The sequence below is a fragment of the Buteo buteo genome, chromosome 33 (assembly GCF_964188355.1).
Source record: "Buteo buteo chromosome 33, bButBut1.hap1.1, whole genome shotgun sequence".
NCBI lineage: Eukaryota > Metazoa > Chordata > Aves > Accipitriformes > Accipitridae > Buteo > Buteo buteo.
In genome coordinates, this window is record NC_134203.1 from 1,171,381 (window position 1) to 1,231,465 (window position 60,085).

Here is a 60,085-nt window from a genome sequence, read left to right on the forward strand (position 1 = left end):
CCCAGTTCCTGCCAGCATGCTCCTGGTTGCTCCTACTCACTCCCAACGTCATTCCAGTTACTCCCAGTTGATCCTAGCATGATCCCAGTTCCTCCCAGTGTGGTTCCAGTCCCTCCCAGTTGCTCCCAGCACGATTCCAGTCAATCCCAGCCTGCACCCAGTTGTTCCTAGTCACTTCGAGTCACTCCCAACTTCATTCCATTTGCCCCCTGTTGCTCCCAGCATGATCCCAGTTCCTCCAAGCACGTTCCCAGTTGCTCCTAGTCACTCCCAATGTCACTCCCAACGTCATTGCAGTTGCCCCCAGTTGCCCCCAGCATGATCCCAGTTCCTCCCAGTGTGGTTCCAGTCCCTCCCAGTTGCTCCCAGCACGATTCCAGTTCATCCCAGCCTGCTCCCCGCCCACTGTAGCCATGGCTCCACCCCTTTCCACCCTGGCCACGCCCCCTCTCGCAGTCGCTCCGCCCTGTCAGTCTCCTCGCCCTTTGTAACGGTGACTCCGCCCTCTTCTGCAGTAGCCCCGCCCTCTCAGGCTTCCCGCCCTTTTTAACGGCTGTTGCCCTTCCGTTTCCTCACAGACTGAGGGGTGAAGGGGTCCTGGCGCTGCCACAGCCGGCAGGTCGTGGTACGGAAGGGGGGGACGGGGACACGGACACCCTAGCAGGCGGCTGACCCCCCCAGCATGGACTGGTTCCAGTACAAGCGCTGCTTATGCCAAGAGGGAGCCCGCTTTGCCGTCGCCAGGTGCGGCCACGTCCTCCGTGCGGTGTGCAGGGGCGCAGGTAGGAGCCCCTTCACCCCTACAAAATGGAGGGGCACCCCCCTCATCTTGAACCCCTAAAATGGCAGAAGGGAAGGAGCCCCCTGACCTTAACCTCCTAAAATGGCGGAAGGGAGGGATGCCCCCTCACCTTATATCCATAACATGGCGGAAGGGAGGGATTCCCGCCCCCCGTCCACCTCACCAAAGGGTTCCCCCTCCCATCTTGCCAAACTTTTTCCCTCATAACCGCCATTTTGGAGGGGTGCTCGAGTCTGGTTTCTCACGCAGGTCCGTGCCCTGTCTGCGCCGCCAGCTGCTGCTACCTCCCCATCACCGACAAGGTGAGTTGCTGCCCCGTCCTGGCTGCCATTTTGACCCCTTCTCCTCCTTCATCCCTGGCCACCATTGTGAACCTTCCTCCTCCTCCATCACTGGTGGCCATCTCCTCCCCTCCCCACAGGTGTGTCTGTAGGAGAAGCTCTTCTTCAAGAGCCTGGCCGACATCGCCCTCAAGCACTTGACCCACAAGTCCCAGGCGAGGAGGAGGAGGAGGAGGATGGAGGGCAGCCCACCCCACACCAGCCATGGGGCCAGCCCCACAGCCTCTGCCCCACAGGTCTGGCGTTTCCAGCGGGCGCAGTCCAACCTGCTGCTGGCCTCTCACAAGGAAGCGGGCCGCCATGTCCTGGACCCCGGCAATAGGTGACGCTGTCCTCCCTCAGGGCCGCCATCTTGAGAGGAGTCCACCTTCCTGGACGCCACCTTGGAAGGGTCTGCCCCCCCACACCCTCTCCCTGCCACCATCTTGGGAAGGTCTGCTCCACATCACAGACCTGCTGGAGTGCAGGGTGCTGGAGGTGCTGCGGCCGGAGTACGGGGAGCTGCGGCGCACTCAGGTGACCCCCCTATTCCCCCCACACTTCTCGTTCAGTCCCCCCATCTCTTCCCCACCCCCACTCACCCCCCATTTTCTCTCCCCACAGCTCTCCCCTGGCTGGTGAGGGGGCAGGAGGTGAGACCCCCGCTGTGGGGTTTCAAAGGGGGGGGCTGTGACAGCATTGGCGGTGGCACCCCCATATATCTCCACGCACGAGCAGCATGCCCCGGCCGGTCAGCATCACCTCCCTGGCGCAGACAGGTAGGTGCCCCCCTGCCCTCAAATTTTTGGGGTCCCCCCTATCCCCCCCCTCTTTACTTATGAGGACCACTGGGACCACCCTAGGGGCATCTGGGATCATACTGGGAGCAAGTGGGACCACACTGGGGGCAACTGGCATCATACTGGGAGCATCTAGGACCATGCTGTGGGACTCTGGGGCCATGCTGGGGGCAACTGGAATCATAGTGGCAGTGACTCTCAGGGTGAACTCAGTTATGCATGTAAACCAAAAACTTGGCATACATACTAGGCCGAAACGTATTCTCTAGCTTTGCTCTGAAAACCACAGGGGGATTTTTGCATTTTCACATGGAAAACACCCTTATGGAAGGTTCAAGAAGCATCTGTATCACTGATATACCAATGCAGTGGCATAAAACGAGTTGAAGACAAAACTAAGTCACCAAAACCTCTTGTTTTTGCTTCAAACTAGCCATCTGTTCTGTTTCCATCACTTTCAGCTTTGCCTGCCAGACTTCTCTGAAGATAAAAAGAAGAAAGCCTCCCCTGCTTGTGAGCACACCTGGCCAGGTCTTGGGATCCTGAAAAGCAGGCCAGCAAAAGCCAGTTGGGCTGAGCTGGCCTTCGGGATACCTCAGCTCCTTCCTTTGCTACTTGCGTGCCTACATTTTCCCAACCATTTATCATTTACTGCTCAATTCTCAACTTCCATCCTCTTTCCAAGGTAATTCTGATTTGACTTTCAGGACAGATCATAGAGTAGGTAGATACGGGATGAAAGTACAGGCTGGTCTGCGCCTTCCGAGCTGCAGGCTGAGCTATTACACCTTGATAGGCTGGCCAGAGGTGGGCTACGGGTAGAGTTCCTGTTTGCTATTTCCTTACCATATCCTAGGATAGGTAAGTAGGGGGTGGCAGTGTAGTCTGAGGCGTTGGGCTCAGCCTAGAATGACAAGAAGCCTGCCCTGACTGAGGCGGTAGGAAGGGAGACAGAGAAGGAGCACGGCAAAGGCAGCCGTTAAAATAGTGGCCGAAAGCCAGTCACTCCTGCATCCAAGGTGAGCAAGTGTGGGCTGGAGAGCCCGAGGGCTCTGCTGCTAAGGCTAGCCACAGGTAAGCAGCAGGTCCTCTTCAGAGAAGGTGACACGCAATGCAGTCTTTCAAAAGGGCCTCGGTAATTGCTGGCAACTGGAGTCCTGTGACAGGGACAGTGGGGCCATCAGCCTGCAGCTCGACAGCGGTTACAAGTGCCACTGAAACACTGTTGGTGGCGGATGCTGTTCTGTGGGTTGCGTTTGGGGTTTTTTTTCAGCATTTTGTTGAGTTACAGTTATTTCTTTGTGATCAGGAGACAGGATTGGCGCCGATCTTCTCTTTCTGGAGCACGTCCTGACCTCCTTTGTCATCCAAAGCTTTTCCCTCTGTTCCTGAGAGGAGTGATGGCCGCAATGGGGAACGACTCCTGTAAGTAACGGCTTCGCCAGCAGGCTTAGGCTTTGTGAATCCCCAAAGGCAAAGGACGTGGCTGGTGCTCCATCCCTGAATGTGCTGACAACCTAGAGTGAATTCTGGGGCATTTCCTGACAGCAGCCAGACTTAGCCAGGTGCTTCCGATTAGACGCAGGGAAACGCTCCTCTGTCACTCCTCTGCCACTAGTACAAGACTTTGAAAGATGACCTTGCTCGCAGAAAGATCTGACATCAGTCGGGTTACCTTCTGTGCTAGATGCTTGTTTTCATCAATTTACAATCAGGAAGAGGGGAGACTTGACCTGAGAATCCAATTCAAGTCTCGAGAGGGAAAGGAAGGTAGCCCTGGGCACAGAAATCAGAGTGCGGGCTTGTTGCACTTCTGGCAAAATAAGCAGGGGTGCAGCCTATCTTCCAAAACTGTTTCTTGACCAGTAAATATCAATGGGAGCATTAGGCTTCCCCCAGTGTTTCTGGGTTGGAGGTTAGAGCTGGTTGTCCTGAGTGCTCCTGTACAGAACTCGACTTTTAAAAAAGCTTTTGTGCAACAAAATCGTGTCATCTCTTTTCAAATGTCATTTCCCTGCAGTCATTGCCAAGGAAATGGCTCCACAACAAAGGATCCTCTTTCCCCCGGAGAAGATTCGCATGGATTGGCAGCAAAGACAGAGAGCTGGAGCGGGACTGCACAACCTGGGCAATACGTGCTTCGTCAACTCCGTCCTGCAGTGCCTGACGTACACAGCCCCTCTGGCCAACTACCTGCTCTCTCGTGAGCACAGCCAGTCGTGTGAGTACTTGGAGGAACATCTCCTTGTACATCTGTTGGGCACTTCCCCAGGATTCCCAGAATCTGGAATCTGATTTAGGAGAAAAGCAGTCCTTCTTTGTTGACCCCACGAGGAGTTGTTCTTTGAACACTCAGGCCTAGTAGCCGCTCGCCTTATCTAGGTGTGTTCATCTTCAGAGAGGCACTTCTTTCTAGCCCTGGGTCTTGGTCCCTATTCCTGCAAGTCAAACTCTCTTTGCTTATTGCACAGAAAACTTCTGTCAGTTAAGCATCCCTCTGAAGAAACTTTTCTACGCACTAAAATGTCCCGAGCTTGTTGGGACGTTGGCACCTTGGGAGGAGTGGAGACTGTTCTTAAAACTTCAGGATCTCCATGAGGTTTCCCATCGCTATGGCTATTATGCTAACCTGAAGAGCTTGCTTCCCTCCCTCCCTCTCTCCCTCTTCAGGTCGTCAGCAAGACTTCTGCATGATGTGCATAATGGAAGCGCACGTTAACGAGGTCCTGCATTCCTCGGACAGTGCCATCCAGCCTAGCGCTGTCATCAACGTCCTCACACGTAAGTCATTTCAGGTGCTTTTACAGGTTTTCTCCCCTTCTTGTAGGAGAGAATTATTAACTTCTTCTTTCTTAGGCATAGGAGAAGATTTCCAGCTTGGCAGGCAGGAAGATGCCCACGAGTTCCTACACTATACTGTCGATGCCATGCAGACAGCTTGTCTGAGTGGAAGCAGCGAGTAAGCACAAGCAAATTACCTTTTCGATGTTCCCAAGCCCTTTGGACTCCTTGCTGTACTCCCACCAAGGAAAACCTATGCCCGGGGCTTTCAGACAAAGCAAGACTCTTGGAGGAGATCACTCTCTGCCTTCCCATTTATTTCCAGGTTGGGCATGTCTTCTCAAGCAACTACCATCATCCATCAAACATTTGGGGGCTTTCTGAGATCCAGAGGTACTTTTCCGCAACTATCGCTCAACTTGGAATTGTCTGTGCCCTTCTGTTGGCCTGTGATAAACAGCCAATCGTGTGACCGGCGTAGTAGGTATGAAGGACGGAAACTGGCACAGCCAGTGACTTCCCCTATCGCTGAGCATTTTGATTTGCCTTCCAGTCACGTGCTTGAGCTGCAAAGCAGTTTCCGATTCCTACGAGGCTTTCCTGGATGTCCCTTTGGATATAAAAGTAAGAGGGTTTATAGCTGTGCTTCAAGACATCCCAAGGCCCCTGTAGCTTTCCGCAATCCATGCTGTTGACTTAAAAACGTATGCTGCGAACACAAGAGAGCTTGGTGGAGGGTCAGAAGTGGAATGGGCTGAGTTCTTCCGGGGAGGCCATGGCATTGATCTCCTTGTAGGTGCTGGCTTTAAGCTGGACAAGTACGAATTATCCTCTCTGCACCCTTGATGTTCTCTCATCCTTCTTCCTTTTGCCCTCCCTCAGCACCCCATCTGGCTCCCAGGCTGATGGGTTGTATCGTTTTCATTATTGATGACCCTGCAGTGCCACAGGGAAGTAGCTCTTGATAGCCCCGGGAATCCCTCAGGAATTCAGTTCCCTGAGGGAAATGTTCAGCATCATACCCTCTTTCTGCCTCCTTCTGGACACTGCTTGCGGGTTCACAGTGCGTCTCCTCAGCATCAGCTACCTGGGTCTTCTTGTCAACTCCTAGTAAGTGTTTGGGCAAGGGCACTGCCCGCAGCTCACTGCTCTCCTCTCTCACTCCTCCAGGCAGCCTCTTCTGTCACTGCAGCTCTGGAGGACTTTGTGAAACCGGAGCAGCCGGATGGTGAAAACTGCTTTAAGTGTAGCAAGTAAGATGATTACTAGCGACCCAGTAGTACTAGATCCTGCGGGAAGGTGCTGCATGTCATTGAGCAGAAGTCATCGTTTCACATAGGCTTAATGCACGATAACGAGACGCAGCTTTTTTTTAATATGGCCTTATGGTACTGAATAGCCTTAAAATAGTGTAAGGCTGTGTGAGACAAGAAAGCTTGTCTGGTCTTCTTGGGGGAAAATTGGGTGCATTTCAGCACTTGGCTCTGTGCTTGCTTTCAAGGTGTGACAAGATGGTTGCTGCCTCCAAGGGGTTTACAGTCCATTGCGCGCCCAAGGTTCTCACGGTGTGTCTGAAAAAGTTTGAAGATTGCACCGGCAGGAAGATCAGCAAGGTGTGTATGCCACTGGAGGGCAACTTTCTCTTCCCGGAGCAGGAGATTTCCCAAAGCAGTACGCTCTTTCACAAGCTGTTCCTGTTGGCTTTTTCGTGTTCCCTTCCGAGGAGAGGAGAGTTCCGGTGGGAAGACAAGCATGTACTCTGCTCCGACAGAGCTGCTTTGGCCGGGAGCAGTTTCCTGCCAGCCAAACCATGCCTGTTGAAGGCTATTTCATGTAGTACTTCAGGATTGTTTCTGAGCCCTCCTGGTCTCCCTGTAGGTTGTGGAGTATCCTGAGTACTTGGATCTTCGACCATACATGTCCCAGACAGCTGGAGAAGTGCTCCTCTACTCCTTATATGCTGTCCTGGTGCATCGTGGTGACAGCTGTCATGCAGGACACTATTTGTGCTACACAAAGGTAAAGAGCAACTTCCTTCCTAGCAAGGGAAGAATGTGTGCTGGGGAAGACAAACCTTCCTGGCAGTGTAACTGGCGGCCAAGAATTGGAGGGAGAAGGTCTCCTTAGGGGCTGGATTGGATTTGTGTTGGCGTACGCTTGGTTCTGTAGTTTTCCGCCTGTGTTTTTGTGGAGAAACCATGCGGTTCATCTCCAGAGACTGATGCCTTTCTTTGCAGGCCAGCAATGGACTGTGGTACGAGATGAACGATATGGCTGTGGATGGTTGTGGCATCGAGACAGTTCTCAGGCAGCGAGCCTATTTGCTGTTTTATGTCAGGTGATGACAAGTGTTAAAATGTGTTCAGAATGCGTTTCCTTTTCCTACCTTTGCTCTTTTTCTTCTCCTCCTGCCTGTTTCTCTTTCTGTCATAGGAGACAATTACTACCTGCCTCCTTCAGTGCTGTTGAATCTGAACTACCCCCCGTCAGTCCTTATCTTCCCTTGCTGGGCTTCAGGCTGCTGCCCTGGTGTAAAGTGCGACTTGCCTGCTGTCTGAAGCTGGCTAATGTAGAGAAGAGTAGTTAAAGGGGGCCTACAGGAAAGATGGGGCGGGACTCTCTATCAGGGAGTGTAGCGATAGGACGAGGGGTAACAGTTTTAAAGTGAGAGAGGGAAGATTTAGATTAGATATTAGGAAGAAATTCTTTACGGTGAGGGTGGTGAAACACTGGGAGAGTTTTCCCAGAGGGGTTGTGGATGCCCCCTCCCTGGAGGTGTTCAAGGCCAGGTTGGATGGGGCTTTGAGCAACCTGGTCTAGTGGAAGGTGTCCCTGCCCATGGCAGGGGGCTTGGACCTAGATGATCTTTAAGGTCCCTTCCAACCCACACCATTCGATGATTCTATGATTCTATGAAATGGAGGCCGTAGGGATGATAAAGACGAGGACTTGCTCTGACAGGGGCAGACCTGGTGGGTTAGACCCCAATCAATTTTCCCATTTGTAGTCTTGGTTACGTCTTCTGTCTGTTGTAGAAACCGCTCCAAGAAAATGACTGAACCCCAGAGAAAGCTGCAAGAACAGCCCTAAATGCAGATCACTCTTTTTTTCTCCAGGGGATGGAGTGCACCCTCAGCAAGTTTGGCGACGACGCCAAGTTGGGAGGGAGGGTTGATCTGCTGGAGGGTAGGAAGGCTCTACAGGGGGATCTGGACAGGCTGGATGGATGGGACGAGGCCAATTGTATGAGGTTCAACAAGTGCCGGGTCCTGCGCTTGGGTCACAAAGAATCCACGCAGCGCTACAGGTTTGGGGAAGAGTGGCTGGAAAGCTGCCTGGCAGAAGAAGACCTGGGGGTGTTGGTTGACAGCCGGCTGAAGATGAGCCAGCAGTGTGCCCAGGTGGCCAAGACGGCCAACGGCATCCTGGCCTGTATCAGAAATGGTGTGGCCAGCAGGAGCAGGGAGGTGGTTGTCCCCCTGTAGTGGGCACCGGTGAGGTGACACCTCGAGTCCTGGGTTCGGTTTTGGGCCCCTCGCTACGGGAAAGACGTTGAGGTGCTGGAGCGTGTCCAGAGAAGGGCAACCAAGTTGGTGAAGGGTCTGGAGGCCAAGGAGAAGGGTCTGGAGAACTTAGGAGAAGCGGCTGAGGGAACTGGGGTGGTTTAGTCTGGAGAAAAGGAGGGTGAGAGTAGACCTGATCACTCTCTACAACTACCCGAAAGGAGGGTGTAGTGAGGTGGGTGCTGGTCTCTACTATCAAGTAACTAGGGGCAGGAGGAGAGAAAACGGCCTCAAGTTGCACCAGGGGAGGTTTAGTTTGGATATTAGAAAAAAAATCCTTTACTGGAAGGGTTGTCAGGCGTTGGAACAGGCTGCCCAGGGAAGCAGTGGGGTCACCATCCCTGGAGGGGTTCAAAAAGCGCGTAGACGAGGCACTTCAAGACGTGGTTTAGTGGGCATGGTTGCTGGTTGGAGTCAATGACCTTGAAGGTCTTTTCCAACCTAAATGATTCTACGAACTGCGAAGGTGCTAAAAAGCCACGTACAAATGGTTTTTTTGGAGCTCGAGGGTGTGAGAGAGCAGCTGGGTGGGGGCCTGGCAGCCAACCAAGGTCAACCCAGCGCAGTTGCTGAAGACGTTTCTTTGGCAGCGCCGGTTCAGAGTCAGCCTGTGGCCGACTGTCCTTAGAACTTCAAAATCCCCACTAGGTTTCCCATCGCTATCTCGAGGGGCAGATTAAAAATCCATTGGAAATAAACCCGCGAGGGACCACGTGCTTCGCTACACGAACCTCTTCAGACGCAATCCTGGACCTGGGAAGAGCGGAAAAGAAATCCAAGGTCAACCCGGATGTGAAGACGCTTCATTACGGCCCTGGGCAGCTTTTTATTCATCTGGCTGGTGCGGCTCAGGGAAGACGTGGGAGCTCTGTTCAAGGGATGACCAGCCCTTTGCCAGCAGTACGTGGGGAAGCCCAGTGGCTCCCAGTTGCTGGCTACCTGAGGTGCCCGGTCCGTGGCCACAGCCCCCGTGTCACAAAGGGGCAGCGATGCGGCGCCTGCCCGGCGTTTGTGACCTCACCTGGCCGCGGCTTTGGCATCCCAAAAAGCGAGCCAGGGGCAGCCAGTTGGGCTGAGCTGGCCTTCGGGATAGCTCGGCTCCTTCCTCTGCTCCTTGAGTGCCTACTGGTTTGGGGTTTTTTCCCAACCATTTATCGTTTACTGCTCGCTTCTTCTCAACTGCCATCCTCGCACAAAGGTAATTATGGTTTGACTTTCAGGGCAGATCATAGAGTGGGTAGATAACGGGATAAAAGTATAGGCTGGTCTATACCGTCGGAGCTGTAGGCTGAGCTGTTGCACCTTGATGGGCTGGCCAGAGGTGGGCTACGGGCAGAGTTCCTGTTTGCTAATTATTATTTCTTTATTATATCCTAGGATAGGTAAGTAGAGGGGGTGGTAGCGTAGTCCGAGGCGTTGGGCTCAGCCTAGAACGGCAAGAAGCGGTAGGAAAGGAGGCAGAAAAGGAGCACGGCAAAGGCAGATGTTAAAGTAGCGGCCGGAAGTTTTTTAATCATTTTGTTGAGCTACGATTATTTCTTTGCCATCAGGTGACGGGATTTGCGCCGGTCTTGTCTTTCCGGAGCGTGTCCTGAGATCCTTTGTCATCCCGAGCTTTGCCCTCTGTTCCGGCGAGGAGCGATGGCCGTGATGGGGAACGAGTCCTGTGAGTAACAACTTCGGCAGCAGGCTTGGGTTCTGGGAATCCCCAAAGGCAATGGAGGTGGCTGGTGCTCCGTCCCTAGATGTTGAGGTCCTGACAACCGAGAGGGAATTCTGGGGCATTTCCTGATGGCACCCAGACTTACCCAGGTGTTTTCAAGCAGGGAGACGCGTTTTTTGGTCACTGCTCTGCCACTGTGTACAGTCTTCGAAAGAAGACATTGCTCGTAGAAAGATCTGACATTAGTAGGGTTACCTTCTGGGCTTGTTTTCCTGAAATTACAGTCAGGAAGAGGGAAGGCTTGATACTGAAGTTCAAGACTCTAGAGGGAAAGGAAGGTAGAAGTCCGAGTGTGGCTTTGTTGGACTTTAGGGAAAGCAAGCAGGGCAACACATTGTTTTCCAAAACTCTTTCTTGACCAGAAAACTTTCGATGGCAGCGTTAGGCTTCCCCTGATGCTTCCAGGTTGGATGTTTAAGCTGGTCGTACTCCTGTCAAGAACTCAACTTTTTTACATGTGCTTTCGTGCAACAATATTGTCTCATCTCTTTTCAAATGTCGTTTCCCTGCAGTCGTCACTGAGGGGATGGCTCCGCCGCAAAGGATCCTTTTTCCACCGGAGAGGATTTACATGGACTGGCAGCAGCAATGGAGAGCTGGAGCCGGACTCCACAACCCGAGCAATCTGTGTTTCCTCAACTCCATCCTGCAGTGCCTGACCTACACCCCACCTCTGGCCAACTACCTGCTGTCTCGTGAGCACAGCCAGTCGTGTGAGTACTTTGAGGAACGTCTCCTTGTCAACCTGTCAGGCACTTCCCCAGGATTCCAAGAATCTGGAATTGAAGAGAAAAAAAGCAGCCCTTCTTTCCCAGTTCCCCCGAGTTGGTCGTCTTTGAATGCTCAAGCCTAGAAGGCACCTGTCGTATCGAGCCGTGTTCATCTTCAGAAGGGCACCCCTTTCTAGCCCCAGGTCTTGGTCCCTATTCCTGCAGGTTAAACCCTCTTTGCTTTATTGAAATATTCTGTCAGCTTAACATCCCTCTGAAGAAAGTTTTCTCTGCACTAAAACGGCCTGGGCTTGTTGGGATGGGGAGACTTAGAACTTCAAAATCCCCACTAGGTTTCCCATCGCTGTGGATATTTTGCTCACCCAAGGCTCTTGCTTCCCTCCTTTCCTCTTCAGGTCACCAGCGAGGCTTCTGCGTGATGTGTAGAATGGAAAGCCACGTTAACAGAGTCCTGCGCTCCTCGGGCAGTGCCATCTACCCTTCCGCTGTCATCAGTGTTCTCTCACGTGAGTCATCTCAGGGGCTTGGACGAGTTTTCTTCTGTTCTTGTAGGAGAAAGCTACTAACTTCTTCTTTTTTAGTAATAGGAGAACATTTCCAGCTTGGCACGCAGGAGGATGCCCACGAGTTCTTACGTTACACTGTTGATGCCATGCAGAGAGCTTGTCTGAATGGAATCAGCAAGTAAGCACCAGCAAATTAATTTTGCAATGTTCCCAAGCCCTTCGGACTCCTTGGTGTAGTGCCATCAAGGAAGAACTATGCCCAGGGCTTTCACACCTGGAGGAGATGATAATAACTCTCTGCCTTACCATTTATTTCCAGCTTGGACATCTCTTCTGAATCGACTACCATCGTCCACCAAATATTTGGGGGCTTTCTGCGATCCAGAGGTACTTTTCCACAACCGTTGCTCTCCTTGGAATTGTCCGTGTCCTTCTGTCTGCCTGTGATGAGCAGCCGATGGTGTGACTGGCGTAGTAGGTGTGAAGGACGTAGAGCGGCACAGCCGGTCGACTTCCCCTATCCCTGAGCATTTTGAATTTCCTTCCAGTCACGTGCTCGAGCTGCAAAGCGGTTTCCGATTCCTACGAGGCCTTTCTGGACATTCCTTTGGATATCAAAGTAAGGGAGTTTGTAATCGTGCTTCGAGATGTCCCCAAGGCCCCCGTAGCTTTCCAGAATCAACACAGTTGCTTTAAAAAACACGTAGTGTGAACACAAGAGAGCTTGGCGGCAGAATGGAAGGATCCCTCTGCATCCTTCTTCTTTTTGCCCTCCCTCGACACCCGTCGGACCCCTAGGCTGACGGGTTGTATTATTTTCGTTATCGATGACCCTGCACACCATCGGTAGCTGAACCGAGCAGTGGCACAGAGACGTAACTCTGGATAGCCCCAGGAATTGAGGGAAATATTCGGCATCGTACCCTCTTTCTGCCTCCTCGCGGGTCCACAGCGTCTCTCCTCAGCGTCAGCTACCTGGGTCGTCTTGTCAACTCTTGATAAAGTGTTTGGGCGAGGACATTTCCCGGAGATCAGTATTTCCCGGAGATCAGCTCTCTCCTTTCTCACTCCTCCAGGCAGCCTCATCTGTCACCGCAGCGCTGGCGGACTTTGTGAAACCCGAGCAGCTGGATGGCGAAAACTGCTTTAAATGCAGCCAGTAAGATGATTATTAACAATATTAGATCCTGCGTGAAGGTGCTGCGCATACTCCAGCATAAGCCATCTTTTCGCGTAGGTTAGATGCGCAATGATCAGGCACAAATATTTTAATATGGCTTTATGCATCTGAGCAGCCTTAAAACAGCGTAGGGGTGGGGGAGACACGAAAGGGTGTCTGGCCTTTTTGGGGCAAGATAGGGCATATACGAAGGCTCTGTGCTCGGTTTCAAGGTGTAACAAGATGGTCGCCGCCTCCAAGAGGTTTACAATCCATGGCGCGCCCAGGGTCCTCACGGTGTGCCTGAAAAGGTTCGAAGATTTCACCGGCGGGAAGATCAACAAGGTGAGTATGCAACCAGAGGGCAACGTTTTTCTTCCCGGAGTGGGATATTTCTCATGGTGGTCCGCACTTTCACAAGCTGTTGAGTTTTATTGTGTTCCCTTCTGGAAAGAGAAGAGTTGCTGCGGGAAGACAAGGACGTACTCTTTGGCCGACAATAGTTTCCTGCCACCCAAACCATTACCTTTAGGTTGCTTTAGGGAAAAACCAAGTGTTCGTGAGCCCCAAAGATGTATTTATACACCTCTGGCCCCTGGTCTTGGAGGGATATTTCGTGTAGTATTTCAGGATCATTTCTGAGCACTCTTGGTCTCTCCGTAGGTCGTGAAGTATTCCAACTGCTTGGATCTTCGCCCGTACATGTCTCAGCCAGACGGAGAGTCGCTCTTCTACTCTTTATACGCTGTCCTGGTGCACAGCGGTAACGGGTGTCATTCGGGACACTATTTCTGCTACACAAAGGTAAAGAGAAACTTCCTTCCACGCCAAGAGAAAAAGGAAGACAAACTTTCACGGCAATGGTACCGGCAGCCAAGGATTTGGGGGAGAACGTCTCCTTAGAGGCTGGCTTGGGTTTGTTTTGGCGGTTCTGGAGTTTTTCTGCCTGCGTTTTTGTGGGGAAACCATGCAGTTCATCTCCTGATGAACAACGATTCATATCGTTGCCTTTTTTTTTTTTACAGGCCAGCAATGGACTGTGGTACGAGATGAACGATTCATCTGTGGGTCATTGTGACATCAGCACGGTCCTCCAGCAGCAAGCCTATTTGCTGTTTTACGTCAGGTAATAACAGGAGAGTAAGGGAAAGACGGGAAGGGACTTTTTACGAGGGATTGTAGTGATAGGACTAGGGGGAACGGTTTTAAACTGAAAGAGGGTAGGATTAGGTTAGCTGGTAGGAAGAAATTCTGATCGATGGTGCATCGAAATTTTTTCTCCAGGTGCTCTGATTTGAAAAGGGGAGAAAGGGTGCCTTCCTCACTGGCACCAGCATATGCCTGTTCCTCCCTCAGTCAATGCGGGGCCGAGGGCAAGCAGGAGGATGCTGTGGGACCAGAGGGTCTGCCTCCTAGGACTAAGGTAACCTGGGGAGGTGGCTCAGGGCACCAGAGGGACAGCAGATTTCTTTCTGGGATCTTGGCATTGCTCTCTTCTCCCTCCCACGCTGCCGCTTTCTTCACAGCCGCAAGGCTGCTCCCTCTCAAAGCATCCCACCTCGATCCACCCCATTTGTCCGCCTTTGGCCCTTCTGCCTTTGCAGCCCTCCAGGAGAGGCTTTGGGAGGCCCTTAGCTGTCCCCTCCCACAGCTGCTGGGGTTTCCCCACTGTTCAGGTCCTTTCAGCAGGAAAGGGCAGGACCTTTGCACAGCTCTCTTTGCAGGACATGGCGGTGGGCACGGAGGACTCTCCAGAGGACAGCAGCTCCTCTGCACCAGCCAGCACCAGACAGCTAACCCAGGCAGGTGCACGGGAGGCATCTGCAGGCTGGCCAGGCAGGCTCAGCATCGCCTCCTACGTGGGCTCCTGCTTGCATCGCTTCTTCTGCGGCTGCCTGAGGCTGGTGTCCAGAAGGAAAGCTGCGTGCCCGGTCTGCTCTCCACCACTTGCCCCTCTGCACACCGTGCAAGAAGACAGCACCAAAGAGGAGCACGGATGCAGCCCTTCTTCCCGCTGCCAGAGGAACGGTGCCAGGGAGAGGGCCCGGAGCAGATCCCCGCAGTGGGGAAGAGATGTCCGGAGCTGGTTGGTGGACACCACAGACTATGACCACTCAACAGGGACGAGGAGGAGGAGGAGGAGGAGGAGTCCTCCAAGTCGTGATCACGCTCCCAGGGATGCTGCTGCTCCAGGGCCCTCCAACGGCACCTCCCAGTCGGCTCCTGCACCCAGTGCTGCTCAGGAGCAAACCCTGCCAATGCAGAAGCAGAGCAGATCCCTGCGGCAGGGCTACGCTCTCCGCAGCCGGGTTGTGGAGACCACGGACTACCACCGCTCCGCGAGGAGGAAGGGGAGGCGGAGAGCAAGTCCTCCACGTCATGACCGAGCCCCAAGGGATGATGCGGCTGCAGGGCCCTCCAATGCCAGCTCCAAGCGGGCTCCCACACCCAGGGCCGCTCGGGAGCACGCTCAGCTGCGGCCGAGAAAGCGGAGCAGATCCCCACATCGGGGCTCTGACCTCTGCAGCCAGTTTGTGCACAGCACCGAGTGTGACCCCTCAGCACGGAGGAGGAGGGTTTCAGCACCCCGGAGACGCACATCAGGCAATCACTTGGGGCAAGAAGAACAACCCACAACGCCAAACTGTTCCTGTATGAGAGGTGTAAAATAAATGTGAAATTATGAATAGCAATACCCCAATGATTAGACACGATTTCTTACAAGACAAGAACTGGTTGAAACCTAAAGAAACAATCAAATAACAGGTTTAAAATAAAGAAAAGGGGGGGGGGGAGGAGTTCCACATCCCCGCCAAGACTCAATTACACGGTGCAAAACTCATTGCCATGGAAGACTGTGGAGGCAGGAGCTATAAACAGCCATAACAAAGGAATTTGGCAAACTTGGGGTGGGTGAGTATATAACTGGATAATGAACTTGGTGGGCTAGAGTTGCCCTGTCTCAGCCCTAATCTGCTGCCTGGTGGCAGCAAAAGGATAAAACTGGAAAAAAGCATCTCTCCCCTTCAGATGCAGTCCTTCAGTATTCACAACACAAGCAGATGAAATACTAATCCAGAGGGACTTAAGCGTGGTATTTCTAATGCTTCTTTGTACTTGTAGTCAGACTGAAGAGGATTTTGGCATGCCATATGTCCTAGTTTCAGCCAGAATAGAGTTAATTTTCTTTCTAGTAGCTGGCATAGTGCTATGTTTTGGGTTCAGTATGAGAAGAATGTTGATAACACACTGACGTTTTCAGCTGTTGCTAAGTAGTATTTATACTATGTCAAGGACTTTTCAGCTTCTCATGCCCAGCCAGCAAGAAAGCTGGAGGGGCACAAGGAGTTGGGAAAGGACACAGCCAGGACAGCTGAGCCAAACTGGCCAAAGGGGTATTCCATACTGTGTGACGTCATGTGCAGTATATAAACTGCGGGGAGTTGGGCAGGGGGGGCGAGCTGCTGCTTGGGATCTAACTGGGCATCGGTCAGCGAGTGGTGAGCAATTGCACTCTGCATCACTTGTTTTGCATATTCTCATTCTTTTATTATTCTCATCATTATTATTATTTTCTTCTTTTTCTGTCCCATTACACTGTCTTTATCTCAACCCACAAGTTTGACTTTTCCCCCCAATCCTCTCCCCCATCCCACTGGGGGGGGGGGAAGTGAGCGAGCGGCTGCGCGGTGCTTAGTTGCTGGCTGGGGTTAAACCCCGACACCATACTGTATGTGCCTGTACCAAGGTACGCTGCTTGGAGGGTCAGGTACACCAAAGGAAGATCATCTACTCCAACCTCCTGCACGCAATGGCCATTTTCATCTATGTATCTCAGCGCCAAATTGAACGTCTTGGAAACATAAAGGCTCCTGCCTGAGAGCGTCTAGTCATCATTTCCTTTGACAGTTCATTCCAAAATTAGTCTCTCCCACAGTTCAAAGGAAGAAAAAAACCTCCAAAAACCAATGTCTCCGACTTCAGTTTTTAATTTCTGCTATGCCTTTTACTGTGTTACATTTTCTCTTTTCCAAAGATTTCTACATGCTTTTTCCAGTCATCTTTTGATCTGCAACTCTTTCAGGCTCTCGCTAGAAGTTATTTACCTCTTCTATCTACATAACTGTCTATGTAACTGTTATACAGATAGTCTTCTATCTCTGTAACAAGTATATTCCGTCTTAATTACTAGAAGGCAAATCACGGGTTTGTTTCAAGTATCATGAGCTTAAAGTCTCATTATTTTGCTTTGCTGGACTCATGATTTTTCACATTGGAGACTGCCAGCATCTTACTACAGCAGAGTGAAAAAAGCTTTTGTGTGTGATTTTTTTGCTCCGCTGTGCCCCTATTTCTGGGCCCCAGGTCCCGGCCTTCTGGAACCTTCTCCCACCCCAGTTCCAGGAGTGTCCGAGACCCCCGTCAGTCAGGAGAAGGGACGCCGGGCCCCTCCCCGCGACGTCCATGTTGGGTCTCTCGGGGCGTTGTCCAGGCCATTGTCACCTTAGTATTGTTATTACTATCATTATTAGTTTCTTCCTTTCTGTCCTGTTAAACTGTTCTTATCTCAACCCACGAGTTTGACTTTTTTCCCCCCAATTCTCTCCCCCATCCCACTGCGTGGGGGGGAAGCGAGCGAGCGGCTGCGTGGTGCTGAGTTGCCGGCTGGGGTTAAATCCTGACAAAGGTGTGGGAGGGGCTGAGGGTAGAGGGTCTCTAAGGAGATGGGTGTTCTATATGGGGTTGGGGGGGCTGTATGGGGTTTGGAGGGGCGGTTGTGGGGGTTTTATGGGGCTGAGATGATCTATATGGGGGTGTGGGGGGGTGTTTTAGGGTCTATATGGCCCCAGGGGGGTTATATGGTCCATATGGGGCTGGGGGAGTCTATAGAACTGTGGGGAGGGCCTATAGGGATGGAAAGAGTGGCCTATAAGGTCTATATGACCCGGGGGGAGAGGAACTATGGGGTTTATATGGGGCTGAGGGGAGTTACAGGGCATCTGGGTCGGGGGGGCATCTACCCCTGGACACCCTGGTCCACTACCTGGACACCTGGGGCTGCCTGCATGTCCAGATGACTGGGTCCTCCTGTGACAGGGGGATCTATAGGGTCCAGAGGGATCTATATGGCCCAGGGCAGGGAATAACAGAGGGATCCAGGCAGTCCAGGGGATCTAGATGGTCCAGGCTTGGGAGAGGCAGGGATCCATAGGGTCCTGGGGGAGGGGGTGTGTGTGTATATAGCTTCCAGAAGAAATCTTTAGGGCTTGGAGGGGGAGTGGGTTCCATGGGGTCTGGGGGAATCTACAGGGGCTGGCTTCGGTGAAAGGAGGGAACTATAAGGTTGGGGGGGCAGAATCTACAGGGTCCAGGGGGGAAAGGGAGTGTTCTATAGGATCCAAAGAGAGTCTATAGGGTCTGGGGGTGTGTGTCAGGGAAGAGTATGGAGGGTCTGGGGGCGGTCTGTAAGGCTGGGCATCAGGGCAGGGTCTATAGGGCCAGGGGGGTTCTATAGGGCCAGGGAAGAGTCCATAGCGTCCGGGGGGGGGTGGCGGAGATCCATAGGGTGGGGTTAACCTCCACTCTCTGTGGGGCCGCGGGGTCTGTTGGGGCGATGGAGGCGGGGCGGGGGGCTTGGGGCGGGGCCTGGCGAGGCCACGCCCACTGCACGCAGGGGGCAGGGGGGAACCCGCATGTCCGGGTGGGGGGGTCACGAGGGGGAACCAAAAGTCGGGGACCCCCCTGCGTCACACACACACACCCCGGCTCCCCCCTCCTGACCTCACAGCCCCGCTAGGGCATCAGACCCCCCAACGTGACGTCACACCCGAACCATTTTCTAGATTTCCTGTCATTGTTCAAAGAAGCTTAAAGCAGAAGCCTGCCTTTCTAGTGGGCTTTCTTCTTCTGCCAAACTCATCTGCTGAACCCCACGTTTATTGGAAGGGTTAGCTCTGTATCATGGCACCACCATATGAAAATACTCCTAATAAAGCTTCTATTTAAGGAACACAAACACCTTGGTGATCAGCATTCTTATGAGAGGAAATACAGATTACAGGGCATCCTAAAGTCTATGTGTAAATGTCTGCTGGCAAATGACAACAGCTTTCCAAACAAACTGGAACAAGGTTGAAATGTGGCAGCTTCTTATTGAACGTTATTCTAAAATTGTCAGGACCAGCTGTGAAGAGTGGCTCTATGTTTGGGGCCACATCCTACCTTTTACAATAGAAAAACAAGGCCGCTTGGCACAGGAAAAAAACATACCTCTTGGCAGCACCTCCCCACATTGCATCAGTTCAAAAGATTTAAAGTCCTACCTGTCTTTTCCAAATGAAACCCCTTGATATGGTTATTTTTCGTACATGTTAGCTACCAGCAAGCTTCTACTGGTACCTTTTTTCTGTCACTAGTCTCTTCTCTGCTCATGTTCAGCTATCACTGGAAATCTCATCACGTTGGATAGTTTACTGAAAATGTATTATAACCAAAAAGTGACATAACAGGGCTGTAATGGATTCTGCAAAGCATTTTGCTGCTGCTATTTTATAACAGGTACCACCTTCTTCTGCCAGGCAATTAAAACAAAATTCAGCTGTGAAAATTTTTGCAGTATACCCCACCCAAACTAATCAACAATGGTTAAAAATAACATGCCCCAGCAAAACCTTTCATGATACATGGCCACAACTCACAATTCTCTACAAAATGTTCACTTTTATAAAGCTCTGATGTAAAAATCAAATAATCAAGCAGCAATATTTTAAGTGCAGCACAGGGTCTTCCATGTCACTATTTGCAACGCTTGAATTCATTTACATTTTATCAAAATCTAATACAGATGACTTAGGAATTAAGTCATTTTTTTAATATCCGTCATTCTATGTAGTGACAGATTTCATGTTTTGCTTATCTTTATCTTTGCTTTCCTTCGATTTTTCCTTCTTGTGTTTGTGCTTTTGGCTCTTCTCCAATTCCGTTTCGCTTCCAATGTGTTTCTTATGCTTCCTGTGTTTCTTATGCTTCTTGTGCTTCTTATGCTTCTTGTGCTGCTGCTTCTCCTTTTTCTTTTTCTTGCTGTCTTGACTCTCTCCCGAGCTGGCACTGCTGCTGTGGCTTCGAGGCTGACTCTCAGAAGGGCTTTGACTACAGCTAACACTGGGACGGCTTTGACTTCTGCTTGCTTCAGGCTGGTCAACTGCAGCAGGTGCTGCTGTATCCTCTTTCACCTTATCAGCAGACTTTTCTTTGGGGTCTTTTGGACTTTTTCCTGCAGCTCCCTCATCTTTTGCAGATACATTACTCTCACTGTCATTTTCATTGTGGTCTTTCTTTGCCTTTTCCTCCTCGGCTGGTCTGGTTTCTGGGTGATCTTTTGTCACTTTTGGGTGAACTTTCTGTGGGGTACCAAGAACCTTCTCACCCTTTTGAGAGGAAGATGTTTCAATGCCGCCTGTCTTGGGAAGCTCCTCCTTCACTTTTTTCGCAGGAGGTTCCATTCCAGGACATCTTTCACGAAATGAAGGAAATCCTTCGTTCTCATCTCCTTTTCTTCTCTTCTGGTGTTTTTGATGTTTATTTCCTTTGCCATCTCCCTGTGGATATTCCACTTCCTTCTCTTTTGATTTGGTAGGATCTTTGACGACATGGCGTGCTCTTCCAGAAGATTTTCCAGGGTAATTTCCAGCTCTATTACCAGCTGACCTTGACCTAGAACAATAGTTACGACTCTTCCCTTCGCCTCTTCTTGGATACAGCCGCGATCGCGAGTAGGAATGCAAATGGGAACGACAAAATGATCGAGAGTGGGAGCGAGAGGGGGAAGAAGCTGATCTTGACTTGGAGTAGGTATAGAAACTTCTAGAGTAAGATGAAGCACTAGAAGGAGACTTGGACCTTAAAAAAAACACAACACACACACACGAAGTTAATTCAAAACAGTCACTCTCCCCAGTTTTTTCCTTCCAGATTTGCTTTGGGGTTTTTGACTCTCCATACACTTATGTTCTTTCAGCTGCTGACATAATGCTACTGCCAACCGAAGAACTTAATAACATGTACAAGTTTCGGCTCACAAGACAGAACAGCTGTTGCTTTGTTAATGGAAAAACATACAGGAAGGCTAAGTCTGTTTCCACTCACTTCTACCACGCGAACTACCATAGCTATCGGCTGATTTAAGGTGGTGTATAGTGGCCTCTACTGCTATGTGAACGCACCCATTTTTTCACTACTCTGCAACGACATGCAGCGCAAATCATTTTTGTTGCAGTAAGATGCAAAAAGAGCAAGTCTTAATGGCTACAGTGCAGTATCAAACATCAGGAAAACACGATTTGGCCTGAAGACAGTAAAGCTCAATTTTAAAATGCCAGCTTAGTCTCTTTAACTTCACTACTTCTTTGGCAATTTGTACAGGATGCAAAATACTTGCACTGCAGTCTTACAATCAACACTTCTAGCCCAATGTCCTAGCAAAATCTTGCACATACCTCTAGCTCTAACCAAGGATAGTGACAGCGCTTCAAGAAAGAGTCGTATCTAAATGCTTCTAAACTCAGCCTCGAGTAATATGACTTAATGCCATTACTCTAGGAAGGATACTGACAGCATTACTAAGAGACAGCTATGCAGACTCCTGCCCAAGTGATTTGGGGGGATAGAAAACATCAGCTGCCCTGCGTTTTTTCTTCACAAGTTTTTCTTGTTTTTCATTTAACAATGTCAACAAAATTCTAGTGAAAGCCACCAGTCTGCAGTCCAGCTTAAAATCTCTCCGTGTACCTACAGGAGAGAGACAAAAGAGGAAGGCAATTTCTCTCACATATCTCCTCCGATGTGCTTTGAGGTAATGGTTACAATCAGAACAGGGAGATGCAGAAAATCCGGCTACTACACCTATTCAGTTCCTAGCCTCCTCACGGCTCTCAGGAGGTGAAGGATGTCATTGCAGAGAAGCTTCAGGGAAAGAGACCCCTGTTCCTTAACAACTGCTGCCCCATTATCACCATCAGTCAACTGTAATCTCTGCCATATTTGAGCCAGTAACCTACCTATGAAACTCCTATCCCTGCTAATCCCTTGACTCATCCAATCCATCCAATGAGAGAGGGGTGCAGTGGAACTCCCCCTGATTCTTCCAGACAACCTGCTGCTCCATTACAGACATGTAAACCAGTTACCTGGAAAACGAATGCCTACGCTCCTCTGGAATCTTTTTACATTCCATCAATTCCTTAGCAAAATCACTGGTAAACTCATCAAGTTTGGACTTTTTCTTTTCCCTGTTAAAATAAGTTTGACCTTTATTACAAAAAGGCACCAAGAGACAAAACATGGCCAATATGAGAAAATATAGACTGCATGCAAATGCAACAGGGGAACATCCCATTTCAGCAAAAACAGTTCAGCGTTCCTACAAGTTTTAGGGAAAGTTTTAGAATTACATTTGTCTTGGTTTAGTTTTGCATGTTTACCATCTGCAACACAAAAGTATACTGGAAAAAACACTGTCATTTTTGCTTACGTCAGGTGCACTTGAGTGTAACTGCAGCTCATTATGTGATCAAAATACAAAAATGAAGAACAACGCAGCTTCACTGAGCCAAATACTTACTCCTCTTTAAGACTCCGTTGTTCTCTGTAAAACTCCTCCCCAGAGAAAGGAGATGCTTGAGTCCTTGGGATGGTAGGTGAAGGAGACATGGGTACTGCTCTTGGAACCCAAGCTGATGACGTGTTTGCGGGAGCTGGGGGATATCCTGGAGGGGGGACAGCACACCCAGCAGATGGAGGCTGGCCAGGTGGAAACTGAGGAGGAAACGGTGGTGGTGGTACCCCCAGTGGAAGAGGAAGTGCATGGCGTGCTGGAGGATACAAGGGAGCTGGAGGCACAGGCACAAAGACTGGTGTTGATTCTGGTAGTGCTGGGGCCTGAGTCCTTTGGGTACACTCGCTGTGCAGGCGTCCTCGATTTGGACCTCTAAAGAAACCCAAAACCATGTGTCACTGTTTGTTACACTCTGTCGGATTTTAAAGAGGAAAGCGAAGGAAGCGGGAGCATGGTGGGGAGCACTTCTTGTTCTCAACTTAAGCATTTTTCTCCCTGCTTTCCGTTCATGTGAGATTACACTCATTTCTTGATCCTCATACTTGCCTTCCACATCCTCACCCCCAACACTCCCCTCGGTCTTCTCTCCTGACACTCAGCTTTGCAGCTGCAAGTGGAGGCTGCCCACGCTTAACAGAGACTCCCATCTCCCACGTGCCATGTGCCCACCGCTCCTCTGCTACTCCTGGAGACACTTAATATTTCGCACTTCTAACCTTCAAAGTCCTGCACAAATATTAACTCATCTTCTCTCAAACTTCTTTTAACCTCTTCCACATACGCTTCCTGTGCTGTCGCCTCATGATGATGTACTTGGCCTGTTCTTGTCCCTGCATTGTTATTTTCTTGCTTACTGAATCTGAGATTTTAAATCATCTGTGGGGTGGATCCCCATTTTTGTTTGGATTTATCTTTGAGATTTTATAAACACAGTGCACCCTTACAGTCGATCTAACATCAAGCATATAAAAAAATGAAGGACTGACTTGGCACAGCAATAAGAGATAAAACAGACTCTTCTCTTTCCAACGGAGAGAAAGCAGCTTGGCTATCTGAGACGACTAAATTGAAGAAACTCAGAATTGTCCTAAAATAACAGCCTTGACTTTTCCAATGATTTGCTCAATCAGAATCAACTAAGTTGTTCAAAAAAGAATGCTGGAGGCTGGTTTCTATTGGGAAATCAATTTCTTCAGCCTTATACAGCCAGTGAGCAAAAGGGTGGCTTTCCACCTGATCCTTTAATTAGATTTGATTTTTAGATGCACTTATGGTTTCCTCAGAAAGCGTGCATTTTTCAGAGTCCTCTTTTCAATTATGCACTGGACTTCTATTGTAAATAATCTTACTGCGAGCACATACCCCTTTGTTAAAGCCAATTCAAATTAGGCCATTTAAAAATTAATGACCACTTGTATTCTACACAACTATCTGTGCACACTTACTTCATCATAAATCAGCTGTTGTAGAATTTATGTGTTACAGCCTCATTTAACAGGTTACCAGTATGAATACATTGAATTTCTGCAGAACACTTACAGTTCCCAGCCTGGTCTGCCACCTGCTGAGCAAATTGTACTGGCTCTCGCTGGATGACCTTTTGGAGTGGAGAGAGGAAAAAGCAAAAAATCCCATTCAGTGTATCTGAAGATCATTTTTTAACAGAAATTCTTTTTAGAAAAATTAAAAGTTACAGTTCCTTACCAGTGGTGCGTGTTGATTGTCCTTGGGGGCCCAGACGACTTGGTAATGCTGGTTGTCTTAGTACAGGGGTCTGACAGCCCTTGTGAATAAATGCAGACAGTTGGAAAACAAGCTCTACTAAAATACAAGAATCGCTGCAAATGTTGAAACAAAGCTTACCTTCTCTTCCAACAAACTGCTGACTGACAGAGACGAATATGTAGAATGTTCAGCAGCAGTCACCAGAGCAGCAGGAGGTGTAAGAGTCACGAGTGGGGGTGGTGGCAGTGGCAGCTGCTGCTGCTGGTGGTGCCACATCTGCTGACGGTGCCTTCTTCTGTAACCGGCTCCATTTTTGAAGTTGCTCACAGCCTAGAGGCAGAAAAACATTTACGCAAAGGTAACATGAAACTTCAGCAGATATACGAACAAAAGCCTCCACAGAGTCAAATTACTTGTGTAATTAGCTGTAAATGCTATCAATCCCCAAAGAAATCAACATGCCGATACATGAACACATCACATTAAACACTGATACTAGTGATTGGTAACTCGGAGTGTCTGTATTCAAAGTACTGCCCTGTTAACACAGAATTTGAAAGCGAGGCAATCACCTTAAACAAAAGCATGACCTGAATTTGCCAGATTGTCTCCAAGGAGTTGTAAGCTTCTGTGATAACAGATAATGCACTTGAAAGGTAAATTTAGCCTTATTCAAGTCAACCTTGCTTAAGCAGATGTAAACTAATATTTCCTTCCCTTTCAGCTTTTTACAAAGAGCCTATTCTTACAAGCACTTTACGTAAAAGTCATCAGGTTACCCGGCGTAGGCACTTGTTGGCCACTAAAGCATCAGGCGAAACACCTGTCTGATGACACTCTGGACATCTATGCTCCTCAGATTCCAGTAAGGCTGTTCTAATACCTGTGTACAATTAGAATAATCAAAATAGCATTTAGCCAAACTAAGGAAGTTTTGGGGGTTCTAATCAACTATAAAAACACCTATATGATCAACAGGTGAATATGGTCTTGAAGTGAGAGCATGAAGCTATAAAGGTTCAATAGCGTAAAAAATTTCTAGTATGCAGCAAATAACTCTAGAGTTTTGGTATGTCACTGTTGTAACATTTGAAGATGTAGAGTAGGCTGTGTCTTGATGTTTCAGCTAGTCTTTTTCCCACTATATAGTACAGTGAGAAGTCCCCACCCTCCAGGTTAACGAATAAAACTTGTCTCAGAAAAACAAATAGTAGGTTCAAAAAACCATTACTAGGTTCGCGCTCTGAAGGTTTTAACCAACTCTCCCGTGGAGGAAAATGTGGATTAAATGCTGCTAACTATCCGTTTGTTGCAGACCACCGAAAGTCACCAGAGTTGGCTATATAGTTTTGTATGAGAGAAAGGGCTGTGGGCAAACTAAATGCACTCAATATCCAATACTGCAATCACCTGCACAATCAGCCACTCCTCTCATACTCGTCCTTCCGCATGTAAATTTAACTAAAAAGCTATGTATTTTACTATTTATTTATTTATTTAACTATTAAAGCTCTGTGGCTTTTTTCCCCCTTTATACGAGAAGAGCCCTTTCCTATTCAGGGTATACTTAAGTATAAAATAGAACTGGTAACAAAATAATTTCGCTATCTCCTCTTTCTGCTTTCAGAAGAGCAGATGTGCTGTTTTGAATTAACAAACATGGGAGTTCACACTTACATTCATCACAATAACTGTTTCCACAGCAGGGAATAATAGCCGCATCAGTCATTATCTCCTTACAAATGAGACATAAAATCTCCTCTGGAATAGGATCATCTGAGGAGGAAGAGGATGGCTCCTCCGGTAAAAAGGGAGGCTTTTCCTTCTCTCTTCTAGCATAAGCTTCCCTGGAGGAGGGGAAAGGGGAAGGAAAAAGAAACAAATTAAAGATGGGTAAAGGAGAACTTTTCCAAGCTTTGGATCTTATCAAAGGAAGACAGGAGATGGAATTCTTCTCACTCCACATTAGCCTCCTAAAACATAGGCATTTAGTTGAACCTACTTTTCTATAGCCACCACACTAGAATAGGGAGGGGGGAACAATTTTCCCACCGCAGACCTCTCCCATTCAGTGGATCAACAACGAAATTAGCTCAGATGAGCTTGTGGGTCGAGATAAGGACAGGAGAGATCACTCACCAATTACCGTCACGGGCAAAACAGACTCAGCTTGGGGAAAATTAACTCAATATATTACAAATCAACCAGAGTAGGGTAATGAGAAATAACCCCAAATCTCAGAACACCTTCCCTCCACCCCTCCCTTCTTCCCAGGCACAGCTTTACTCCCAAATGCTCTACCTACCCTCCCCCCCCAGCGGCGCAGGGGGACAGGGAATGGGGGTTACGGTCAGTTCATCACACCTTGTCTCTGCCGCTCCTTCCTCCTCAGGGGGAAGACTCCTCACTCTTCCCCTTCTCCAGTGCAGGGTCCCTCCCACGGGAGACAGTTCTCCATGAACTTCTCCAGCGTGGGTCCTTCCCATGGGCTGCAGTTCTTCACGAACTGCTCCAGCATGGGTCCCTTCCATGGGCTGCAGTCCTTCAGGAGCACACTGCTCCAGCGTGGGTACCCCACGGGGTCACAAGTCCTGCCAGAAAACCTGCTCCGTGGGCTCCTCTCCACAGATCTGCATGTCCTGCCAGGAGCCTGCTCCAGAGCGGGGTTCCCACGGGGTCACAGCCTCCTTTGGGAACACACCTGCTCCGGCGTGGGGTCCTCCACGGGCTGCAGGTGGACATCTGCTTTACTGTGGACCTCCGCTCCACCGTGGACCTCCCTGGACTGCAGGGGGACAGCCTGCCTCACCATGGTCTTCCCCACAGGCTGCAGGGGAATCTCTGCTCCGGCGCCTGGAGCATCTCCTCCCCCTCCTGCTTCACTGACCTTGGTGTCTGCAGGGTTGTTTCTCTTACATGTTCTCACTCCTCTCTCCGGCTGCCGTTTTCCCTCTGTCCCAACTTTTTTTCCCTTCTTAAAAATGTTATCACAGAGGCGTCACCACTATTGCGGATTGGCTCGGCCTTGGCTGGCGGCGGGTCCGTCTTAGAGCTGGCTGGTATTGGCTCTCTTGAACACAGGGGAAGCTTCCAGCAGCTTCTTACAGCAGCCACCCCTGTAACCTTCCCCCCCACCCCCGCTACCAAAAACTTGCCACACAAAGCCAATACAGACATTTACGCACGGTTTCTCTCGTTCACTTTTTGGTCGGTCCAATTAATTCCATACTTACACATTAACACGTGGTATTGCGTATTTTCCAGTTTTTGTCACCATGACACCCTTCCTTTTGGGATCTTTCACCTCCACCAAGAAACTCCTTGGAATTCCTGTGGTCTTTTTCATCCTGGGCACAGACCCAAAACTTTCGTCCTGTTGAGACAAGAAATGCAGACATACCGCATCTTAAGACCCACACTTAAAATGACATTTCAATGATGATTTTAAGTAGCAAGAGCCTTTAATCCTCTCCTTTTACCTAGCGTAAGGGTCGCTCGACTAAAATACTTCTTTTCTTAAATGAATACAGCCAGGATGTTCCAAAGGCTTGAGCAGTGTTTTGAATTCGGTCGACATTCTTTGGCTTACCCTCAGGTTCCTTAAGGGCGAAACAGCCCTTAGCTCACCATCCACTCAGAGAAGAGACACAAAGCCGCTCCTCCTCCTCCAAAGGGCAATGCAGAGGGAGAGCTTAATGCAGTGCTCTGAATCACTCACTGGGGAAACTTATGTTCACCATCTCTATATGAAGGCTAAATTCATACCTCATGCATGTACCTTCAGTGACTAACATTAAACGGCATGAAGACGCAACCAGAGGCTTGTCTGATTAAAACACACAAATGTTCAGTAGATGGGGTCAACAGAAACATCTTCTTTTTATACAAAATACTAAAAACTATGAACTGTCACTAAAAAGAGTTAAAACCAGAAAAATTTCCAATAACATTGAAATGTACAAAAACACGCATACAAGTTCACAGAGAAAGATCTATGGACACATTTCATGTCCATGACCTAGAAAAAAAGAAAATTTTACATTTCTAATTCCAGGTTTCCCTCAAATTCTGAAAGGCTTTGCAACATTGCCATATAAGCTCTGTATTTCACCCCAAGAGAAACAATTCTTCACGTGAGTATTCATGTACTTGTTACCTAACTGCCAGGGTAAAACAATTAAAAACTAGGTAACACCAGAAGTCCCCCACAATCTTACCCCATTTCTTGGGCAGTTCTTCATAGAGTGGCCAGGTTTTCTGCAACGATGGCAAGTATATGACGATGCAGGTGGACCCACGGGTTTCTTCATGTAACTGCAAGTTTTGGGGGAATAAAAGAACAAGGTATGCACATGTCTCGCTTGTTAAACCAAACACCTCTACAGTTTTTTCCATAATCTTCAAAGAACAGATCTGACATTATCAACACTTACTTGATTGGATCATATTCATGGCAGGACTGGATCATCATAGCTTTTATTTTATCCTCTTCGGAAGCACTGGCTTCAGCCAGATTGGCAGTCTGTTTAACAGGCAATTATTTGACACGCACATTAGAAACACGTTTAAGCCCACACAGCCAAAGACAACACCGCTCACCCAGTCCTGTAAAGAGCAGCACAACACTAGCTGAGGTTGCATGAAAAGAGCTGCTTATAGAAAATACCGTTGTCCTGAAGATGTTCTGGGGAGCCCTTACACCGTTATTACATGGTGTTTGTGTGCGTGTTAACCTACTTGACAAGAGCGTTCTTGGGCACTCAAAACCTTAGGCTCTGTTTGTACCTTACAGAAAGACTGGCGTAACCAATCCAATTGTCTTCCAAGTGGACCGAAGGCATAAGTAGACAACATTACACGATCCAGTATTTTTAAGGTGATTTTTAAGCTCCAGCCTATTTGAAGAAGACATCCACTGTACATTTAATTGAGAAAGATGCATGCAAGTATCCTTATTTACATTTTGCAGCATTAAAGGGACACACAACTTAAGAGTCAGGGAAGTTGTTTTTGCTTGCTGAAATGCAGCTTCCCACACAGAAGCATTAAAAGCAAGCAAGCTTTTAATAATCCCTCAGCAAGACAAAAGATTCTTGTCACTACAAATTTGACCATCATGTGCTGGAGGCAGTCCAAACTGCATGCTTCTCCCTCTACTAACTTCTTCATATTAAGTGATTTAACTACAGGAAGCACAATCTGCATTTTTTTTTCCAGTTGACTGTGTCCTTTTAACATATAAATTGTAATATCAACCTTATGCAGAACTAGATCTTTCAAATTATTGAAGCCAGCTGTTTTTTCAAAGTAGTATTTGTTCCAATGTTTTTATTTCACACGAGTCCAGATCCAAGCAGGGTCTAAGGGAGAGGCTGTAAAGGATGTGGACCTGCAAGCACCTAGCATTCAGATCAACCACTCAGATCAACCACTCATGGTTCTGTTTTTATATGCATTCATTCACAAAAGCAACCAACTAGTTTCAACATTCTATTAAATGGATGTTTCATAGACACCATTTTTTTCTCCACAGTAACATAATCCAGAGCAACACCTATGAAATCATTTCCATTAACATTTACAGAAAGCTTTACAGATACTTGACTAATTTCTTTGAACCCAACAGTTTACAAAACACATCCAAAACCCACAACACATTAGTAGGAATAGACCAAAATTCAAACATGGCATTTCATACGTAGTAATAATAAACCAGAAAACTCTTAACGCATCACCTCCATGCCAAGTCAGTCTGCACTAAAGACGTTAGAGTAAGTAACAGGTTTGAGCTGCTTTCCATTATGTTCCTGTATTTTTCTGAAATACTGAAATTTTCTCAAAAGCTTAAATGTGTACACCACAAGGACACTTCTTCATATTTTAAGAGTAAAATTTGGCATAAGTTTACAGTACCAAGGACATGTTTAGGGACAGCACTAATGGAGACCAAGTTCTTTTGGTGGCTACCTTCCAAACATTTTTTTTCCCCCCCCAGATGCACACAATTTAATTTCTTCAGTGAGAAAGGAAAGAAGTGACCAGTGTGAAGAGATTCCTCTTTCTTGGAAATGAACTCCAGCCTTCCTTTTCAGAAGAAAGAACTAGCTCCTCTGCATTAGGCCCTGCCCTCTCTAAGCTTTGTAACTTTAAAGACTAGTTCTTTCATTGGCTAGCACTACGCCTTTTCACAAAGTGCAGACAGTAGTGCTTTCCCAGAGGAAGGTACACATTGTTGAGCAAAAAATGCAAGCAGGTCCATAGCAAAACATGGCATTACAACAGTTCCAGAAGGTCACATCTGCTAATATGCCACACATACACATCGGTATATTCCTAGAAACAATCAGGTACACTTTCACACTTCACACAGTCTGCATTCCAACAAATTAGATTATGTTGTCTACTGTCTATATACTAGCATTTATGAAACTGTGCAGCATTAAAAGAATGGATCTGTAACTTTAATGGCTAGAAATTCAAAAACAGCCATGCAATTGTCCATGTTACAGAAACGATTCTCTTTTGGCTGTTGCACACTCCCCCCTCCAAATGCCCGTAACTTACAGCCCATTCAATTCTTCTGGAAAAACTGTTAGTTTCCAATGCAAAATCAATGAAACATATGAGAAATGGTAAACAGCTTCTGAAATGCTGCTTCTGTGTGTCTGGAAGATGAGTAATAGTGCAACATTACGTTGAGGCTGATAAGGTACTCCCCTTCTATCTTCCCAAAGTGGGAACTGCTCTTTACAGGCTAGTACCAAAATAGACACCCATTTTAAAGTTAAAATTAATACTTTAAATTAATAAAAATTAAATTAAATTTTGTTTCCATTACAACAGTTATCCAGCTATAGATCACAGTATAAGATTTTAAAAAACAAAGCAAACACTTTTTTTTTTTAAAGAATTTGAAAAGAATATATCTATACCTTAGCAAGGTGGGCCAGAGAAAGAGATGCAGGAGAGTCATCTGTCTGTTCACAAAAAATTAAACACATATTCAAGTTCTACAGTCAAAACATAGCAATAGTTAAGGTCTACTGTAGTCTGAAAGTCTGCACTATATCCTCTGAGTGTCGCTGACAGGGGCACTGCCAACCCCGTGCAATTTGTGTTTGCTCAAAACAAAGTCCAAACCTATGGCACCTTAAGAGTGCCTGTGTGGTTAATGAGAAGAAACGAAAATAACCAAACCCGCACGACATCAACTTACTGCTCCACAGTATCTCAGAGAGGGACCCTTGTCAAATGCTCACATCTGTCAATTTTCAGCTAAAAAGGATTTCAGTTTATTTGAGAAGGAAGCATCACTACAGGAAACTTATTTGCAGTGTAGCTTGTCAATTAATCCGTTAACATCTCATCACTTCTAAATGCACACAGTTATGCTTTTATGAAGACAGTAGCTGCCTGGCAAAATCAAGCACAGGCGTATCAGCCCTCAACCATGAACTCTGCCCCTCCTGTCGTCACTAAGTTTAAAAATGCCAAACTCACCATACCCCACAACACCCAAATAAAAACACCAAGCCAGAACATCAGCCATGAAAGTAAACCACCACTTTGTCTAGAAAAAAACAGGCTGCTCAAATTAGTGAAATAAAGGTGTTTACCATGACAGAGCGGCCTACAAAAACAGACAATACTGATGTCTTGTATTTTATTAGACCACAGGCCATACTATCCAGATTAGTTCCGGAGGTGTGAGAATTTAATATTATGCTTCTTACTAGCAGAGCAAACCCAATTTTTAATGATGATGAAAACATGGAGTCAGAGCACAGTCCTGTAATTTTTTTCTCCACTGCAACCACACTCCTCCCTCCCACCTACCTCCTGGAACACCCTGCAGGAGTGAAGCCCTCAGGCCACTAGTTTGCAATAGGCTGCAGCGTTTATGGAGAACTAATAGCGAAATGCTGCTTTTCCACAAGTAAACAGGGTAACGCTTAGCTTGTTCCTTTTCCAGAATATGGAATTATATTATGCCACAAGCAGCAGTTAAGCTTACACTAGCAAAACATGATCAGAAAGACACCTGAATCTCTGCTTATTAGGACTTTGGTTGTTCAAAAATGTAGAATAAAGTGTCACAGCGTAAACTGAAGAGCTCTCCTCAAGACGTCCCTAAATGGATCGGAGCAGAGATTAAAATCCTTCCTTGGAAAAAAGCCCTTGTCCTTTATTACCTAACGTAGTGGAAGAATTCAAGGGAGCAGTTTTAGCAGACTCTGGGGACAAAATATTTACATGCAGAAGATGTTTCCTCACTCCAGTTAATCATGTCTTCTCTAGATGTTTAGGAAAGCGCAGACAACATTACTCCAACACTAAGTAAAAAAATCATGAAAACGTGCCTTTGGAAAGGAGCACCCAGACCTGGAACAAGAGACCTTCTTTCCACTGCAAATCTTACCAGAAGATTCAACTTTCCTTCCCTTCACAACATTTGGTACCCACTTCTGTCAAAACGGAAGTCTGATCAAGTATTTTGAAGCTTCATGCTCCACATGCCACTCTTCTTCACATGTGGAAAAACAGGCCTATGTTCTCTCATGGCAGGCACAACCATTATCACTTTGCGGGTTTTCAGAAGCAAACAAGGAATTAGGAAAGCTCTCTATTGGAGTCTGGCATTAAACAGTCTAGGACTGACCAGTAACTGAAACATAACAGTTAATATTAGTTCTTGTATTTTTTTAGGAAGCAGTTATTATATGGCCTGCAGGCAACAGTCTGATTTCTTAAAGGAGATGAAAGCACTCCCTTCTATGAACAGTTACCAAAAGCAGCAAATAGAAAATTAATGTACTATTTAGTACGTTTGCCCAACGGCCATCTTCCAATGATCCTACATTCTTGTGTCTTTGGTTTTTTTCCTTTAAATTTCTACTGAAGTATTTCCTGCCAGTCCCTCCCATCGGTCAAGTAGAAACAACACCTCCACGACACTTGTATACAACCCTAAGGTAATACTGCAGAAGAACTGGGGAAAAAAAACCCAAACCGAAAAAAACCCCAAAGTAACCAAATAAAGAAAACCCTCAAAAACCCCACAATCAACAGTCAATGTATTAACTCCCATTTCAAACAGAAGACTAAACAGAAATTCACATAAAGCAAGTGGGAAAGGGGACAGAAAATAGGAGGAAAAGGCTAATCTCACTGCTGGAGTGCTGCATTTAAATTACAGTGGTTTCCTAAAACCCAATAGCTTGGTTAAACTGAAAATTCAGCCAGGAAGGATCACAGCTGTGCTTGGCGGTGCTAAAACAATGCGCGTGACTCTCTGCATTTCTGCAGCCTCTGAGGACTAATACCAACTAGAGATCCTTGCAGTTACTGAAATAGGAATACGAAAACAAATAGGATTCACTTTCTTGATTTGGCAGTAGTAACGGTAGGACAGCAGCACAGATTTGGAAGTGTAGAATGACAGCTAACATAAGAGCAAGACAATTAAGAAATATTCAAAGTATAAGGTTTTGTGCATCCTTTAAAAAAAAAAAAATCTGAACTGATTTTAACATTGCTGCTTTACTGTTCAACAATAATTGGCAAGCCTTCCCAGTGATTTATTCAGACCACACTAAGATCCAGGTTTGGCTTTGAAATACATGCAGAAAGACGTTTATTTAAAATAACAAAACAAAACAAAACCCCACACACTTTAGACCAAGACCTGAGTTAGCTTTAAGAATAAAGCTAACTGTGCCTCCAACACTAGAAGCACCTGAGGCTGCAGTGCTTTTACTCTGTGTGTGAGACAGAGAGAGAGAGAGAGGACTTGTAAAGAGAGATGCAAGGCTTCCACCCTCCCTATGGCTACCCACAACCCACATCAGGTACAGTCAGAGCAAACAAGAAGGGAACAGTTTTGCTTTGTCTTCCTTTTAATTAGTTCTAACTAACACTAAGTCTTCCCTCCCACTCCAGGATTTTTCCTTTCTTAAAAAAAAATATTTTTTTGAGACATCTATCTAAGCTTATGGTAAGATGCTACTTAGAAACGTAATACAAAGACACCAGGGAACACACGAGGCTGAAAGAATGGTAACCTTATTGATGAAGATGTGATTTGTGTTTATACACAAGCTAGTAAACAAAGAGAAAAAGAACTCTTTCCAAGAAATAAAACCCCATCTCAGTTAGATCAAATACTATAAAGGTAGTTTACATAAATGCCTTCCATTAACTGCTAGGGTCACTGGGCTCACAATGAGAGCCTTTCATGTCCAAAAAGGAAGTTGAACCAATCAGTGATAGAATTATGGATGTCAGGTTTAGGCTTACTGTTTTTACACCAACATACAAGAAGTTTTCCACTTTAAGTTCATTGTATACCATTCCACGAGAATCAGAGGCTGTATTCTTGACAGAACACAACCCCAGAGCTCATCAATTTCTAGATTAAGTTACCCAAACAGCTGATCAAGGGATCAGATCCAATGATCCAGGGTTAGTGCAAAGCCTCACACCATTCTAGTGAAGAAAAAGCAGTTATACTTGAAGATGAAAAATAAAAACCAACAAATAGGAATTTTTACATTATAAGGGCTATTTTGAAAAGCACAGTTACACCTAGCCTTCGACCCAAGTCGCAAATCCAGATCTAGACCATTACCAGTCAGGTATTTCCTTGTGTGACTTCTCTCTAGTTTAGCAGCCGAATGACAGTGTTTTCTAACCCGAAGAAAAATGCTGCCCCTTTTCCAAATGGAAATTCAGAGTGGGGGTATACTAAAGAAAGGCTTAACCTTTGGGAAATCAAAGCAGCATCCAACCCCGAAGCCACCCAGGTCCAAAAAAGTACTGCAGGCAGAAGTTCAGACAAATGACAGGGATTTTACCCACAAATACACCAGGCTCTAACCTTGTGCCAAAATCTCTACACTGGGTCTTAGATATTTTCATTTGCAGACAAACTATTAAACTAAACTGCTTCATCAGATAGAGTGGAAAGATCAAATGCAGAACTTCCGAATACCACTTTGCGGAGCAACCATATTTAAATTCATGGCAATCTCTTAAAGACATACATGTACTCAGAGGGGCCCAAATAATATCACTTCAATTATACACTTTTAGGAACAAATACCCAAGCATTTAAGGACATGAAACGGAAACATTTAGCTGCACATGACTGTCCTCAAAATGTATGGGATATGTTGTTTTGGCTATTTGTTTGAACCCCCAGGTCACAACTAAGAAACAGTACCAAGTTTAACCACGGTGGTTTCTCAGTGAGTTTTGATAACATTTTCAAAATCCATTGGGCAAAAAGAGTATTTTTAAAAAAAAAGCTAAGTGATATAATGTGGAAATAGCAGAAAATTCACTCCAAACAATTTGGATTGCAAGAAACAAAAAGCACAAAACAACCTACAAACAAAACAATGTACAAACATACGCTTTACTAGCTATACACAGATGTAGAACATGGCACCATGTTCAGTTGTGCAAACCTCGCACCTACATGATCTAAAAGCGATCATACATTACCTGTACAACACAAAGTCATCCAGGAAATAGTCTAGCATATTCAATGTGAAATGCAATGCATCACTAGGCACCAATACCAATATTTACATTAGACCTGTGCAAGTGATGGCATTACCCAGTTTTTCCTATGCTGAATCAAAGACATTGTCTTTACAACATACACCAGGTTTTACTGGAATATATAATTAGTTAATGTTTGGAAAATTAATACAAGGCTACATGGTTTAGAATTAAGAGCAGTGTGTAGAAAAAAGTGTGAGATTGTGTTTTTACATACTGCTTTTGATGTTCCACGCACTGGCTCAGTTTGACTCCTGGAAGAAGAAATAAAGGTGATTAGAATTTCAAGTAAAGCACTTGGACCCAGCATAAAGCAGTGACAACAGGTTATAAAACCTGAACATCAAAACATCATGTTCTGATAGTCTAGGGAATGGGGAAATTTATTCATATACCTAAACTGTTCTCTCTCGGCACATTCAGCGCAACTAAAAAACCCAACAAACAGACCCAAATCCCGTTTCTACTTTGTCACAAATTAAGATGTACAGTTATAGAACACAACAGTGCAAGAGGAAGCCCTCAGGTATTTTGTCTCTGCTGCGTCAGTATCAAAAAGATGAAGTCTGTATCACAGCTTGGTGTTCTTAAATAATCAACTCTCAAAATACAAAGGCAACTTTAACCAATCCGTATATATCTAGTATTACAAATGGGTACCAGATACAGTACTTTAATTTCCAAGAAAGAACACTGACGTTCTAGACACTTTGAAGTGCAAGTTTACTTCAGAGAAAACAGTCAGTCATCTGACAAAGAGATAACAAAAATGGCAGCAGCATAGGCTTTAGAACAGAGTTTCTTTGTGAAAGCCCAAGCACTGTATTCAGATAGCTCCTACATTTAGCATATGCAAGATTGACTAAAAATAGTAGTAGAAATGTCACCTGAAAGCAGTTTCTGGGGTTTGGTGTGATTTAGGAGCCCTGTGACGAAAAAGAAAAGGTCTTACTTGCCAGAATTTGCTTTAAGATAATCTTGAAAAGGCTACAATCTTTTTGGCAATAGTCATTACATTTGAAAACTTGCTGAGATTCCACACACTTATTGATCTGTATCTGCATGCCACTCATCAGGAATCAGACGTGCAGCCCTTGATCTAGTTAACAAACAATTCATACGTCATCCAAAGCGTCGCATGAGCAGAGACAATTCAATGGCTGCTGTGGAATTTACGTACAACTAGAAAGGCTCATGCTTCCTGCCACTGCTAGAATACCACCAGGCTCGCAAGTACAGCCACGTACCTCCTGAAGATGGGGAAGTACAGGGAAATACTTTAGATTACCACGCAATGCTTTCTTCATCCATTTACCTTGAAGAACATACAACAAGGTGAGTAACGCATTTTTGAAGGCCTCTCCACCGTTATAGCATACATTCCTCGTTCCCAAACATTAACCACTCTACCAGTTGTTTCTGCAATGTTTCCAGCTGAAGGAATAGAAAGCTCATCTGCCTGGTTCATTTTCAACACTACAACAGCAGCGCCATTCTTTCCGTATCCCCACATACAGGTCTTTGCTTGATCTTTGATGCTAGCAGCATCTCTCCTCTCATTTCAGGGCAGGATTATGATACCAGGAGAGAGCGCCAGCCAACCAGAAACGGAGGATGCGTTGACAAGGCGGCACTAAGCACACATATTTAAGTTAAACATGGCCAAAACAAGGCCATGGTTACAAGCACAACACTGTGCCGTCCTGAATTCCTAGGTAGTGCCTGAAAGCACTGCAGCAACTGCTGAAGTAATATGCCCAAAGTTTACAGGCAGACTCACAGCAATTCAGGGTTTTTTGCTCGCAAATGCTTCACAGGTACCAGGATGCTGCTGTGCTGTTTTTTCGAGACACACAGTAACTCACCAGTCTACTTTATTGCCTGAGAACCAACATGAGAAAGACATGGCAAAACCACAAGCTAATAATACCTACTAATTGTGGGGGAGAGGCGTCTCTTTAAGAAGGCTGGAAGACATGAATGTTCAAACAATGCTAATGTAGCTGAATACCTACATGACAGCAATAATCCTGTAGTCAGCATTGCATTTGCATAGCTGTAAGTTTAACCAACACATCCGATTCTCTGTCCTCCAGAAATCTGAGGAATATAGATTGAAAACCTGGAGCACTGATAGCAACTTAGGGTAAAAACAGACTTAGAGAACTAGTAACGCCTGGTAACGTGCTGAACTGCTTACTGAGTTTCAAGTTTGGAAGGGGTTAACTATTCCTTTGTTGTACTCGCTCAAAAGGTGATACACTTTAGGAGAGTGTTCTTTTTCTCTGGCCTGAAATGGACATTGTCTTTAGGAAACTAACAGGAATCACTTATGAATGGAACTTCTGGTTTGCATGGTTTGCCAGCTGGCAACCCTTGGTCTTTCCTCTGTGTCTAGTATGCAAAACACCCAGATTTACCAGGGGGTAAGAATACCTGCCATATCCCACCCTGCACCCCCCAAATGCAAGAAATAGTCAAACGCTGACAATCAGACTCTTCTGAGGTGGGAAGAAATTAGAAGTTTACACAACAATGCCTATCTGTCTTTACTATAAAAGCAATCAAATCAAACACATAAAATAAGGAATCTCTCCACGTAGAGGAAATGGGATCTACAACTTGGCTCTCAGAAGAATCAACCCCAAGAACAAACCCAATGGAATCATCTTAAAAGCTACCATTGTTGCAGTTTCAACCCCATCTCCCAGCAGGCCAAAACACGTACGTCTGCTTTGGGACAGATATATTAAAATCTAGCCCATGACAACAAAAATTAACAGCAGCTTTAACAAGAAAGACACAATCTGAATGCCTCTTGTAAACTAATATCAATTTAAAAAGTTAATGCACTGAAACCCCTAACCAAGAATACAATGCTTTACGGATACTTACGTAACACGGGGTTTGCTGGTGACTTTAACTCCTCCAGCAGGGATTCTTCTAACAATTACCGATGAGTTCCTAGGAATCAGGGCATTACCATCTGTGTATTCTGAAAACAACATCAATACAGAAAAAGAATCTGCCACTTTACGAGAACCTATATCAATACATAATTACACAACATTTCAGAGAATCCCTTTACGGATGGAAAAGCAAAGTTTGATATGGAACGTTGCACTTTTATCGTCCCAACACACTGAAAGTACATTTCAAGAAACCTTCAGGTTTGATAATCAAACACAAGCAGCACAATCTTTTTCATGGTTTTACAATGGTTGGAATGCCAACAGCAAAATGGTCTCAAAGGTCACTGAAGCGGAGTCTGCTAATGCGTGAGGTTCTTTCCTGATCTAGCTTAAGTTGCTTTTGCTTCTGTTAGGCTACAAAACCAACAGAGCTTTGGAGAAAAACCAACCACAGCAAAGTCTCACCTGCATAAACCAGATTCTGAAGTCTGACTAGCTTGCCCTGCAACAAAAGAGGCCCTCAGCTAAAGCATGACAACTCTGCGCCATTGCTTTCCTAGCTGTTAGCTATATCAATTCCCCTGTGCTGCTAGCGGTCAAGACTGACAGAACACAGAAGAGCGCCTGCCATCTCTGTCTATTCCTTGGAGCATAATCCATCAACAACACGGCTTCTCAGCTGCTCGGCGCTTTACGTGTAAATGGAAACAAAACTGGCAATGCTAGTATTTGGATCAGAGAAATCTGGGGGGGGGTTGAGCTTGCTTTCACAAGTAGGGCACAATTGGCTCCAACTAAAGTGCTATCTCCCCTCTGAAGCTTATCATCTAGTTTGAATTAACCCAAGGGATGTGAATTGGATGTCAATAGTTGTGGATGCCCCGTCCCTGGGCTTTTGAGCAACCTGGTCTAGTGGAAGGTGTCCCTGCCCATGGCAGGGGGGTTGGAACTGGATGATCTTTCAGGTCCCTTCCAACCCAAACCATTCCATGATTCCAGGATTCTATGAATTCTTGCGATTCATTTTGCAGAGCTGAGACACTCAAACAAAATTCCTTACGACGACAGCCATGAAAAGCCTTTTGAAAAGAGAGTGGGCCTGAAGCTACCCATGCTTTGCCTGGGCTTACACCATGTTAGTCTTTGAAGAGGAGGAAAGCCTTCTGACCTTCTACATAACGCCCAAACAATCAAAAAACCAAACTACCTGAGACACTTGGACTGAGTAAGCTTAAAATGCAAAGATCTCTCCATGAGAATGGTTTTTATATTGTCCTTACACAAGCTGGATATGACTAAATATTTTAAATCACTATCAGCAGCCATTCCCTGTAATCTGCCTACAGTTTTAAATATTAAAAGCTCTTACCTTTGCAGACCGAATCAGAACAATGGTCTGAAAACCAAAGATGCTGTATATCTAGTCAAGCTCTGTCAGGGTGGTTTTGCTCAGTGATCACACACAAAACAGGAATATTTCACAATTTATGCTTCATTTTTCAGTATATTATTCCTACAGGCAGGAACCTCTCTTACCCCAAAACTCACCTACCAGAAGACATTATTTCCACAATGAAATGAACATTCTACTTCTATTTCCAAATGACAGAATGCTTCTTCAGAAAACTGAGAAATCATTTAGCTGAAACTAATTCCTGATCTTCCCCCCTAGGGAACCGAACAGCAAGCTTCCTCTGGACTTCCGAGGAGGTTCAAATTGTAGGAGAAAGGACTACTAATGACGAAAACAGAAGCTTTTACAGAAGTCATATATCCTGAAAGCAACCCCTAGAGCTCTTCTCAAAGAAGAAACTCTAACCCTTCCACAGCCACCTGTCAAGAAAGGCCTGCACTGGGACTTTTTGATGGAGAAGGAGCTGAAGCAGTACTGGGGCCCAGGCAGGCAACTGGGACATCATGGCAGCTGCAGATCTAGAAGCCCAAACCAGCTGTTTCGACCTGCTGAATGGAGTCATACAGAGCGTTCTTTCTGGTCCCGATCACAAACCGCTGGACTGACATTTCAGAGATAGAGGACAAGCAACAGCGGCTCCACAAAAAGGCAGGAGTTTGCTACACCTGTGCTGAACTGAGGATTGTTCTAGTTCTGCAGCAGCTTTACAAGTGGCAGCACCTCGCCTAGGAAGAGACTGTATATATGAGGACAGCAACCAATGCATTTATTCACAAATGATGCAAGCCTGCAGAGGTCACTTCGAACATGCCCAACAGCTGTGTGATGCAAAAAGAGGAAGAAGTCCTCTTCTAGTACTTGGTGACAATTCACTGACCATTAGAAGAGAAGCATTGACACCTGCCTTCTGAATAGACTTATCCTTGAATGTGTGTGTGTATATATATACATCTGGTGATATATGCTTGTTTTCAATTCGCTTGTTAAGTGCACCATGAAGAGAGGTCCAGCCATCTAGTAACAGACTGATATAAAACTGAATTCACCTTAAAAGTCCATCAGCGCACATTTAAATGGATCAGCTGAAGAGTGACAATAGTGCGGTGAAGGAAAGGCTTTCTCTGTATAGGACACTTATCCCGGCACCTATTTGTATTTGGTACTGAAGTATCCCACCAGCTTGGTCACCGTCTCAGAGAATTTGTGGAAGAGTGTTTACATACAGCAGAGTCCATTGCTGAGTTAGTTCTGTGAAGGGGCCTGATACCAATTGGCTTTAAGACATTTATTTTTCCTTCGCCGCAATTAACTGAACTAATTTTGGTGATGAAATTTTATGAGAGGTGAAGCCAAACAATGTCGACTAAAAAGTCAACTTTTTTCTTTTTTTAAATAGGGAAGGACTAAATCTGGCACGCTATTCCCGAAGTCCCTCTCAATTTGAATTTAACAGATGCCAGCTTAGTCTAACAGCTCTCAGAATGAACTGGTGTCTCCCAGCAGGAATCTGTTGCCCATGGGCAGCAGCATCCCCTAGCAGAGACTCGGCAACTACCAGGACCTGCAAAGCAGCGTCACACTGCCTCACCTCGTGACTCCACATCTGCAAAGTGAGCAGTGACGTCATGCCCAACAAGGCTACTTTTCACACTTGTCCAAGCAGTGCTCCAACAGAAATGTTCAGCAAAGCTGGAGGTAACAACATTGTTGATTCCTATTCCCTGATAGCACAACACTTGTTTTTTGTTTTACTGGCAGGGATGGCCAGTAAGGGGCTACTGGGCTTTTGTCAATCTGACCTGTGATTAAAAATAAGGATCCCGTTAACTCAGAAAGCTTGCAAAAGCAAAGGAAGATTTGGATGTTATCTCCAAGTCAAGAGCAGAAGAGACATAACAGTCTAAAAGACAAGAAACTTGGTATGCTTGAAAGACCCAAGGCAAAGAAGTATTTCATGGAGGCAGACAAGTTAAACAAGAGCTACTTTGACTGCTGCCTCATACGGACTCGGAAATCTTAAATCAGCTATTGCATTAGTATCCACGACCTTCCTCCTGCAAAAAAGTACAAGCAGCTCAGGTTATGCTCCGCTTCACGCTGAATGCACAATTTAAAAATCCCATTTTTAAATTCACCTATACTTCTGAAAATCTGCTAGCTTTACTAATTTCTGTCATATGTATGCTATCAACAGGTTACTGAAAAAAGCTCCTACTTTATTTTACGGCCTGCTTTAACCCACCGTTTGGAGTCTGACAGCAGTGCAAAAGCACCTCTCTGAGCACTATGCAGAGAAGTATTTTCACCCAGATAAAGTACAGAAGCTCTTCAGAACAGAAGTCATCAGAAGGCAAGCCGATATGTGAAATGACAAAGAAAAGCCTTGACTAGCCTTAGATGCCTTGCCAACCAGCTGATATGCTGCTGGGGAAAGGATTTGCAGAGTAAGAGCTGACAAGGACTACTAACATGCCAGACTCTCTCTACCACAAAAGAGGGTAACTCCCGAGAACACGTTTTCCCCCTAGCGCTTAAAATTATGCTTTCTCACGAGGTGAGTTTTTAGCTCTCTTCTCATCAACGCCCCTTGCACACTTTGCGACAAACAAATCATCTGTGTAGCTGCACTGAAAGCACTGCCTTGAAACATCCTGATGAACAGACTGGACTATTACTGGATTTCCAGCTTCCACCCAAGCTGTCGCGGGGTCGTTTGCGACACCGCCAGCCGGGCAGTCCCCGAGGCCCCGTGCCTGTTGCCCCCACGCACCTTCGTTGGTCTGGGCGTTGGTGATCAGCAGGTCGCAGCTGGCCGCCGTCAGCTTCTCACGGGCCATGATCTGGAGCTTGAGGTCAGGCAGAGAGATGTAGAGGCCATCGAAGGTGACCATATCATAGTTCAGCTTGGAGAAGAACTTGTAGTGGACACACGACATGGTCGGGGCCAGGCGATGCCTGCTCCACGACAGCGTCTACCGTGGCAGATGGAGGCGATGCTCGCCCGGCTCCTCCTCGCAGCCCAGGCGGGCAGGCGGACGATGGGGAGAGGCCCTGTGAGAGACCGAAAGAGTTAATGTCTCAAACATGGCGGTGGGGCAGGTTCTACGTAATGACGAACTCTGCTTAACAACGAACCCTGCACAGCAAGGAACCACAGGTGAAAAGAAGCCAATCGGCACAGATCAGCACAGACATCAGCAACAGGATGGGGAGGCCATGCCTGGGGGTGTGCAGCTCTGTGTTCTGATATGCTGATCTGATATGCTGAGCAGGGCAGCTCACCATGCATGGCCAAAGATCAAACAATGGTCAGGTCTGCAGGGAAGGAGGAGTTACTCCCCAAATGACCTCCAAGCCCAGCGATCCATTTCCCGAAGGTTCTGAAAGCACAAACCGCGCATGACACTTAACTAGCCTAATGAGTTTGAGTGCTCTCTCAGTCATCGCAGCTGCTGCTGCCACAGCCCCAGCACAGGACATCAGGCCTTGAATTACGAGGTCTAGTTCTGCTGAGTCACATTCTACAGCTTGCAGACGTTTCTGGGCCAACTGGCTATTCCTTTCTGCCCATGTACATATAATACCAAAGGCTTGTTGTAGTCTGGCAGGGCTCATGAGGGAGCTTCCATGACTGCTTGCTTTAGCTCTTTCAATGCCTTCTGGGTTTCCAGAGTCAGGAAACCCTTTTGATTTCAGTGCTGTCCTCTATATCCAAGGGATAGTTATTTTTGCTATCTCCGTCTGTTTGTTCTTCCTGTTACTAGTGATTTGGAAGCCTAGGTTTTAATAGGGTAGCCTTGCTTATAAGCCTGTGGTGGAATATGGATTATACCTATTCATTCCATAATTTGGCCATAGCCACAGCCCACAGTACGGCAGCGGAGGCAAACGAGCCCGACTGTTGGGTATGCACTAAAAGCCCATCCTCTACCAGAAATCAGCTCTCCTGGGTATCTGTCCCACTGAATTCTCAGTGGTACGAGGACAGGCATCTACGTTATGAATTTTCACCAAAGAAAGTGAGCATACGGCCCTTCCGCCAGGAAGGGTTTGTCGCTAGCCTCAAAGGAGGTCCCTGGGTATGCCTGGAGAGCAAACCTATTGACAAGCTTACTGACTCTGCAGCAGCTGGGAACTGGAAATGCCAACAGAGCCTTGAAATGGATACAATGGACGGAGATGGACAATTCACATCTTCGGACCATACAGATGAAAAGGGGAGTCTTATGCCTGCAACATTCCACAGATCAGTTTCTGGGTCTAAAGGCAATTGGTCTTCCTCCACAGATTCTTCCAAGACCTTACTATATACCACATCCACTGAACATGGAAGGGAGTTTCTCCAGAAGCCTGTACATCAAACCTATTCTAATAAGCCACCACACTGTAGAGTTTTTTCCTGGATGGAGTTTCTCAGGCCCTGCAGACTCTTGAGACAATGTGGATATTTGCAGATAGATTAACCTGGTATTCTGCAGGAAGCTGTAATCAAACCAAGGATAATGATACAATTTTGGTTGCCACCACAGGCCTGTAGGATCCTGATTGCTCTGAGTCATCTACTCTGGGTCCAAACCTTACCGGTTTACCTGAACATCCAAATCCAGCACATGCAAACCCTTCTACAGGAAATCACTTACAGGATTCAGACTTATTTGGAGATTATACTACCCATTGACACAACTACCAGGGCGATACTAGAGAGGTGGAGAAAGGGCAGTTGAGGATTGACCCTCAACCTGAGCTGAAAAGTGTATTCCAAGTGCATTAATACCATCCACACAGGTTAGAACCTGTCTCTCTTCTGCCTCTGTAGCTCCTAGCTACTGCTCTCTATGGGAAGAAGTGTTACAGCCCACTGATAGAATGTGGCACAAAGTTCCACCTGCCTGCAACAGCTTTTATCCCAGGGTTAGGCGTTGCAGAACTAGAAAGAGCTGCTGCAAATGTGTCAAGACACTTAGAAAAAGCCATTAATGAAAGCGCAGAGAGTATTACAGCCCTACAAAAAGAAATCAAATTATTATCACAAATGTAAAGGGAACTAGGCCTTAAGCCTCACTGCTTCTAAGACTATTCATATCAGACATATAACTAATGATTAGAGCTTGGTTTAGATGTGATTAATAGAATGCAGGTGCTTATAAAACAATATGCATAAGCTGCTCACTTGTCCCTCGTGTAGCCCTCACCATAGCTGGCTTAAAACCCAGTCAAGCTGAATCAACAGAAAAAGAATCATACATCTTAGATCTCAGACATAAGAATAGATAAGTGATTAACTTTAGAGTAAGACGAATTAAGAGAACAACCTGAGTGATTCTCAGAAATTCAGAGGTGATCTTTGGTGTGTAAGAAGATAAGTGACTGTGGTGACTGGAGACCTTCTGCCTATGACCACTAACTTCAGAAGAACCGAGACGGGACAATAAGAATCGGTTGAGACAGGAAAACGTATTGGACTTCTGAAACCACTGGAGAATAGAGAAGTGAGAGTTTGTGCAAGAACACCAAGAACTTCTTCTGACAAAACATCAATTGCATATTGTTTTGTAAAATCGTATATATAGAAGGCGGTTTTGAGTTATCTTTCACCATTCACTGCGGTGGTGGCCCAACTCTGAGTTGTTAATAAAGCAAACCTAGAGAAACCCACGTTTGAAAATCCTTTAGCACAAATGGTAATACAGAATCAATCACCCCTAGACCACCTTGGAGAAGTACAGGACAGACTATGTGCATTATTGTGACGGATGCACTTGAACCCTCCTTAACCAAACCAGCAGCAATTTGGTACAGGCTCCAAAGGAGGTAAAGCCTGAGCCGCAGCCGGGCCAAGAACTCCTCTAGGAAACCCACAAAGGAGCAGAGCGGCACAGCGAGAGTTGTGGGTACAAGGACTCTTATGCATACCTCTCCCATTGTATGCAATTTGACTATGAGCCAACCACTTTACCCCATAACTATGACAGCCTAAGCGAGCCTTCTCTGAGCTCTCCCTGCTAGGCAGCATGGCTGCACGGCAGTAATCTCCAGCAATGAGATCTTTTAACAGCAACAGGTCGTTGGATGAGCCCAATTTGAGTTCTCCCTGGGCGGCAACTGGCCTGCTCCACCAGGCAACTCTCCCCTTGAGCAGGGACGACTCTCAATGTTAAGAGGTATTAGTCGTTGACCTTAAATAAGTAAGTTTCAAGTAGAACAACTCACTTCTGAATTATAATGTTCTGGGATTTAGTACGCTGTTTACTTAGCATGAGTAACTGGATTTGCTGAAGCCTTAGGCCACAAGCTGTAAACTTGCACTGAGATGTACTGAACGGGTACCTACTTAGTAAAAACAGGAGCCTCCCGAGCCAGCCTAAATCAGATGATAAGGAGCCTTCAAGGCTACAACCCTCAACAGCCCCTGCAGCTCGGCAAGACAAGGGCCTGCCCGGAGAAAGTGAAGGAATCCAGTAAGGTGTCAGAAGATCTCCGACCACAACCACGACTGGACCAAAGGGCGTGTGAAAGGTGCATGAAGATCACATGAAGAGGGGGGTGAATAGTCTGTAAGGGTATAATTGCCCAGGGATTTCTTTGTTTGGATTTCTGTCTGGGGGCACCGAGCTCGAGCTGATCCTGCTGCTGTACCACTCTATTAAATTATGTACTTTTATAAGACTCCATGCCTGAGGGCCTGTTTCAGGAAACCAAGGGCTCAAACTGCAGAGCGAACTAACACCAGGTGCCCGAATGGATCGCTAAGTGATGAACAGCATGCTAAACTTGGAAATCTTAACTAAGTGATACAAGGACTGACTGTGCACACACAGTCTTTTAGCCATAAACTGATGACCAAGTCTGGGACTAAGTCTGGATCCAGCTGCGCCTCGACTCCCCACTGAGATGGAGTCTTGAAAGCAAGGGGGTCCACTCTGAACCTTGTGACTCCACAGGAGGGTCTCCCTTTGTGATACCTTTCCACACCTCCCATCTCTGTGTAAATCATTCCAAATCGATTCTAACACGATCTTCCTTTGTATGTTTCGCCCATGTAGTAAGTAACAGAGTGAACCTTGCCATCGAACTCTGTTAAGTCGCACTTTTACAAATTTTTTAAGTGATCTAAAACACTCATCTTGTGCTTTGCCTGGGAGAACCAGGGTAAAAGCAGTAGCCTCAAGCCTAACCTGGGACTTGGGCCCTGCATTGCTGCCGTCCCAGTACTTAAGAAAGGCAATTCACAATTGCACTTGTGACCGGTACCCCCATGCTCCTGACACCTGGTAGGACAGTTAGCAAAACGAATTGCATTTTATGAGGCAAACAGCCATGCTCTGTGACCAAGCTGGTCGCTTATCAGTCCCCTTTCCCCTCTGCATCAGGCCCTGGAGGTCCCGCACACCAGGCAGACTTCTTCCCCCGCTCCCTATCAGCCTCAAGGTTCCTGGGTGCCAGGCTGACTTTTTCGCTCCTTATGGGCCTCTAAGGTCCCAGGAACCTGGCCAGCCAGGTTGTGATGACCCTGGCACACAACTGGGAAGCGCAGCAGCACGCAGAGCACCTTCTGTAAAATCAGACAGAACTTTTTCCCTCTTCTCATCCGAGGGCTAATTGGTGGAGGAAATGAACATGACACCTTCCCCTCCCGTGGGGCAGAGGCTTTCTGCCTTGATACACATCAAACTGGATGGGAATGGTGGGAACCTCACGGAGCCACGTGGGTCTTCCACCTGCCCTAGACACCCCAAACTAACAGCACTTAAATAACAACACTTTCATAATGGGCAGGTACCCACTGGATGCCCAGTGGAACGAGCTAATTTTCCTGCTCTCTCTAACCCACAAACCCTTTAAAACCCCCACTGTCAGCCTGTCATTTCTGTCACGCTGGCACCAGGAAAGGGCCTATGGAAACCCATTTCTAAATGGGGAATCGAATCCCTTGATCCATCACTGAGTCCCAGACACCCAACCAACCAGGCTGTGATGACCCCATCGCAGAGAATTAACAGAAGGACAAACAGGAGGAGGAGGAGAAAAAGAAAGAAGACAAACAGGACGAACTGGTGGACGGCAGAAGGAGGAGGAGGAAGGGAATGAAGAGGACGAGGAACATAGAAAGAGAATGAGAACAAGGAGGAAGAAGAGAGAGAAAAGAGGGACGAGGAAGAAGAGGAGGAGGAGCAAGAGGAGGAGAAAGAAGAGGTGGAGGTGGAACACAAGGAACAGGTGGCACAGGACTAGAAACAGGAGGAAAAACAGGGAGAGAAGAAGGATGAGCAGGAGGAGGAACAGAACACAGGAACAAGATACAGAACAGGAGGAGGAGAACAAACATGAGAAAGAAGAGAAAAGAAGAGGAGGAAGAGGAGGTAGAGGGGCAAGAAGAGGAGAAAGAGGAAGAAAATGGAGAAGGAGAATGAAGAGGAATGGGAACAGGAGGAGGAGGAAGACACAGAGAAGGAAGAGGACATGCGGGATGAAGAGGAACAGAACAAAGAGGAGGCAGTGGAGGAGGTGGGGGAGAAAGAGGAGAAGAAGGAGGATGAGAAACAAGAAGAGGATGAGCAAGAAGTTGAACAAGAGAAGGATGACTAACAGGAGAAGAGGATTAGGGTGAAGTTGTGGAGGAGGAGTGGGAGGAAGGGGGAGGAAGACGACAACTAGAGCAACATCAAACAGGAGGACAGACAGAAGGAGGAGAAGAAGGGTAAAAGAATGACAATGAAGAAGAGTAGGAACAGGCGGTGGAGGAAGACAACCAGGCGGAGTAAGACGGGGAGAAGAGGAGGAAGCAGCGCGAGCCAAATGTTCCGAGGCACACGTACAGCAATGGACAATGAGAAATTACAAATAAATATACTTGGAAACAAGTCCCCATGGTCGCCTTTTTTTCCTTTTTCCCTTCCAGGTGACACTGGTCAAGCCCCAGGCACCTGCAGCCAGTCGCTGTACACAGCTCCCCTAATGCTGGATATCTGATACACGTTTAATAAAACAACGCACCCCCAGAGATTTTGTCTGTTCACCTTGAGCTGCGGAGAAGGTGTCTATGTGGGTGAGGACAATCTGCTTTCTCCCTTTAATTTTTACGCCTCAGGAGAAACACTGCAAGATTCAGACTAGAGGACAGCAGGGAATTCAAAGGGTAAGCGACCAAGAAGGCTCCAACCACACATTTTCACCTGATTGCCTTAAAAAAACCCTGAGTTTGGATCCTGATTGCCCACTTTAGCCTGGAATAGTCCCATTCCTCATCTGAAAGCTACTGCATGCTGGCTGAGGACAGACACAATCCACACAGAGAGCAATGAGAGCTCATCCCTGCACTTCCCTCAGTCACATTTCCTTGGAAAACTTCTTTGCCGGGTTGTTTGAAAACCTGTAACTGCAAGAATCAGGAAGAAAACTTCCCTGACGGGTTGACTGGAACTTCCCAGCTGTGGTAAAACCACCCTCCCTCCGTACTTCCATTTCACAAGAGCCAGCAGCACAGCTTGCGTGGGGGGAAGGCACCAGGAAGACCTTGGGGCCGAGAGACGAGCACAAGCATCTGCCAAGGGAGCTGCGTCCAACCAGGAGCACTCCCCATTGCTTCTCTGACAACAAAGCCCTGGTGAGTGCTCCCACCAGGAGGCAGAAACAACTTCCACTTCTGCAAACCTCTGTTGATGAAAGACTGCCAACAGAGATGGGGCTGTCCAGGAGCACGAGAACCACATGAAGGCCAGAAGACAACAAAGGCACCTGGTCTGACCGCCCCCCTCCAAAGCGTGGCAGCCTCCTGTCAGAGAGGAGGTAACTCTACCTTCCCCTGCCCTGCTGGCATGAAACATCGGTCTCCAGATGTGAGGGCTCGGGCTGCCGACACTTGGGGTACCAGCAGGAACGCTTTGGCCTATGTGCCAAGTGTTCCCAGAGCTTTCTGCTGGCCTTTGCACAGCTCACAGCCCAGGAAAGGTGCGTCTGGGGCCACCACCTGCTTGTCAGTTTGCCATCCCGACCAAGCCAAGCTGTGATACAAGAGCTTCGGTCCTCCCTGTCTCCCAAGGAAAGCTAGAAATGGCTTGATCACCATCGAGCTCCTGTGGGATATAAAGAAAACTTGTCAGGCAGCAGTCGCATCCTGTTGTGTAGGCTTTGAACTAGCCTGGTGAAAAAGCTGACCAGCAGATTATGCTACGTAAGAAAAAGCTCCTATGTGAAGATGGCTTTGAAGACACGTGCAAGAGAACCTGACCCACAGAGACCTTGCCTATGCAGGTGGGTCTATGGTTAGAAGAGACCAGACAGAAACGAGCTGAAAGTGGCAAAGTTGCAACAAAGTAGTGCAAACACAGCTAATAAATAGGCATTAAGCGTGCTTGCACGCGGGAGTTGTGTGGACAAACACTCAAAAGTGAATGGTAACAGGTGATCTCACGGCCAAAGCCAAGAGGTTTTTTTAGACTGTAAAAATGAATATGTGAGTAGCCTTACGATTGCATATAAAGAGTCAAGAATTCTTATGGGGGGTCCTTCTCAGGCTCCCAGCCGAGAGGCACCTTTATGGCTGACAATTAAAAGGGGGGTTATCTAGTGTGGACATCTGCTACCTTCTTTCCTGTACCCACGCGTGAACTCAAAGGGAAGAAAAGTGCAAGCAAATCCATTTTGGTAAAAGTTCAGGTCAACATTTAAACAACCAAAACTCTGAACAGTTATGCTGACCCTTCCTTACATCTTTATTGTACCTTCCTTTGACCTCTAACTAAGCACATTCCCTTCTACCCACAGTCTTTCCTCCCAGACGCACAGCTCTCCTACATAAGAAACGTAAGCTACAAAAGAAAAAAAACTGCTTTGGTGAACACCAAAACACCCATCATTTTCTCAAACTCTCCACTGCCCCATCTGACAGTCAAGGGACAGGATCTCCTAAAGGCTCTTGCATAGGCACTGCCCTGAAACCCCCCCACTGCTTCTCTACCAGTGCACAAAGAGATTAGCAGGGGTTTCATTTTTGAGTCGATGTAGACGGTCTCTGAAATTAGACAAGTAAACTTTAATGAGGATAAGCCCTTTGCCTTTGCATCTGGCAACCAACAGGGATGCAGACCCGGCAGCACAGATCAGTGCCAGGCACAAACCACCACCCTACACACAGGGAAAGCATGACAAGTCAGATGCAATATCCACTAATGCCAAAAAATGGCTCTTGACATCAGTTCGCTGTATGATCACGTTAGTTCTTTTAGTCAGACACAGAAATCAGGAGTGATTTCTTTGTCTTTTGCTGAAGTAGGCTTTCAAGTAGATATTGCCAAAGAATGCAAAACCAACCGAAAAAAAAAGGTTAAAGCAGGTACTTGCATCCTCACTAGCTGCATATCATTGAAGTGTTTCTCACATTCTCTTCTCTACTCTAAAGGGTCCCCACTTCAGATGCACTTGAGTTACATTACCGTTAAACACACACCACTAGCAGACATTTCTCTAGACTGAAGGCTGACGGCAATGTACAAGGACAGCTGTCCTGGGTTTGGCTGGGATAGAGTTCATTTTCTTTCTAGTAGCCGGTATAGGGTTATGTTTGGGTTCAGCTGGTAACACACTGATTTTTTCAGTTGTTGCTAAGTAGTATTTATACTAAGGCAAGGTTTTTTCAGCTTCTCATGCCCAGCCAGCAAGAAGGCTGGAGGGGCACAAGAAGTTGGGAGGGGACACAGCCAGGACAGCTGAGCCAAACTGGCCAAAGGGGTATTCCATACTGTGTGACGTCATGTGCAGTATATAAACTGCGGGGAGTTGGGCAGGGGGGGCGAGCTGCTGCTTGGGATCTAACTGGGCATCGGTCAGCGAGTGGTGAGCAATTGCACTCTGCATCACTTGTTTTGTAGATTCCAAGCCTTTCATTATTATTAATGTCATTTTATTATTGTTACTATTACCATCAATTAGTTTCTTCTTTTCTGTTCTATTAAACTGTTCTTAGATCTCAACTCACGAGTTTTACTTTTTTTCCCCCAATTCTCTCCCCCATCCTCCTGGGTGGGGGGGAAGTGAGCAAGCGGCTGCGTGGTGTTTAGTTACTGCCTGGGGTTAAACAACGACAACAGTCCCTTCTGGACATCTCACTCCTGGGTAGAAATCCTAGAGACTTCCTTTAAGGAAGGAAATCCAGAGAGCTACAATAAGCTTTTTAAACCAAGCACCGCAAATCACAAGCTGTCGTGGTTTAACCCCAGCTGAGATTGACATAAGAACAGTTTAATAGAACTGAAAAGAAGAAATAATTAATGATAACAATAATAAAATTGCAATAATGATAATAATAAAGATTGGAATATACAAGTGATGCACAATGCAATTGCTCACCACACACCAGCTGACACCCAGTTAGTCCCCAAGCAGCAACTCCTCCCAGCCCCACACCCCCCAGCTTATATACTGGGCATGACATCACATGGTAGGGAATACCCTTTTGGCCACTTTGGCTCAGCTGCCCTGGCTGTGTCCTCTCCCAACTTCTTGTGCCCCTCCAGCCTTCTTGCTGGCTGGGCATGAGAAGCTGAAAAAACCTTGCCTTAGTATAAACACTACTTAGCAACAACTGAAAACATCAGTGTGTAATCAACATTCTTCTCATACTGAACCCAAAACATAGCGCTATACCAGCTACTAGGAAGACAACTCTATCCCAGCCGAAACCAGGACACAAGCAAACAAACAGACACAAAATGACAGGTAAAACTCTGAGGCACAAATGAGGAACAAAAGGTCTCCCGTTCAGTCCACTACCCTTCACAAAACAGACAAGTGGCTTAAAGAAACGCCTGCAAAGAAACTGCAGATGGAAGATAACTCTGGTAAGTCCAGTACGAGCGACCAACGTGGAAACAGCAGTGATGACCCTTCTCCTGCTCCTCCTACGAGCTCTCCACCTGCCACGTGAAGAGGCAAACCCAAGGATGATTGAATCAGAGCTGACAAGAAATTGCCCCCCCAAATCCAAAATGATCAAGAAATCTATGTGAAATGCAGATTCACGTCCACTATCATGGATGATGAACCTCACCCTAAGCACACATTGTGCCTTGAGGTAGGAGCCAAGGACTGCATGAAGTCATCGCCACGAGCAGATGTTCAAACCCGAAGCATCCAGAACACACAGACAAACCTCCACCATTTTTTCAGCAATGCTTCAAGTCACGTGACACTCAGTCCAGCACTTTACAAAATGTCACTAAACTTAACGATAGCAGCCTCCCCGCAGGTTTTTTACTCATGAGCAAAAACCAAAGAGCCACGTACCCTTGGGAAACCCTTGTCCTTCCGTGTGGCTGGTGTCTTCCCATAGCTCTTCCTCAAGGCAGGAGAAATGGCCATGAATTTGGAAGTCCACATACATTCAGAAGTACACTTAGTCCTCTGGTAGTCATTACCTATGGGCCAGAAGTCCTCTCACCTCTCCCCAGAATTGCCCGTCAGTCATCTGGCAGTCATTTTCCATGAACCGCAAGTCCTCCCTCCCTCCCTCCCTCCCAACCCACCAGAAATGAGTCAGACTGCACCAGAACTGCCACTGCCCAACCTGCTGTAGACATAGTAGACCAGAAATGTTGGTTTCAAGACAGGAAACACAGCACAATCCACCAGAACAGCAACAAATCAACCAGAATTAGCACACGCAAACCAAAGGTCCCTATCCAAACCCTGAAAAGGCAATCAAGCTAAAAAAGGACTCTGCACAAAAAAAGACCATGCAGAACACAAGATAAGGCAAAAATAGCCTAACCCCAGGAACCCAGGGCCAACAAACCCAGATCCTCTCCATAACAATAACACCCTTTAATCCTAACTCTCTTCAGCTCTGGCATACCATAACCCTGCCACCCCATAACCCTAGTGAACTGCAACCCTAGCATCCCAAAACACTAGCACATGGTAGCCCTAAGAGAGCAAAAAATTGAACACAAACTCCCTGGAAATCTCTGCCAGGCCCTTCAGGTGGCCCCAGATTTCAGACATCACAACTCTGAAGTGGGACACAGCCACCGGGATGTTGCCAGCATCCATCTTGACATCATCTGTCACACCCGGAAAAAGTGCCTGGCTTAAACACTCTCGGGGAGAAAGGCTGAGGCACTCGGAGACTTTGAACCGGCCAGCCATGACCACGGGGTTTCAGCTCACCATTTCTGTCTCAGAGCCACCAGGCAGATGACCCCGTCCTCCCTGAGACACCGCGCGGGGCACCCGTACCCAGGCCGGATAGAGCCTTTGCTCTAGGAGGAGGTGCTTCCTGGGAGGAGGATCTCTCATGGGGGCACTGGCAAGCCCTCCTCAGGCCTGGATGCCTGAGAAACATCCCTGTGCTGCTCTGTATCTCACCAAAACCAGGGGTGGAGGAAGGCTGCTTTGGTGGCTTCCAAGAGAACCAGCTCACCTGGGCTGCTCTGCGGCCACCGGGCACCTTTGCTGTCAGGCAGGTCCCAGCGTTGCTGTCACGGGCAATTGGCTGTCACCTCCGTGCAGGACGCTCTCCAGCAGACAGTACGTCTCCTCTTGCTCTCCCTGCGGACAAGATCAAAAGGTAGCAATGAGGGTGTGCTTTGCCCCATCCCCAGGGTGCCACAAGAGAGACCTGCCACCCCCAAATCAGCTGTGTGACGTGGACACCGCGTACGAGCTGCAGACATGGGTCAGGACTGGCTGGGGGGAGTGGGCAAGCCATTCTGTCACGCATCCCGCGCTGGCAGAAAGCAGAGCTGGAGAGAACGGGGGAAGCCCAGGGCAGCCGGCAGCAGGGCTTCACTGGGAAAAACCAGGCAGGGCTGACCCTGACACCCTGCACGCAGACCCGGCCCTGGGAGTTGACAACCTGTCCCTCTGCCTACCGCTGCCACAGGATTCAGAAAGCAGTGCCGCCGGCCCTGGCGTGGTCCTGAGCCACCGCTTGACAGACGAGTCTTTAGCCAGCAGGCCTAAAAAGAGGAAAAACTGCCCAGAATTAAGCTGTGCTCAAGTTTTTGCAGGCAGCATGGTTTTTTGAGGTACCTGGTGGTGCCACTCCTGGGGAGCACTCAAGAAAGAAGGGCGGCTGCCTGTACCTGCAGGCAGGTGGTGGAGCGTGTGCAGCGTGAGCGAGCGGTGGTTTGTGTGGCTGTTGAGTGGGTTTGGGCCTTAAATGTGTCCAAGGTGGTACGCCTGGTTCCTTCTGCCTTGCAGGTGGTCTTTAGAGCGGAAACAGGTTTTTTTTAAAGCAAAACCAACAAGCAAACAAACAAAAAACCAGCTGGGTAAGCTTTTTGCCCCCAGCTGGCCTTTTCTTCCCCCGTCCTGAACACTCTGCAAGGTGGTGACTGTCACCAACATCAGGGCGCAGGATTGGGCCCAAGGCAGGGCTTTTGCAGGCAGCACTTTTCTCGAGGCTCCTGGGGAGTGCTCAAGAAATGGGGGCAGCTGCCCAGAACTGCTAGTTTTGGTCTCTGTCCAGCCCCCTGCCCCCATTTGTTATTCCTCCCTCTCTGCCTTTAGTCCATCGCTATTGCCTCCCTCCTCTTTCTTCCTCTGACTCCCTGCCTGTATTTTCCAATTCCTCTCTCTCTGTCCTAGAGCCCCGTGCTGTTTTTTTCCTTCTCCACACCTCTCTGTCCCGCTCCCTGCCCACGGAAGGAAGGAGAATCACAGCACGGCCACGTAGAGCGTGTGTGCGCACGTGCAGGGCTGTGTACCTCGGAAGCCTCGCGCTGTAAGAGCTGCAAGGCACCAGCGTGTTCTCTTAGGTGGAGGACAGTCGAGCGAGTGGAGCTACAGAAGAGGAAGGGAGGAAAGGACAGACAGATGAGGGAAAGAAGTGCCTGAACTCTAAACTTTGCCTGGCAGGGCAGAGAGCAGGACCTCCGGCGAGTCCTGGGCCCTTGGGGTCACGTCAGCCCTCTTCTGTGTCCCAGTCCCTCCCTGCCCCGTCCCCTTTCCCTCCGCCTAAGTTTTTTTGCTCCCCGGTTGTCACGTCCCACCTGTGGGGAGGGGGGAAGAGACCGAGATCTGCAAAACCCCTCAGTGTGGATTAAGGTGAGATGACACTCAAGGTCCACACAGAGACACCAGCTTTGACGGGAGAAGTCTCTAGAAGGACTCTTCTGTAACCATGGGCCCCCTCACAGGTCTAGCTTCTCCCGAAGAAGCTATGTGGCTCTCTGGGAAACCAAGGTTAAGGCCTTGCCTTAACAACTTGAAGAGAAAGGGGGGTGGGGGGTGGGGGGTGGAGAGAGCTCACCAGCCCCGGCTCCAGCGTCGGAATTCGGTGTCGGGAGGGAGACAGGGTTTTTCTCACTCCTGCCTGCCCCTGTTTGTCGGCCCCAGGTCCCGGCCTTCTGGAAGCTTCTCCCGCCCCTGTTCCAGGAGTGGCCGAGACCCCCGTCAGTCAGGAGAAGGGACGCCGGGCCCCTCCCCGCGACGTCCATGTTGGGTCTCTCGGGGCGCTGTCCAGGCTCTCAGGACAGTCCCTCGGGGCTCGACCCTCACACCTGGACCTCTCCTCCTCTCTGGGACGGGGCTCTGCTCCCTGACCCCCCTTTCCCTCTCCTCCAAGGCTCTCTCTTCCTCTGCCACCCCACCTCTCCCTGGACTTGCCTCGTCTTTTCCCTCTTTCCTGCTCCCCGTCCCTCGGTCTTGCCGTCTCTCTCTGTCCTGCAGGCCGTCGCAGCTTTGCCCTTCTCCACCGCTTTGTCCTGATCGGCACCCCTCTCTTTTTTCCCATCATCTCTCTGGCCTGTTCCCTGTCCCCCCGGCCCAGGACCCCCGAAAGCCTCTCGGGCCCCTGCCATCCCCAGCATCCCCCCCCAGTGGGACCCCCATGTCCCCAGCACCGTCACAGCCCCCAGTGTCCTCATTCCCCGCCATGACGCAGGTCCCCTCCCCTCCCGCCATGACACGGTGTCCTTGTCCCCCCCAAATGTCCTTGGGTCCCCTCCTGCCCCCCGACGGTGTCCCCCAGGACGTGGTGTCCCCTGTGCCCCTCCCGCCATGGTGGCACTGTCCCCATGTCCCCACAGCCACAGCGTCCCCACGCCGGCATTGTCCGCAGGGCAAGGTGTCCCCCGTGTCCCCATCTCCAGGGTGGGCCTGTCCCCCTGTCCCTGTCCCCGGGGTGCTGTCCCCAGGTTGGCAGTGTCCCCATGTCCCCGTCCCCAGGGTGCTGTCCCCAGGGTGGTGTCCCCCATCCCCAGGGTGCTGTCCCCCATGTCCCCATCCCCAGGGTGGTGTCCCCCGGGTGGTGTCCCCCATGTCCCCATCTCCAGGGTGGTGTCCCCCATCTCCCCATCCCCAGGGTGGTGTCCCCAGGGTGGTGTCCCCCATCTCCCCGTCCCCAGGGTGGTGTCCCCCATGTCCCCATCCCCAGGGTGGTGTCCCCAGCGTGGTGTCCCCCATGTCCCCATCTCCACGGTGGTGTCCCCCATGTCCCCATCCCCAGAGTGGTGTCCCCCATCTCCCCGTCCCCAGGGTGGTGTCCCCCATCTCCCCGTCCCCAGGGTGGTGTCCCCCGGGTGGTGTCCCCCATCCCCAGGGTGGTGTCCCCAGGGTGGTGTCCCCCATCTCCCCGTCCCCAGGGTGGTGTCCCCCATGTCCCCATGCCCCAGGGTGTCCCTTGCCCTGGGGTAGGGTGTCCCCGGGGTGTCCTCGTGCCCATGCTGTCCCCATGGTGTCCCCCCCAGTGTCCCCAGGTGTGGGAGATCAGCTTGCTCTTCTCTCGGGGGGGTGGGCTCTTGGTGGCAGCGCATGGCACTGGTGGCCCTGCAGGACGTGGGTGCTGCGGGGGGGGTCCCATGGGTGCTGGGGGTCATCGGGGGGGGTCCCATGGGTGCTGGAGGATGCCCACCTCTGCTCCCTGCACGCCCGCCGCGTCACCCTCAACCCCGAGGACCTGCAGCTGGCCCGGTGCCGGCAGGGGCTGGAGGTGGGGGTGGTCTGAGGGACACCCCCACCCACTGCAGGCACCCCAATAAATGGGGGTTTGCTGCTGCTGCTGCTGGGGTGGGTCTGGCAGGGGGGCCATGGGTGCTGGGGGGACATCAGGGGGTCCTATGGGTGCTGGGGGGGACCATACGTGCCAGGAAGGGGGCCTGGGGTGGTGCCATGGGTGCTGAGCGGGTCCCATGGGAGCTGGAGGGGGGTCCCCAGGGCGCAGGGGGGGCTCCCACGGGTGCTGAGAGGGCTCTAGGAGGGTCCCATGGGTGCAGGGTGGGGGTTGGGGCACCCTTCCCTTGGGGGTGCAGTTTGGGGGGGATGGGGATACTGAGGGGGTGATGGAGGGTGTGGCTAGGGGGCGTGGCTTCAAGGGTGTGGCTTTCTGGGTCCCCCCTCTAATATAGGCACTCCTCCGGGGTGCACCCCATGTTGCCCCCCCCCAGGAATGGCAGTCGCGCTGCTGCCGCTGGTAAAGGGTGGGGAGGGCAGGGGCCTGCGGGGCGCTGCACCTCCGCCGCCTCACCTGCCGGCATGGCCATCCTGTGCGTGTGCCTGGGGGGGCAGTGAGTTTGGGGGGGCACCCCAAAACTGACACCCCCCACCCGAACCCCCAAACCTGCCCCTGGAACCGCTCCCACAAACCACAACTTACCCCTTGGGGAGCCCAGGACCCTGATGCCCCCCAGGCACCCCTAAACCTGCCCTGGGACCCCGACCCCCCCATCCCCTTAGGGACCCCGAAATCACCCTTAGAGCCCCTCCCATCCCCCTCGGGTGCCCCAAAACCCTCTTAAGGAACCCCAATATCCCCTCAGGACCCCCCAGCATTCCCTTGGAGTCCCCCAATATCCCCAATATCCCCTTAGGGACCCCCAAAGCTCCCTTAGTGCCCCACCCTAGCACATCCCAATATCCTCTCTAGGCACCCCAATACCATCTTGGGACCCTCATACCCTCCTAGGGACCCCAAACCCCCTTAGGCTCCCTAAAACCCTCTTAGGACCCCCAATGCCACCCATGGGGACACCAAACCCCCCTTAAAAGCCCCTTATATAAAAGCCCCTGAGACACCTCAATACCCTCTTAACGTCCCCTATATTCCTCTGGGCCACCCCAAAACCCCTTCAGGGTCCCCAAACCCCTGCCTAGGGCCCCCCAGTACCCCCCTGGAGACACCAACACTCCCCCCAAAACTATGCTCTCACATGGGGGGGGTCCTGGAACCCTTAGGGATCCCCTCTATCCCCCTGGGACACCCCAATACTCCCTTGGAGACCCCCTGAACCTGCCTGGGACCATCCCCCCCCAAGCCTCACTTAGGGCCCCCCAATACCCCCTTGGACGCCCTGTATCCCCTTAGGACACCCCAAGCCCCCTTAAGGTACCCCAGTACTCCCTTGGGGTCTCCCAATACCCCCCTGTGCCCCCAAAACCCCCTTCTGACACCCCCCCCACCCCCCCGCAGGAGCTGTGTTCCCACGGCGGGTCCCTGTCACGACCTGGGCTGGACAGCCCAGGGAGTCCTGTTGAATTCGGCATTCCCTCAGGCTAAATTAAGGTGAAACTGAACTTGGGAGGTATAAGAGGAGGCGGTGGGCTTTCTCACAACAGGAGTTGGCGCGGAGCTACCTCGGGGCCCCGTGTCACCTGTGGTGACCATGTCCATCACTTCAGGGCAGAAGGAGATCCCTCCCGTTGGGTCAGGAGGTTCAGAGCAGACCCCCTTGCTTTCTAGGCTCCTTCTCCGAGAGGAGCCTGGGGGCGGCTGAATCCACTCCTAGTCCCAGACTTGGTCAGCGTAGGTCATGCCTAAAGGGATGAGGCGTAGGGATTGTGGGAAAGCAAAAGGAAAGAGAGAACAAGACAGAGAGAGAAAGATTTCACCGGTCCTGGGTCCAGCGTTGGGCCAGTCAGCCGAGGGCTCCAGTCCCGGTGGGCTTGCGCACGACGTGGGGCTTCAGTTTGTGTGCTCATCCTTGGCCCTCCTTCGGGCGGGCACTCGAACTCATTAGGTGTCCTGATCAGTCTGTGAGCTTTTGGGCTTGGGGGTCCTTTGGGGAATAACCTCCCCCTCCCTGCAGACGCGGTCTTTGGCCATGCAGGGTGAGCTGTGCTGCTCAGTGTACCGGAGCAGCACATCCGAACAGGGAGCTGTGCACCCTCCGGCACCCCCCTCCTGTTGCTGATGGGTGCTGATCCGCTGCTTTTGCCCTGGGGTTCCTTCTTGTGGGGAGTCTCAGTTGAGCAGAACTTGCCCCCCCGCAGTGTTTGAGACATTAACTCTTTCAGTCTCTCAGAGGCCCCCCTGGGCCCCTTTGAGGTTTTCCCCTTCTACACCTGCAGCACCATCGGTCGCCTCCTCTTCGGGGAGCTGGTAGGGGACCCAGGAGTCTGGGAGGGGACCCAAGCATGCATCACTTGTATATTCCAATCCTTTTATTATTATTATTATTATTATCGTCATTTTAGTATTGTTGTTACTGTCATTATTAGTCTCTTCCTTTCTGTCCTATTAAACTGTTCCTGTCTCA

The 60,085-nt window shown here is 48.4% G+C and overlaps 3 protein-coding genes across 3 annotated transcripts; 2 read left to right on the top strand and 1 right to left on the bottom strand.

The window, feature by feature from the left end:
• The first annotated feature begins 3,331 nt into the window (after positions 1–3,331).
• On the top strand, positions 3,332–7,290 carry LOC142026382 (ubiquitin carboxyl-terminal hydrolase 42-like). The gene is made up of 11 exons (XM_075019339.1): positions 3,332–3,347; positions 3,943–4,143; positions 4,593–4,703; positions 4,788–4,881; positions 5,029–5,096; positions 5,257–5,327; positions 5,874–5,956; positions 6,205–6,316; positions 6,582–6,722; positions 6,941–7,041; positions 7,137–7,290. The coding sequence occupies exons 1-11, from the start codon at positions 3,332–3,334 to the stop codon at positions 7,288–7,290; spliced, it is 1,152 nt and encodes a 383-aa protein (XP_074875440.1).
• A 2,617-nt stretch (positions 7,291–9,907) lies between these two features.
• On the top strand, positions 9,908–13,638 carry LOC142026383 (ubiquitin carboxyl-terminal hydrolase 42-like). Its single transcript, XM_075019341.1, has 9 exons — positions 9,908–9,932; positions 10,502–10,702; positions 11,116–11,226; positions 11,302–11,404; positions 11,546–11,613; positions 11,775–11,845; positions 12,303–12,385; positions 12,619–12,730; positions 13,049–13,638. Exons 1-9 carry the CDS (start codon positions 9,908–9,910, stop codon positions 13,286–13,288), a joined length of 1,014 nt encoding a protein of 337 aa, XP_074875442.1. The 3' UTR covers positions 13,289–13,638.
• Positions 13,639–17,957: 4,319 nt separating this feature from the next.
• On the bottom strand, positions 17,958–42,550 carry LOC142026384 (E3 ubiquitin-protein ligase RBBP6-like). The gene is made up of 17 exons (XM_075019342.1): positions 42,385–42,550; positions 38,184–38,283; positions 36,176–36,214; positions 35,506–35,542; positions 30,656–30,700; positions 28,157–28,245; positions 27,941–28,037; positions 26,957–27,096; positions 25,401–25,570; positions 24,503–24,606; positions 23,862–24,053; positions 23,703–23,781; positions 23,538–23,595; positions 22,005–22,370; positions 21,571–21,672; positions 19,374–20,284; positions 17,958–18,049 (listed from the first exon to the last, which is right to left on the bottom strand). Exons 1-17 carry the CDS (start codon positions 42,548–42,550, stop codon positions 17,958–17,960), a joined length of 2,787 nt encoding a protein of 928 aa, XP_074875443.1.
• Positions 42,551–60,085: the final 17,535 nt, after the last annotated feature.

What these genes read in the sequence shown, in the direction of transcription:
- LOC142026384 (XM_075019342.1), bottom strand. Translation starts at nt 42,550, where the DNA reads ATGTCGTGTGTCCACTACAAGTTCTTCTCCAAGCTGAACTATGATATG. An exon ending in CTCTGGCCCACCTTGCTAAG is followed by an intron (nt 28,246 to 30,655) that starts GTATAGATATAT and finishes CCTGTTAAACAG; the next exon opens with ACTGCCAATCTGGCTGAAGC. An exon ending in GCATAAGAAACACATTGGAA is followed by an intron (nt 18,050 to 19,373) that starts GCGAAACGGAAT and finishes CCCTGCGTGCAG; the next exon opens with TGGGCGTGGCCTCGCCAGGC.
- LOC142026383 (XM_075019341.1), top strand. Translation starts at nt 9,908, where the DNA reads ATGGCCGTGATGGGGAACGAGTCCT. An exon ending in CGTGATGGGGAACGAGTCCT is followed by an intron (nt 9,933 to 10,501) that starts GTGAGTAACAAC and finishes GTTTCCCTGCAG; the next exon opens with TCGTCACTGAGGGGATGGCT. An exon ending in TCGTGAGCACAGCCAGTCGT is followed by an intron (nt 10,703 to 11,115) that starts GTGAGTACTTTG and finishes TTTCCTCTTCAG; the next exon opens with GTCACCAGCGAGGCTTCTGC.
- LOC142026382 (XM_075019339.1), top strand. An exon ending in TGTCATCAACGTCCTCACAC is followed by an intron (nt 4,704 to 4,787) that starts GTAAGTCATTTC and finishes TAGGCATAGGAG; the next exon opens with AAGATTTCCAGCTTGGCAGG. An exon ending in TGTCTGAGTGGAAGCAGCGA is followed by an intron (nt 4,882 to 5,028) that starts GTAAGCACAAGC and finishes ATTTATTTCCAG; the next exon opens with GTTGGGCATGTCTTCTCAAG.